General features: G+C 36.2%; 6 protein-coding genes and 2 pseudogenes across 17 annotated transcripts; 7 read left to right on the top strand and 1 right to left on the bottom strand.

Annotated features, from left to right (window-relative positions):
• Positions 1-26,436: 26,436 nt before the first annotated feature.
• On the bottom strand, positions 26,437-27,060 carry LOC130728741 (protein S40-5-like). Its single transcript, XM_057580302.1, has one exon. It carries the CDS (start codon positions 27,058-27,060, stop codon positions 26,437-26,439), a length of 624 nt encoding a protein of 207 aa, XP_057436285.1.
• A 1,581-nt stretch (positions 27,061-28,641) lies between these two features.
• LOC130717112 (uncharacterized protein At4g04775-like) lies at positions 28,642-29,249 on the top strand. The gene is made up of 2 exons (XM_057567230.1): positions 28,642-28,812; positions 28,932-29,249. Exons 1-2 carry the CDS (start codon positions 28,642-28,644, stop codon positions 29,247-29,249), a joined length of 489 nt encoding a protein of 162 aa, XP_057423213.1.
• Positions 29,250-33,034: 3,785 nt separating this feature from the next.
• On the top strand, positions 33,035-35,143 carry LOC130728740 (F-box/kelch-repeat protein At3g06240-like). Of its 2 annotated transcripts, XR_009015765.1 has the most exons (3): positions 33,035-34,406; positions 34,607-34,665; positions 34,771-35,143. XR_009015765.1 is itself a non-coding variant. In XM_057580300.1 (2 exons), exon 1 carries the CDS (start codon positions 33,261-33,263, stop codon positions 34,380-34,382), a length of 1,122 nt encoding a protein of 373 aa, XP_057436283.1. In that variant the 5' UTR covers positions 33,035-33,260; the 3' UTR covers positions 34,383-34,406; positions 34,771-35,143. The 2 variants fall into 2 exon arrangements, 1 of the variants encoding a protein (XP_057436283.1); XM_057580300.1 differs by lacking the exon at positions 34,607-34,665.
• A 3,696-nt stretch (positions 35,144-38,839) lies between these two features.
• On the top strand, positions 38,840-40,930 carry LOC130728739 (heat shock cognate 70 kDa protein-like). Of its 2 annotated transcripts, XM_057580299.1 has the most exons (3): positions 38,840-39,119; positions 39,219-39,662; positions 39,750-40,930. In XM_057580299.1, exons 1-3 carry the CDS (start codon positions 38,900-38,902, stop codon positions 40,874-40,876), a joined length of 1,791 nt encoding a protein of 596 aa, XP_057436282.1. In that variant the 5' UTR covers positions 38,840-38,899; the 3' UTR covers positions 40,877-40,930. The 2 variants fall into 2 exon arrangements, with proteins under 2 accessions (XP_057436282.1, XP_057436281.1); XM_057580298.1 differs by having other exon boundaries at positions 39,219-40,930.
• Positions 40,931-43,409: 2,479 nt separating this feature from the next.
• Positions 43,410-44,291, top strand: LOC130717053 (heat shock cognate 70 kDa protein-like; annotated as a pseudogene).
• Positions 44,292-47,736: 3,445 nt separating this feature from the next.
• Positions 47,737-49,975, top strand: LOC130728736 (heat shock cognate 70 kDa protein-like). The gene is made up of 2 exons (XM_057580286.1): positions 47,737-48,005; positions 48,083-49,975. Exons 1-2 carry the CDS (start codon positions 47,786-47,788, stop codon positions 49,738-49,740), a joined length of 1,878 nt encoding a protein of 625 aa, XP_057436269.1. The 5' UTR covers positions 47,737-47,785; the 3' UTR covers positions 49,741-49,975.
• A 10,789-nt stretch (positions 49,976-60,764) lies between these two features.
• On the top strand, positions 60,765-65,483 carry LOC130728738 (uncharacterized). 10 transcript variants are annotated; one of them, XM_057580289.1, is made up of 11 exons: positions 60,765-60,816; positions 60,884-60,939; positions 61,910-62,009; positions 62,484-62,620; positions 62,701-62,800; positions 62,891-63,618; positions 63,711-64,066; positions 64,141-64,267; positions 64,351-64,638; positions 64,719-64,820; positions 65,041-65,483. In XM_057580289.1, the coding sequence occupies exons 7-11, from the start codon at positions 63,825-63,827 to the stop codon at positions 65,356-65,358; spliced, it is 1,077 nt and encodes a 358-aa protein (XP_057436272.1). In that variant the 5' UTR covers positions 60,765-60,816; positions 60,884-60,939; positions 61,910-62,009; positions 62,484-62,620; positions 62,701-62,800; positions 62,891-63,618; positions 63,711-63,824; the 3' UTR covers positions 65,359-65,483. The 10 variants fall into 10 exon arrangements, with proteins under 10 accessions (XP_057436272.1, XP_057436280.1, XP_057436270.1 ...); XM_057580297.1 differs by lacking the exon at positions 62,484-62,620 and having other exon boundaries at positions 64,354-64,638; XM_057580287.1 differs by lacking the exon at positions 62,484-62,620.
• Positions 65,484-68,500: 3,017 nt separating this feature from the next.
• LOC130728737 (heat shock cognate 70 kDa protein-like) lies at positions 68,501-71,262 on the top strand (annotated as a pseudogene).
• Positions 71,263-71,595: the final 333 nt, after the last annotated feature.

Here is a 71,595-nt window from a genome sequence, read left to right as displayed (position 1 = left end):
TGGTGATGAGATTAAGATGAAGGACATAGGAAGATGAAGATGATTTCTATGAAGATGAAGATGATTTAGGGTTAATTTGGGGAATTGATTTTGTTCATTGATTTAGGATTATATTTGTTATATTAGTTATATGTTTGCTAATTAAATTAAAATTTATGATGTGTTTTTTTTTTTAAAAAAAAATTCCACATAGGCTTCATTTACACAGTCACCATGTCATTTTATCACTCGGGCTCCGGCGAGGATTGGCTCCATACGTTTTGCAAAAATGGGGACGTATTCCACAAATTTTTCCGGTCAGGGACTTACATCAGACGGCGAGACAAAGAAAGGGACTAATTTGAGGATAAAGCCTATAGAAAAAGACATAATGATTTTGCCAAAAAAATATATATATAATAATTTTGTAACTAATATTTATAATTTTATATGCATACATTTTTATAATTTCTCTATTATTATATTATATAGGTAAGAGATATCTACTACTACTTAAAACAATCCCTTGGAATCACTATTCCTAAGAAAGGTTTCAATCCTGACCGTTTATTTAAATTGTTTTGTTTATTCTGATTCAATCTTGGCCTTTGGTTTATAGCAGATTGTTGGCCCCACCCTAATATATCTCCCATGTTTCTTTTGTTGTCTCTCACCTTCGTTGTGCTATTGCTTCCCCTTCGATGTCGATTTTTCCCCTTTCTGACCTAATCGCGTGTTTCGTTTCCTTTTTTCTTTCTTTTACCTAATCGCATGCATCTGTAATGAAGGAGAACAGTGTGTTGAGCCCTTTTGCTCTTCAGTTTGTGTACTTCCGATGATCTCACCTTCTGTGCTGGCGATTAGTTTGGTGGAAGGTGAAGACTGTGGGTTTCGCTTTGATTCCGACAAAGATTGTCATAGCTAGCAGGCTCTCTCACTGTATATCATCTGATTTTTGGGAGCAGTTGGGGGTTAATTGTAGTTGTTATAGTTTCCAGAAGGAGAAGGTCAGTTTCTTTGATTTGGGTTTTCCAGTGATTGTGATTGATGCAAGATTTCGTTTGTTTTAATTTTTTTTTTGTTGAATCCATGCTTTTTTACTTGATCAAAATGATAATTGTTACAATTTAATGTTGAAGTAGAACTTTGATTTGTCAGTAGAAGAGACTTTGATTTGTCAGTAGAAGAGAAGAATTATAAGCAAATTTTGTCAGGTCACTGGTATTGGCAGTGTTCCAGCAATTTACTTGCTGGCATCCTTCCAATTATTTAATTTGAAATGACCTAGAGTTCTCACTTTGTATTTGTCTATAAATACTGATGTTGTATGGTATGTTTGTTGTTCTTGCTCATTTCCTGGTTTGATTTTGGTATTGCTTTTGCTCCATTGCTACATATCTTCATATCTGATATATCTCTTGTGTCTAAATCTTAATTATGGCCTTTACTGCTGGTCCGTTCAATCCCCTGAGTTGTTTATTTCCTGGAAAAGACACATGGAAAATTAAGGTTCGTGTTCTTCGTCAGTGGGAGATGTTTCCTATTGGTGATTCTTCAAAGCCTTATGTCATTAACCTTGTCTTGATTGATTCACAGGTTTGTACTATCGTTGTTATTTGTTCAAATGTTTTGTTGTATTGTGTTCTTTGTAGTAGTAGTATGTAGTAGATAATAGATATTAATTGTTGTTTTGTTGTGTAGGGTGTTAAAATTGAGGTTTTCATTAAGAAGAACTATATTCCTAAGTTCAGAGGTCAATTTATGGATGATGAGGTTTACAAGATCACTTATTTTGGTGTTGTTCAAATTTCTGGAGCATTTCGTGCCTCTGATAATGAGCATAAGATAGTATTCAATTCAAGGACACTTGTGGTGCCTGATTTCTTTGATTCAATCCCAACTGTTGGGTTAACACTCAAGAATTCTGCTTATATTGCGGCAACTTTGGGTGAATCTGATTTTCTGATAGGTATATTTTGTGGTTATTATTATTTTAGCTAGAAAGTGTTTTGTCTGAATTTTGTCCTTACTAAAACCTTCAATGTTTGTTCTTCATATTTTATTGGATTACTTACATCAGTTTCAACTGAAAGGCAGTATGTTAAATCTGGGAACGTTACAAGGAAGATTGAGCTTGATTTCATTGATGACAAGTAATATGATTGCATGTTATGATAGTTCATTGTTTATTTGTGTTTGATAATTATTTGATTTGATATTTGATATTTATTTGTTTGCAGGGGTCAAGTGAGATGTGCCCTGTTTGGTAATTATGTCGACATTGTAAAGGATTTTGTTTCCAATGCTGGGGTTGGATTACCAGTTGTTGTTGTGCAGTTTGCTAAGATTAAGTCATTTAGGGGTACATTTTTTTCCTCTTAGTGGATTTCTTTGATCTGATTTCCATTTATTGTGTTGTTTGTTATGCTATTATAATTTGTTAATTGTTAAATGTTAGTTGTTAATTGTTGTATAATTTGTTTTTTAAGTATATGTGATGTTGTTATTCAAAATGTGATGAATGACACCCAGCTTCTTTGGGATCCTATTATCCCTGAGGTTGCATCATTCAGGGCTGGGTATTGTCTTAATAAGTTCTAATTTTTCTTTGTAGTTATTTAAGTATTTCTTACTTTGTGTTTGAAGTTATTGTAAGCATAAATTGGAATCCATATATGATTATAGAACACCAAATAGAATGAGATAGATTGCGTACCTGACAAATCATGAACGGAATAAGGATTCTTGTTTTCATCACCGGATCTTGTAACAGTCAAGTGACTGAAAGTGACTAGGTCTTCCTCTGTATCTCACACTCCCTTTCACAACTCTCAATGGGGCGCCAAGCTGTGGAGCCAGATTAGATCAGTGATTACAGAGGGGACCTAGCCAACATATAGTTAACCCTAGTCCCTTCCCATCACGGGCCTATAGGTTAAGGCCTACACTGTAGTCCACACTTATCAATACAGATATCCAAGCCCAAATAAATAGATTACTTAACTAATTAAGTTGGCTTACATATGCACTTCTCTGGATCATGAATTAGCCCGTTTTTATTAAAACAAAAACTGCAATTGATTGAAGCCCACAAGAATTAATAAATAATTCTTACATTCTCCCACTTGGGCAAAATCAATTGCATAATTTATATTTTGAAAAACATTTTAAAAACGACTCTCGGGCTAATGACTAATTTTGTTATGTGGCCACATTTTGAAAACACATGACCCAATGTGCGATATCTGAGACTCTGTCCAACTAAAGTAAAGTAATATCGAATCATGGTGGTCATCATAACATTTATTGGTATATGACCTTCCATGGTTACAAACATCACTGACTTCGTCGACTAGTCATTAGTGTGGAGTGTAGCAAGAAAATAACATCCCAATGTGATCCAACAGCCAAACTGTTATTTTCTTTGCCGGTCCTACCGATTTCTCTCAAATGCCTTAAAGCCAAAGAAATCGTATGGTTCTTAGAACCATCATGCCTCAGCTCCAAACTGACGTCGACCACCGGCACAGAGGTCTCATTGACGTCGAGCTAAAATACCATTTTCTCTCAAATGCATTAGAGCCAAAGAAATTGTATGGTTATTAATACCATATGCCTCAGCTCCAATCTAGTGTCGACCACCGGCATAGTGGTCCCATCGACACCAAGCTCAATATTATAACTATGCCTCAGCTCCAATCTGGCGTCGACCATCGGCATAGTGGTCCCAACGACTCCGAGCTCAAAATATCATTATGCCTCAAACTCTAATGTCGTCCACAGGCATGATGATCCAACAACATAGAGTTCCAATATGCCACAGACTCCCAACTGGTGTCTACCACGGGCATGGTGGTCAAAAACACCGAGTCCCAATATGCCTCAGCTCCAAATTAGCGTCGACCACCGGCACAGAGGTCCCAATGACGCCGAGCTCCTAATATTTAGTATGCCCCCAAACTTTATTCTGGTGTCAACCATGGGAACGATGGTTCTGACAACACCGAGTTCCAAGATTTTGCAATTGATATACATAAACATAAGCATATGTAATGATATATAAAATTAAACAATAATTGTATTATCAATTGCTTAGAACACATGTCAACCCAACACTATAAGTGTCCAAGGATAAATGTTTAACATGACAATATTAATACGATGCTCCCACTAACCAAGCATATCAAAAGAACTTACCATGCCCATTTTCTCAATATACATGGCTCATAAACACCATGGGCCTAAGTCCTTTGGTTATGGGACTAAACAATACACATTTGGTATCAATTTGTTCAACTAATGTATCTTTATTTCTCAAAATATATTTGACATCAAATGCTTCACATGAAAAGGTTCAAAATCACTACAAAATATCACTATCGCATACTATTTGTCAATAGAATAACTACAAAATTCTTTACATGAAGTCATGTCTCAATTTCCTTAACAAATCAACTTACTAGCATATTGTAATATAGTATGCATCATTACACGTGCATTACCAACATACTCTAAGAGATATTATAACAAATTTATTACTCAAATTCTTGACATCAAATAATGACTTTGGTCATATTCCTCCCACTGATGTCAAGATCCTTACTATATCTAATTAATATGAGTAATCATTTAACACAAGTATCTCAATGCTCAATTTCATAGTAGATCTTAAAAATAAGGGAAAAAATTGAAAAGGAAAATTTCAATGAAAATTTCTTAACTAAAGGACAACCTCTTATTCTCCATAATTTCAAATAAATGGATAAGATCAATATTAACTTTGAGACTTTAATATAGAGTATCTAACCTTTTATATCCAGTTGAAGCAACCTCTACTATTACATATTATCATCTAGGAGCATAAAACTCTTCAAGCTCTTTATCTCCTTGCAAGTGCTAAGAAAGAAATTCACCTAAATTACTACACATGATAGCCCTCTTTGGAGAAACAGTCACATGCAACAATTTAGAGAAAAACAAGAGATATATCATAGCACAATGTCAAACAAATTGTCATTACAATCTATGTAAATGATCCACTTTGGTGATCAACTTTTACATATACTTTCACAATCAACTCAAACTGGAATCCATTCGAATAAGCACAGCAAGATATATAGCTTTAATCAACATAAGCTATCTTAATGAGGCAAACATTAGTACACATTCTCCTTTGGGCAGAAAGTACACACCAAGGTCGCAACCAAGGCCAGAACCTCAAATGAAGTTACTCAATGAGCATACATTGGATTTGAAAATTCATCCCCTTTGGGCAGATAAATTTTCTAAGCCAATGCACCCCTAATAACTACATTCATAAATTTTAAGGATATGCTACTCAATGAGCATACACTAGGTTTAGAAATCTACCCCCTTTGGGCGGATAAACCTCCTAGACCAATGTACCCCCAATAGCTTCATCCATAAGTCAATCTCAATCAATCACTACATAAATAACCCTCTTTGGACAGGCAAAGGCATGAAGTGATTGAAAATATTCCTCAAACTACAAAGAGACTTATATAAACTAAAATGAGTAATCTCACTTTGGTGGTATCACACATAATAATTCATAAAAGTTCTTGCATAGGAATTTTTATTTTTATTTTTTTTTGCCAAGATCATCACTCAGTTCAAGCCAATGTGCAACCATAAATAAACATTCTTGGTCATGAATTCAAATAGCATTCTAAATAAATTTTGTAGTTGCATAGCTCAAATAGAAGCCCACAACCCAATAAAATTGCAAACCAAGCACATAAAATAGGCTAATAGAACTCAGTTTCACCACTTAATCAAATCATAGTACACGACATTATTTTTCCAGAATATTATTTTGAAAATATCAGCTGGAAAATAAATAAAATAATTCACCTTTTATTACTCTCCATGTGAATTCTCATTATCATAAAATATGAATAAGTTTACGGAGAAAACGTACCTCAATGAAAGAAATAGGTGAAATATTTTACCCTTGTGCCAAGCACTTTTAGATGATGAGGTCATTCCAAGACTTTTAACCACGTGTAGTTTGCTCAAGTCTCGAAAGTGAATCAAATCAAAATTGAAGCAAATGTCATAGCATTACAATATTGCTATAAAATTATCAGTGGGGACCTTATTGAACAAATAAACATGTATCGTCTAAGTTGATAATTATCAAGATAGCTACAGAATCCATTTCCAAGAAAATTACTAAGCAAATGCATAACATTTCAAAGTAGTATTAAAGAAAAATGCACTTCTTGAGTATATATGCTCCCACTCTTTCCAACAATGATCACTATGGTCTTGGATGCTAGGCTAACTCCACTCAAATTCTTAAATATGGTAGGATATGTTGCTTAGCACCAAAATAATATATGAGGCATGATGTGCCAAAGTTCTAAATATTTCTTTAAAAGAAATATCAAAGAATGCAGCGGAAAATAAATATGAGAAAGAGATACATAGGAGACAATATATAGTCAAGTCTACCAATATCATATAACACCCCAGATTGCTAATTTAGACTTAAGTATTCCAAAATATATGTTTCATGTCACTTAAAAGAGAACATAAAAATTCATATACATCAAAGATGAAAATTTTCAAATTCTTTCACCACTAATAAATCGCATGAGAATTTAATCGTACATTATATATCGTTTATTGAGTTAAAGTAGAATATCAGAACATATCACTACATCTCCCCTTTGGAAGAGAATGCAGGACAAGACCAGTATTCTAACGTGTAAAAATTCTTCAAGAATAATTTATCTATTGAAGCCGCTCAAATCAGAAAAGCTTCACTCATAAAAACTTCTGAAAACACATCACGTGAATTAGTGCAGACAATGTTCTAAGTTCTAACTATCTTAGTAAGCTAAGCTCGAGTGCATCTTAAAGGCGAGTTGCATGTTTTAAAACTTCATAAGAAATAAAACTTATGCATATTGAATGCCATAACCAATTAGAGCTGATAGATTAATGGATTTTTTCATTCTGACAATTCCAGAAACGTCTGCTTTGTAGTTCTAAAAAATTCTAATGAACTAAATCTAAAATATTAAAAATTACTATCAAATTCTAAGAGAACATAGCCACCCAGGGAAATACACAGGTTCCATAATTTTAAAGATGCCGGGATCAACAATCACTTTGCGGTTTCAATTCCAGAACAATTCTTAAAGTTCCAGGAAAAATTACATAGCACTTATTACGGTATACATACAAAACAAGGCGGATAGCATCACATAGGTATACAAGTTGAACTATGTACTTACATCATATTGGGAATTTGACACGGCAAATGACAATTGGATCAAAATATTACAGGATAGACAATCAATAAAATATCAAATTGAATATATAAAATATCAAATTGAATATATAAAATATCAAATTGAATATATATATATATATATATTAATTCATACAGAATTTTCGGGAGTCAAATAACAAAATTGGGTTCCAAAATCATGACCTTTATGAGAATTGGGTTTTGCATTAAACTACTTCTTATAAACTATAATCCCTTTTGTTTACAATCCTATCATCATAGCTTAATCTATTTGGATTCATGACAGTATCACATTAGCAAGAAATACACGCAGCATGTTAATTTCTTCAGATTTAGCACTGAACTTTAATTTCAAATATCATCCCTCTCTTCAAAATTACTTTCATAATTTGCAAATAAAAAAGTTCTTGAAGAACTAGAGTTCAGTTTTCACTTTCACCGATTGAAAGACAAAATATTATTGGTGCTATATGATTTTGCTTGGAACCATGAGTGGGGATTCAAATAGCAAGTGCAAGCTTTTGAGATTTTAAACAATTCATGAGTTTTATACCAAGAATTATACCCTTGCTAAAAACTCCAAGCACTTAAAACCGTAACTTCAGAAACATAATCCATCTTTGTCAACGAAAAGTGGGTTCTAAAATCAAATATGGAAGCTCTGATACCACATGTAAGCATAAATTGGAATCCATATATGATTATAGAACACCAAATAGAATGAGATAGATTGCGTACCTGACAAATCATGAACGGAATAAGGATTCTTGTTTTCATCACCGGATCTTGTAACAGTCAAGTGACTGAAAGTGACTAGGTCTTCCTCTGTATCTCGCACTCCCTTTCACAACTCTCAATGGGGCGCCAAGCTGTGGAGCCAGATTAGATCAGTGATTACAGAGGGGACCTAGCCAACATATAGTTAACCCTAGTCCCTTCCCATCATGGGCCTATAGGTTAAGGCCTACACTGTAGTCCACACTAATCAATACAGATATCCAAGCCCAAATAAATAGATCACTTAACTGATTAAGTTGGCTTACATATGCACTTCTCTGGATCATGAATTAGCCCGTTTTTATTAAAACAAAACTGCAATTGATTGAAGCCCACAAGAATTAATAAATAATTCTTACAGTTATTGTTTTTCATGATCTTAATGTTGCTCTCCATTCATTCATTTTGTGTAGGTTGGCTGCCCAGGGGGTTGATTTTAATGTTCCTATTGGTGTCATTGATGGTGGGGGTCAACATGTTGCTCTTGATGAAGAGTTTCTTACAATATTTCCCCGAAAAAGTATAAATGATCTGCATTCGACTGCTGAGGTTATTTAGTTATTTCTTTTATTGTAATTGTGATGTTGTTGTTGTTTATTGGTTTAATACTTGGAGCTAATGTATTAACCAATTAATTTTGTGTAATATTTATTGTAGGAGGGTATATTTATAGTGTGTGGGCAGGTAAGTGGTCTCTTTGATGAGGAGAAGTGGTGGTATCCGTCCTGCCGGTGTCACCGAGCTGTTGGTGTTGAAGATGGAATGCCACATTGTGGAGCTTGTAAAACTTTTGTATTGGAAGTCATTCCAAGGCAAGTAAACTATGTTAATTTGGTTATGTTATGTTTTATATTATATATTATATTTTGTTTTTGTTTGATTGTTTTCTTTTTGATCTTTTGTTAGATGTTTGAAGGTTAATGAATATTTTGATTTTCTCATGTTCAGGATTAAGATTGAAGTTTCGGATGGTGAAGAATCAGCAACCTTTGTGCTTTTTGTTGCTGACAGTCAGCACATACTGCAAAGGAGCTGCAAGGATTTAGTTGCTGGTTGCAAGGTAATTTTGAGATAGTAGTGTTGTATTATTTGGTTTGCATATTATTATGTTCTTGGCATTCTATTGTTGCTTTGATATAATTCAATTTCTTTGTTTTTTTTGTATATGAAGACTGTTGTGGAATATCCTGATGTTTTAAGGTTGAGAAGACTATTGATCATGGTGTGAAGTATGATAATTCATTTAAAGTTAAGAAGATCCGTGTTAGTAGTTCTGTTATTGAAAAGTTCAAGCACGAAGTTCAGACTCCAAAGAGGGTATGTGGTGTCTTTTATGTTAATTATTTGGTCTATTTCTTTTTTCTGAGATATATATTTTCATTTCCAGTTGATTACTGAGGCATTTGGTTCCAAGTTTGCTGCTGGATCAAATGACCTTCTTCTGAATGAAAATGTTGCTGATGATTATGGTGAACTATCAGAAATTGGTCCGAACACAGTCTCACTTGATGACATATCACCAGTGGAATGTTCATCTGTTCCTTCTTCTGTTGGGATTGTTGGTGGCGGTGATGCAAGTACCTCCAGGTCTGTCAAGAGGATGAGGCTCAAGAAGGTAGTCGTTGATGTTTAGAAGACTTCTTAGTTAACTAGCAGCCTTTATGGATTTGAAATTTAGTTGTGTAATGGAATTTTTATTTTGGTATTTTGTTCAAGTCATTATCATATTTTCATTTGGCTGTTGTGGACTATTCTATGTGTATCTTAGTTTAATTTGCTAAGTTTCATATGTTGTTATTAGAACTCTGTGGTGGAACCTCTGTGGTCTATTATTTAGTATTTGTGTGGATTTGTATTTGTAATTTTGTTGTGTGTAACCAGCGTAATGTGTTGAACTGAAATGTGAATTATTTGTTTATAAGAGTTATGTTGTGTATATATTTTGGTTGTTATTTTCTGTAGGTAATCATGTTAGTATATATCTTGTTGTATTTTGAATTTTTTTTTCCTTGAATGTGACAGTTATACTACTGGGCATTTTTGTTGTAAATGTTGAGAAAATTTACTCTCATTAATAATTGGCGTTAGTCATTATTCGATTCCATTATTATCTACTATTGAGGAATACTTTTGTATTGAAAATCGTTTGTGTCAGTAGTGTTTGGAATTGTAGTTGCCTAATTCTTACGGTTTGTTATTAAGTTGTTTAGGGTTGCATCCTTAACTTTTAATTTTAATTATAACTCTGTCCTATACTTATTTTTTAAAATTCTAAGTGTTTAGTTATCTCTTTAAGTATATTTTTTGGTTCCAGTTATTTTAAAATGTTAATGCATTGTAATATTTGTTAGTAAACAAAATTTTCATAATACAAAAGGAAATGCGTATAACTTAATGGTAAGTAACTTTTCTATTCTTTGTAAGCTGGTGGTTGTGATTAAATTAGTAGTAAAGCTAGGCTAGCATTTTAACTTATTAGATTCAAATAGTTCAACTATTATTTGTAAGTATTTTTTTCATTCTTTTGAAGATTGGAATATATTTCCTTTTATTTGTCTTAGTATTTAGAGTTTATATTATTTAGCTTTGGAATTCAAATTTGAAGTGAATGTTAGGTTTTTGTGAATGTTAGCCATATTGGTACCACCAATTTTGCGTAGGGGTTGAGAAGGGTTAAGTTTGAACACGACAGGGTTCGATGCCTGTTCATCTGTGTAAGTTTCTTTTAAGCTAGGTTATCATTTGACTTGATTAGATTTAAGTAGTTTAACTATTATTTTTAAGTATTTATTGATTCACTTTGAGGATTGGAATATATTTACTATTATTTGTTGTTGTATTTTAGAATTTATATTATTTAGTTATGTAATTCAAATTTGAAGTGAATGTTAGGTTTTTGAGAATGTTAGCCTAAGTGGCACGACTAATTTGGGTAGGGGTTGAGAAGGGTTAAGTTTTGATCTGTGTAAGTTACTTTTAAGCTAGGTTATCATTTGAGTTGATTAGATTTAAATAGTTTAACTATTATTTTTAAGTATTTCTTGATCCACTTTGAAGATTGAAATATATTTGCTATTATTTATTGTGGTATTTTAGAGTTTATATTATTTAGTCCTAGAATTCAAGTTTGAAGTGAATGTTAGGTTTTTGTGAATGTTAGCCTTAGTGCTACGACTAATTTGCGTAGGGGTTGAGAAAGGTTAAGTTTGAACACGACAGGGTTCGATGCCTGTTTATCTGTGTAAGTTACTTTTAAGCTAGGTTATCATTTGACTTGACTTTATTTAAATAGTTAAACAAATATTATTTTTAAGTATTTTTTTCATTCTTTTTGAAGATTGGAATATATTTCCTATTATTTGTGTTAGTCTTTTAGAGTTTATATTATTTAGTTATGGAATTCAAATTTCAAGTGAATGTTAGGCTTTTGTGAATGTTAGCCTAAGTGGTACGACTAATTTGTGTAGGGTTGAGAAGGGTTAAGTTTGAACATGATAGGGTTCGATTCCTGTTGATATGTGTAAGTTACTTTTAAGCTAGGTTATCATTTGACTTGATTTGATTTAAATAGTTAAAAAAAATATCATTTTTAAGTATTTTTTTTTCATTCTTTTTGAAGATTGGAATATATTTCCTATTATTTGTCTTTATCTTTTAGAGTTTATATTATTTAGTTCTCGAATTCAAATTTGAAGTGAATGTTAGGCTTTTGTGAATGTTAGCCTAAGTGGTACTACTAATTTTGTCTAGGGGATGAGAAGGGTTAAATGTGAAGGGATAGGGTTCCATGCTTGTGGATTCATTATCTTTTTTATTTTTCGAAACTTTTGGCATCCCAATGTTATTAAAGTGTTTAATGCATTGTTTCTATAAAGCAATTCAGAAGATTTGATATTTTGTTTTAGGATGTTTGCTTATGTTTTTTTTTGTTAGTAGCACCTAGATTTTTTATTTCGCAGTAATAGTGATTGTTTTGGTTTATATAATTTTGTTTGTTTCATTGAAATTTAAGTGAGTAATTTAAAGACTATTTATTTAACAAACTCTATCCATGCTTGGTTGGAAGTTGGTTGGAGGGTTCTTTAGAAAAAGAACGTAATATTGATGATTTTGTCCTAGGATAGGAAGATAATTCGTTTCTTTGATAGCTATCTTATGTGTTCTAACTAATTGATTTGAACAATCTTGGTGTACAAATTGTTGATTAACTCAAAGCTCATAAGCTTTATCATTGAAATCCATATTATCAACATAGAGCGTCTCAACAAGTTGCAAACATGACACTTTACAAATTAGATGGTAAACACTAGCAATCGATAACACATGATATGATGAGAGAGAGCAAAATTATTAGCTAAGGAAGCTTATGTTAATTGTTATTGGTGATGAACTCTCTTATCTAGATAATATTGTTATTTCAATGAGTAAAATGTTTTTAATATTTTGGTGTGTATATTTTTAATAAATATAGTTTTTAAATTTGTTAATATGTTTTATTATTATTTTCTATTAGTTGTTAGTTGTTGAAATGATTGTTTTTTAAATATTTCTTTAAACTTATACAGTTTTTAGTTGAATTATTAATATATTTTTTTATGTGTTTTATATATTAAGTTTTCTAGGATTTAAGTTATTGTTTTTTTTTTGAACGAGGATTTAAGTTATTGTTGTTATTTTGTAAGTATGAATTGAGTTGTATATTGGATTTTATATAGTTTTTTTAGTAATAAAAACTGAGGTGGGTTATCTATTCTGGTTCTTGGATCATTCTATTTTGGGCTTTGTTATGGCCCTGTTTTGAATTCATATTGGGCTTTAGGTTATTTCTGATTTTTCTTATCAGTAGTCTAATAAGTAGTTAATTATTGTTTCATGTTTCTCCTATTTCCTCCATTAATTTACCCTAAAATTTCATATTTTTTTTCCGACTTTCCTGATAGATTTCTCTGCTTTGTTTCTTTCTTGGGTTGAATCGAAATTCGCTGGGGTGTGTTGTCGTTTATGGTTATTTTCGTTTTTCCCTGTACTTGATCTCTTCTGATTCAAATGGAGAAGGCAAGCTTTTGCACAGTATTTGTTGCTGATCATTTCATTTGTTTCCAACCAGAATGTAGATTTTGTTTGAGTTATAATGTTTCCAGGTATGATATCTACCCCCTGTTTTGATTGTACAACTTACTTGTACTAAACCAGTCAGTAATGATGGTTATCTTCTGTCTATTGTCCACTGTTCATTGATTTAATTGTACTTTGAGTTGGACTTAACTTAGTTCATTTTTTCTTTAGTCAATATATCACGTGTGTAATCTGGGTGAAGTGAAATTGGAAAATAGGTCAATGATTCTGAATGAAACTGACATTCATAACTCAGTATATACTTTTTGTGTTTGATGTGTATTTTACAATGAGGTATTTATGATCATGTTGATATATTATTATTTATGTATTTGGTTAGTCAATACTATCAATTTGATAATTGGTCAGAACTGTGTGTTTGATTTTTCAATATGTCATACATCAAATCTCTTATGTTTCTGCCATTCTTACTGTTTTATCTTAATTCACTTCAAAGTCTTCCAATTTTACACTCTACTTAGATGACTTCAATAGGTACTAGACCAGGGTTTAGAGGTTGAGTGTAGTCTTTATTTCTAGCCATTTGTTTATTTGTTTTTTAGTTTATACTTTATGTGGTTTATTACTGGTTTGTATGGGGTCATATGTCTATATATATATATAGGAGTGTTTCATTGTTCATGAGACACAAAATTCCCTCTTATCCAGGAAACTTTGTATCATTTCTATCTTGTAGAAAATAGAAGAGTCTCACACTATGTCTGATATTAGTCCCAAATCTGTTATTCCAACCTTTGATAGAGTTTGTTCAATCTCAATGAGAAAGAAATATTGGAGGATTAGAGTTAGGGTCATTGACCTGTGGAAAGTACCTGAGCATTTGCTTTCCATTTCTGATTTATTAATGGAGATGGTTCTATTTAATAAACATGTATGGATTTTTTTTTCTTAATTAGGCCTCATAAGTGTTTGAATCAGTTGTTTTTTTTGTTAGTTGGATTAATTTTCGTTTTCATTCGTTATCATTTAAAGATTTTAAGTATGTATTTATATGTATTTAGGATGAAGTTATCAAGTTTAAGATTAAGTTTAAAATTGCTATCAAATATTTCTATATCTCTATCATAGTTGGCTAATTTTTTTTTGTTATAGGTGGAAGATTAAAGGTGAACATAACAAATTTTTATTTAACCAAAATCAAGTTCAAAAATTAAAGATATAAAAAAGAAATTTATTGTTTTAAATCTATTTTATGATAATATCAACCAATGTAAATATAATACCAGAATGATTATTTATCATAGTCCCTATTCTTTTTTAAAAGTAATAAAATCGTAATTGTTTGTTGTGTTTGATATTTAGCAGTTATAAAATATATTTTTCATTATATAGAATAAGATACGTTAAAAAAAAAAGAGAGTAAGATATTTTGAGTTTAAAAGGCACACCTTTTCAATTTCTCATTCTTCTAAACGCGTGTAAACCATCCTCAATGAACAGGCAGAGCGTTACATCTTCTACCAGTAGGAGTCATATTGGTTTATCCTCTCATCCGTTTGGAGATTCTCAGTTTCACCTACTCGTTGTTTCCATCACCTCATTCAGATATGTTTTTGGCCCCAATTCATTTGATAGTAGTCACTTTCTCAATGGTTATTGCTATTTCTTCTTAATGTTTACAATCAACAAACAATTTTTTCACTTGCATGTTGCAATTTGTGGTTCTCTTGGTTGTATTTGTATTTAGTTTATATACATATATGAGTTTTCTAATGAGGGACCGTTTCATCTATGAATTTTTGTTGATCTTTGATTTGTCACTTTTCTTAGGATATTACCTTACCAAATTTCTCTTCATGTTCGATTAATTTACTCATGGTTACACATCACAGAAGCAAGATATTTGAATTCCTATGAATCTGAGTGGTAATATCATGTTATTAGAAAGAGTTTAATTATTTATCTGTACAGTAACACGTAATATGTTTTGTTTTTTAATTTATTTGAATTGATATTTGCAGCTTCTTGCTTGTAAGTTCTTTCAATTTTTTGTTTTATCGGTAGATGATTTACCTCTGGAGTAAAAGATAATGTCTGCAATCTTTATTTTTTGAAATTAAAAATCTGTTGTGTTCCAATTTTCAGATGTTGTTTTTGATATAACATCTCAACTGATACTTGAATATGATCCCTTACAAGTTGTTTAGATGTTCCTTTGTCTATTATTGTTTGGTTGTTAGACTCCTTATTGTTTTAGTATACATTCTTTTGTACTCATACTGATTGTTGTTTTTTAATTTTGTATTGGATATTAACTTTCAAGGAAAATGTATGCGCTTCGTTTGAGATCTCCTCACAATAATCCCAAGATCTTTGTCAGACCTGTCCTTCCTAATATGGTATCTAAGTTTAACTATCTACCTTTTTTCTATGCCGTATTCTATGTTTCTATGTTACAAAATGTTTGATTTTCACCCCAATATATTGTTCCAATTGTAGGACCATATTATTGTGCCTAAGCGATTTCATGATGCTGTTGGACATGAGATCAATGACAGTGTTCATGTTAAAGATCCTGTTGGGAATACCTTTAATTTGTCATACTTATTCAATGAAGGGGAGTATAGAATTGGGGGTGGTTTGAACATCATCCGATTGATTCACCAATTTCAAAATACTGTGATGATGCATTTTATCTATCCTGGACATGCTAGATTTGATATCCATATATTCGACCCATTTTGTAGGGAGATTACATATAGAGTAGTCCCTGAAGTTCTTCCTCAGGTAAATGATAACATTGATGATGTTGAAGACAATGATGTGATTAATACATCCAGTGATGAGTTGTCCAGTGGGGAAGATGAAGCAGCACCGTGGATGGAGATGATTTGGGAAACTGATATTTCTGCTGCACAGATATTTGACGGTCGCATTGTGGTTTGTGTGATTTGTTTTTTTATATTCGTACTATAGTGTCATTTTAATTTGTTGTTATACTAGCTACTAATTTTATATTATATTTTTGTTTGTAGACTATTTCAGGTCAGACCCAACAAACATATTTCTCTCATCTGCCTCCTGTTATAAATGTTTTGCTTCCCAATGACACCATTGCGCAATGACATATTACGTGGCTTCCTTTATGTCAGCCGAGTGTAGGGGCATCTAACAGTGGTGGAAGGATTGGTCAGTTGGGTGCAGGGTGGTGTGACTTCTATATGGATGATATCATCAATCATGACAATTATCTGCAAGTTCATAGGATTGAGTTGTGGGAGTCATCTTTGGCTGATCACTACATCGTTTATGTGTACGATGTGTGATTTTGTTTTATGTTTTTAAGAATTGTGCTGCAGTACTTCTTTTTCATGATTTGAACTATTATTTGTATTTCAGTGTTTACATTAATTGTGGTGTGAAATACTAAGTTTTATTTTGGTTGTCATTTTTTCTTAGTAATATTCTCTTTGTCCAAGTAGATAATGATATGTTGAGTATGCTATCTTTTTACTTAGGATTGAGGAATCATTGATGTTGAATTATATGTGTATTGGTTGAGATTATGTTCATTATTTATTATCTAGGACCAGCTTATACAACATTTATACTAAGGCAGAATGGTAAAACGGTGGATGTCAATTTAAACATCCATCGTTTAGGGTAACTTATACATTACTCATCTTATACCATTTGGGTTTATGTTTCGGTTAAATATCTTTTTAATTATAATTTAAGTTGTTGTATGTTTAAACAAAGAATTTAGTGGATATACACTGTCAGTGTAAAATAGTTTTACACTGACATTCAATTGAATTCCGCCAAATAAGCAAATATGATTTTGTTTTAATTAAAATTAAAAATGATTGTAACTCTCTCTCCTACGTGGCAAACATTGATTGGATGTCCGTGTAAAACTATTTTACACTGACAGTGCATATCCATTAAACTCTTAAACAAAATCATAAAAGTGTAATTGTGTTTAACTTATGTAGATAGTCATAATTTAAATTATACCATTGATGTAGATATTAATGTTTATAATCAAATTGTTGTCACCTATGTTTAGTTTATGGCATTGTGAACATTTGAGGTTTTGAGTTGATTTGATTTATTAAAATTTGTTGTGTAAGTTAAGTAGGTAGAAGTAAGTAAAATGAATGAATACATATGATAAATTGAAGAGTTACTCGTCCGTGCATCGCACGGAAACGGGCCAAAAACCTAGTTAAATATAAACTACACATATTTTTTACCATGTAAAAGTATTAAAAGAGTGTTTCATTTTTTTTCTTTTGTTTCACCATTTTCATAAAACCAAAGTGACTTATTCTAGGAGATTAGTAGTGGTTGTGATGTTCGTATTTAGGAAGACAATTGGTCACCACATCAACGTGGCTTCAAAATGTGGTCCCCTAGACCTTCTGACATATGGTGTTTCTCATGTTTTTGGTCTTATTAATTAATAGAGGCTCTAGGCGCTGGGACCATGAATTGGTGCATAGGTTTTTTTCTCCCCTTTGAAGCAGGTAAAATTCTTCGTATTTCGTTGATGAACCTTGGAGGCAGTGATTCTAAGTTGCATGTTCCTCAATCACACTTGAAAAATGACTTTACTGATAAGGAAGAGAGTCAAGTCCTTCTTCATCAGGCTCATTTTTATATTGCTTTATGAAAGATGTTGTATCAACAAGGAATAAATTATTTAATAGAAGTGTTGACTACCATTTATGGTGTCCGAGGTATGTCAGGTTAGAAAAAGCTGTTGATCATGTGTTTAGAGATTGCTTCTTGAGTATGAGGATATGGTTTATTTCAGTCTCGAATGTCAGATGGGAGTCCTTATCATAGTATAGTTTTATACAATGGATTACTGAAATGATTTTTAAATCCCCAACATAAATCGATGAGTTAGTTTGTTCTACTTGTTATATCATATATGGCATGCTTAAAACCGTCTTTGTTTTGAAAGACAAGAGTATGAGGATGATATTATCGTTGATAAGGTTGTGAGGGAGATGCATTAATATTGAGTGAGCCATCGAGTTCAATTCGTAGAAGGGTATACTATTGAGGCGCAAAGTTCTTCAGATTTATCGCAACATTAGAAAGCTTTCGCCTGTTGGTTTTCTAAAACTATACTCTAATGTAGCACAAACTTCGTCTAGTTGGGGCGATGAGGTGGTCATTCGCGATCAAGAGGGAGAAGTGGTTTCAGAAGCGATCTCTGAAGAGGATATTCATCATGGACCAAAACTTGCGGAAGCAATTTACATTAGAAAAGGCATGCAATTGGCTTTAAGCAGAAATTTCAGGAGCTTGGTGGTTAAATATGATTGCCAATATGTGACGAATGCCATTAATGAGAGAGTGAATCACGACTTTTATTTGTCTCTTGTGCTTGATGACATCAAGTGCATTAGCTCATGCCTTACATGTATTTTTTTTTCTCATGTCTATAGAGAAGCTAATGTCATAGCTTATTCTTTTGCTAAGTTTTCTATTTCTCATCTGGACTTTGCTTGGTTCGTTGATGTTTCTATTAGTTTACAATCTTGTATTCGTTCAGACATTTTATATCAATTTTTTAATGAAATTCTAACTACACGTAAAAAAAATTATAACATTATCTCATTATTTTCCTTGTGCGTATCAAATATTGAATATGATAAGTGTTTATCTTCCACTTATCCAATTTTGTTTATCTAATCATTTATCTTCCTATTTAAAGGAGATTGTTGTTTTAAAAGAATCTAGGGGACATCATTTTTTTTAAAAAAAAATCAACAATATTTTATCAAAAACGCTAAAATTCGACAATCCCGCATAATAGAAGCAAAATATGATACATTGGCGCTTAACCTATGTCAACCATTGAATAGAACCGGACAACCCATCTCAAACATTACACGCATGAAGCCAAGATCCGTGGAAGTGCCAAGAGTCCATGGAAAATATAACACTTCAATCATATTAACGGGCTTGTTTGATATGTTGTAGTGTATTAGGTGTGATATTATCATATAATTTAAATTGGTGCAATCATATATTTTATGAACGGTGGTGGGTGATGGTGATAGAGATGACATTGATGATGGCGGGGGTGTTGGGTGATAGTTGTGGCCGTAATGGTGGTGGCGGTAGAATGGTGGTGGTGGTGGTGGTAGGGCGACAATGGTGGTGGTAGATGGTGGAATTGGGAGGCAGTGGTGTAATTAGTTATGGTGATGGTGGCAATGACGGTAACAACAGTGGTAATGGCGACAACGACGATGGTGGTAGTAGTAGAGGTGGTGATGGTGGTGGTTGTGATAGTTGATTAAATTATTTAAAATAGCTTATACATCATAATCGTATTCGACATTATCCATCATCTATAGGATGGATTAAATGATCAATCATTTTAATGTAAAGATAAAAGTGAATTGATGGATAAACTTATGCAATATATTATTAGCACCAAACAATGAATAAACTCATAATGTATTGCATAAGCTTATATTATGTCAAGTGAGTCCAAAGAAGAGACTTGAACCACCGGGCAACGAAAATTAAAATAAAAGATAAATATATTAACATCTTAATTGTTTGGTCAAGAAACATTTTTTTTAATTTGAAAATATTTTTATTTGAAAAATTCATTGGGATGGGCCTATAACCTATTACTTTGGCACCAAGCCTGTAAGCGGCCCATGTAGCATATCACCAGCGTTTGATCTAAATATAATTATCTATTTCCCTTTTAAATTGTTTTCTTCACCTGCAAACCAAAAATTCGGATTTCTCTCTCCTCTTTTCTCTTGTTGTTCATCGAGTCTCGGAAACCCTCATCGCTAGGTTGCTTCTGGTTGATCATCGAGTCTCGGAAACCCTCGTTCCTTCGAAACGAGGCAAAGAGACTCGCTGCGATTCTGCAATCGTTGATCACCGTCGAAAAGGTCAGCGTTCATCTTCTTCATCTGTTCTGTTTGATGCTATCTCTTGCGATAAACGTTTTCCAATTTCTTCGTTGGTTTGTGTTACACGCTCGATTTAGCCATTTCGCTTTTCGTTTTGAGTCTGTATTCAATGTTCACTTGCCGATCTGGTTTTTTTGATTTGGTGTGAAATTTTCGCTAATTGGTTTTTCAAAAGCACTGTTTCTTAAGGAATTTTCTGGGTTTACTTGAACATTGTCTGTGTACATTGGAATCTGGAAGAAAACTAGGTTGTGTGGTAGCACACTGATAGTAGTGTACCAGCGTAATCCTTAGCCTTATTACTGCTTCAGCTTTGGCTGTGGATGCTGTTTACTTTGATGATTCCGTTGAAGTCGAAACAGGTCAAGATGAATGTCTATTTGAGTCCATGAAATGGTTTATATGTTTAAGTGTGGGATGGATTTGGGGGGTTATAATTTAGCCCGGGTATATTGAGTCCAATTTCTTTTTGAATTTTATGTCATCCAAAGGACTAGGCGAGTGAAAGACACTCTAGCCTTCATGATTCAGGCACGATGTCTGGTGGACTTGTGTACTGGACGAACTAAGAACAATGACGAACCATAAAGACACTCTTAGCCTTCATGGTTCAAGTGTAGTGTCTTATGGACTGGGTGATGGAAAATTAATGGTGAGTCATAAAAACACTTAGCCTTCATGCTTCAGACACACTGTCTTGTTGATTTGCAGGAACCCACCTTTCAAACTTTCTGGAAGATGGTATAATATGAGGTCTTTCCCCATTCTTAAGGAGACAAGTCATTGCTTAGCAGAGATTGAGTAGTGCCCTGAATTTGATCTCTCGCTATTGCAATTCAACATCAGATTGGTTAGCCAGGTTGGATGCACGTTCTCCGCCTAAAGGTGTACGTAGCTTAGATGATCCTCCTATTGAGTTAAAAACTTTTCTTATGAGACTTGATTCTCAACGTTTGTTATTTTCTAAATATTTCTTCCGATATAAAAAAAAGTTAAAATCATATTTAAGAGTTAGGACACAAAATAATTTTTATCCTCCCCACTTCATAAATTTTTTCCCCTTTCCCATCCTAATTTCAATCTTTTCGATCAAACCCACCCAAGATCAAAAAAGAAAAGGAAAAAACCCACACCCTAGTCTTCTCCCACAATATTTTTCACTGCGTCATACCTCCCTCAAATCTGCAATTACCACCCACAAATCCCTTCTATTCTTCCCTGCGTCCCCACAAGAGAGTTATCGGTGCTTTCCCAAGTTATCATCGGAGTAACCCAACAATTTGCCTGAATTGGAATCACACCGCAACCGTCGTCTGATGCCTCTCTGGAAACCTCCGCAAATTCTGATGCTCTCCGCAATTTGAAACACATTGTATTATCCTTATACCCTCTCCCAATTTTAGTTCAATTTTTTATGTGCTTGATTGGATATTGATAAAAATTGAGAGTTATTAGGTTTTGTTGTTGTTGTTGTTGATAATCTGCAGTTTTCATATTGTCAAACACTCTCTCTAGTGTTAATTACTTTCTTGTTAGTTCTATAGTTTCTTTTGATTTTCCATGAAAACTAGTATTTGATTCTTAACCAATTTTATCACATTCATCTTAGAAATGGGATTTGGAAAATGTCTGCATAAGTACATGTTATGCATATATGCTGATATATCATCGAGTCTCGTATTTACGACCGTCTTTTTCTTTCATCAGGGTCTCGTTTCAACTTCCATCATACTTATGAATGTCTGTCTCTAAGGCTCTCAAGCATAAAAAATAGCCATATATTGTCTATTTGAAATGCTATCAGGCTCAAGTGCACAGTCAACCAAAGTTGGCTTTGACATGAATCAGAAGATGCTCAAACTAGAAGATGCTTCGTGTGAAGAGGTTCCCTTTAAAAAAGGATTAAAATCTGCATCTTCATCTTCTTCCCCCTCTTCATCCTCCTGTTCTTCTTTATCTTCCACATGTTTCAAAATCCTATCACCGCTGTCACTACGAGAGACTTCATTCTGATTCATGTCAAAGCCAACTTTGGTTGACTGTGCACTTGAGCCTGACGGCATTTCAAACTAGAAGACATTCATAAGTATGATGGAAGTTGAAATGAGACCCTGATGAAAGAAGACAACGATAGTAAATACGAGACTCGATGGTATTTCAGCATATATGCATAACATGTACTTATGCAGACATTTTCCAAATCCCATTTCTAAGATGAATGTGATAAAATTGGTTAAGAATCAAATACTAGTTTTCATGGAAAATCAAAAGAAACTATAGAACTAACAAGAAAGTAATTAACACTAGAGAGAGTGTTTGACAATATGAAAACTGCAGATTATCAACAACAACAACAAAACCTAATAACTCTCAATTTTTATCAATATCCAATCAAGCACATAAAAAATTGAACTAAAATTGGGAGAGGGTATAAGGATAATACAATGTGTTTCAAATTGCGGAGAGCATCAGAATTTGCGGAGGTTTCCAGAGAGGCATCAGACGGCGGTTGCGGTGTGATTCCAATTCAGGCAAATTGTTGGGTTACTCCGATGATAACTTGGGAAAGCACCGATAACTCTCTTGTGGGGACGCAGGGAAGAATAGAAGGGATTTGTGGGTGGTAATTGCAGATTTGAGGGAGGTATGACGCAGTGAAAAATATTGTGGGAGAAGACTAGGGTGTGAGTTTTTTCTTTTTCTTTTTTGATCTTGGGTGGATTTGATCGAAAAGATTGAAATTAGGGTGGGAAAGGGGAAAAAATTTATGAGGTGGGGAGGATAAAAATTATTTTGTGTCCTAACTCTTAAATATGATTTTAACTTTTTTTTATATCGGAAGAAATATTTAGAAAATAACAAACGTTGAGAATCAAGTCTCATAAGAAAAGTTTTTAACTCAATAGGATGATCATCTAAGCTACGTACACCTTTAGGCGGAGAACGTGCATCCAACCTGGCTAACCAATCTGATGTTGAATTGCAATAGCGAGAGATCAAATTCAGGGCACTACTCAATCTCTGCTAAGCAATGACTTGTCTCCTTAAGAATGGGGAAAGACCTCATATTATACCATCTTCCAAAAAGTTTGAAAGGTGGGTTCCTGCAAATCAACAAGACAGTGTGTCTGAAGCATGAAGGCTAAGTGTTTTTATGACTCACCATTAATTTTTCATCACCCGGTCCATAAGACACTACGCTTGAACCATGAAGGCTAAGAGTGTCTTTATGGTTCGTCATTGTTCTTAGTTCGTCCAGTACACAAGTCCACCAGACATCGTGCCTGAATCATGAAGGCTAGAGTGTCTTTCACTCGCCTAGTCCTTTGGATGACATAAAATTCAAAAATTTATCCACCATATTAAAATTGAAAGATAGTTCAAATGGTAAGAGCTGAGTGACATATGGGTTGGAGAGGGAAACTTCTATGGATCAATCTCTGATGGGCATAATTTATCTTTTCGGTATAAAAAAATTGAAAGATACACAATACACAATAATAATAATTATTATTATTACATTTGGTGCAAAGTTAAAATACCTTAACGCCGCAACGGACACAATACAATCGCATCTTAAAACCCTGATATATAATCACAATATTGTATATACCACGATGATCTTTTATTAAATTCTACCATAAATTCAAGGTTTAATAAACACACATGAGGGGCAACAAAATCTCACATTCTTTCGTTATTGCAAGGCATAAGGCAAGTTGCATTGCATGTGATTGAAACGCAAGAACAGGAGGAAAAGGCATGGAATTGGAAATATAAAGAGCAGAACTGAGAAATTCAAGATGTTCCTTGTAGGATAAGGTGAAGCTATTTTTTATGCTTGTTCTTGTGTTTTCAAGTATACGAACACATGGGAGCAATTGGACTCTATGTAAAAAATGGTAAGAGAAAGTCTCAAATATCAAACCTAATTAATTAGGGCATAAAAAAATTCTCCATATTGTAAGTAAATTAATATAGTCTACTTATGGGAGTCAATTACGCTCATTAAAGTTTTAATAACTCGTCAAACTATACCAACTACTATTTACCCAAGAACATCATAATTACTTTAATAAGGTGAAGAATAAAAGTGTTTAAGTGATGATTCACGGTATACTATATTAGATGAGTTGATAGCATACAAAATTAATATGAAAACTTATGTTGGGGACGAATGATTTCTAACTATATACATTCTATTCCTTTTTAGTTTCGTTGAATTAATCCATCCGCAAGGAGGGAATTAACATACTTGTTATGTGGATATTTACATCGTAATATTATAAAGTGTATCAAATTAATACAAACGCAATAGGAATCTGGATTATAAACATATATCAAAACGATGTTCAAATAATTTTCTACAACGCAACCTCGAAAGATGATGTTTAGCCACTCATGATACAAGCTATAAACATAATAATCCAAGTAGCTAACATCATGCAAAGTAGGGAAAAGACATGTAATGACATTGTCAGAGCACTTCAATGATCATCAACCCCGAATTATAACTTTGGGCTCGCCTCTCTAGCCTCTTTCTTATCTTCTTCCCCCATCCAATTCAGGCCTTATTCCCATTTAAATATAAAGTGATTAGGGCTTAAGGCTGAACTTGGTTGCACCAACATGCACAATTTGGTCCTTGTGATGCACGACTGTGCTTCCCAAAATAAACAAGCATACGTGTGTTGACTTCCTTGTATGGTCGTGCTCCTCAACTCTAAATCCTAACTCTGGACTTGCCTCTCTAACCTCTTTCTTATCTTCTTCCTTCATCTCATTCACACCTTATTCCCCTTCAAATATAAAGTGGTTAGGGCTTAAGCTGAATCTAAACGAACTAGTGATGTGCATGATCTGCTTCTTATGATGCACGATCGTGCTTCCTAAAATAAACAAGCAAGCATGATGACTGCCTTGTGCGGACGTGCCCCTCAATTTAATTAAGCACATATTTTCTTGAGCTCCATGGTCATGCATACACTATTACTATGCTCAATTACATACATTTTTAGAAAAGAAAATAGTATCTTGATATTTTCTTGTTGGTCCTTATGTGATTATTATTATTTGTCTCATAACCAACCAACCAAAGTGCAAGATAGATCACCTCATCTTAAAAAAATTGATCATGACAAGTTATATAATTAATTATTAATTTTTGAGTGTTTGATAATAAAATATTTTAAAATTTAAAATTCATGATTAGGTGATGAAACTTGACATAATTAGTTTTTTTTTTAACAATTCAAATGATTCCTTTCTACCAAAGTGTCCTCACAAGCCACAACACTTCTTTTTTTAAAAGAGGGTGATGCATGTCTCATTATTGCCAAACCATAATTATTTGGCATTTTGTAATTAATTTTCACAAAACTATTAATTAAGTTAATGGCAAGTTGCTTCCTGTCATGTAGTAACTTGTTAGTTTAACTGTGTTTGGTACAAATTGGTGTATAATATATAGAAACAAATTGGTTGAAATTCCAATTACACTCAGCCACAGAAAAATGGGATAGCATAGAAAATGAAAGATCTAATAATGAATATATGATAAGACAAAACAAGAAATAAAAAGAGAAAAAAGAATAGAAAAAAAAGTGATTGTGAACTAATTAACAATTTAGAGCATCTGCAACAAAGAAACTCATAAAGTTTTTTTTTTGTGACATGTCATATGAAATAAAGTTTATTAACTGTTGTAAAAAATGAAGTTTCTCCACGTGGTAAGCAACTTTGCTCCAAAGTTTCTTTCTAGAGAAACTTTAATGATTAAAAAATAAATAAAAAATAAATAAAAATAAGAATTAATTAAAATGAAATATAAATAATAAAAATATAAAAATGTGAGGTATATTGTGGGGTCCATTTAAGAAACTTTTTAGAATTGCTGGGTTTGAGTAAAAAATGAGTAGAGTTGATTAAAGTGGTTTAAATGACGTGACATTATGAAAATTTAAATTAGAAACTCTGATGAGTTTCTTGGATAATGATGGTCTTATAATTACAAATTACAATTTGCTTGTCCTTGACAATTAACAATAGCTAATTCCTCCTTGAACAAACAGAGGTTGAAAGACATAGTAATATCCAAAATCAAAACCCTTATCCTCAGAAATATAAATTTACCAATTACATGCTAATTGCTCACTGGCCACTGAGTTGAACTCCCTTCAGCTGAGTCCCCCCAACCGAGTCATCGCCCCACCCATTCGAATTAAACAAGTAGTAATTACTTTAACAAACCACTAAGTTGAATCTGATTAACAACAATAATCATACTTAACAATCAACTCAGATTACAAACAGGGTGGAAAGAAGAAAGAACCACTCACTCACTCACCCACCTGAACCGGGCCTTCAGCCGTTGAACCCGGTCTGGCTCCAAACGGCGTCACGAACCCGGCTCAAGTCCCGGCCCTTCAACGTCCGACCCACTCCCACGAAAACTGAATCCGCCGCCTTCTTACGGCTGCGCGCCAAGTACTCATGCGGCGGAACAACTTCCAACTCGCTCTCATCGAGATCATCGTCCGCGCCGTGCAGCGACTCCACCGAGTCAACCCGGAGTATCTTGCTCCAGTCCGGCACGTTCATCGGCGCAGAGGACGCCACGTGGCGTCCTCGCGGCGTCGAGGCCAGACCATCATGCGTGCGGAGCTGGTGCACGATCCTCGCCGACGCCGTCACCGGACCACCAGCCGGCGGGTCCTCGAACGCCAGCGACAGGCCACCGAATTGGTGGTGGTTGTTCTTGTTCACATCCCGGTGAATCCGGCGTCGGTAAGCGGAGCCGCCGGAGCTCTCATCGGCGACATCGTCTGGCTCCCAAACGGAGACATCGTCGCCGGCATCATCGCCGGTGGACCATATATCCTCTTCCCGGAGCTCGGATGAGTCGTTGGGGGCTTGGCTGTGGTTGTTGGCGTAGGCTCCCAAGAAGCGCTCGCTCCGGCTTGTAGTCAACTTGCGACCTTTCGCCATCTGCGGCGGCGGAGTCGGGTTGCACCACCGCTCGGTTGAATCGGAGAGTTGATTGTGAAGATGTAAAAGGGGTGTACACTACTACTAATACTACTATTATGAGTCCATTGTTGTTGCTCTTGGTTTTTGGTTGGAAATTCTATGTTGTTTTTGGGAAAAGAATTCATTCACACTGCTATCACAATCACACCAAGTGAGAGATAGGAAGCGAATATAGATTTTTTGGTGACACAACTAAAGCGAAAAATCAAACTACACTAAGCTGGCACAACAACGCAAGCTTACTTATAAAAACACAACGCGAGTCTGAAGCAACAATAGGACAAGGCGTAGGCCACGAGAAACCACATCAGGAGACCACACAAAAGATCTAACCTCACAACAAATCAATCACAAACATTGCCAGGAAACCAAAAAAATTTGCATGGATAGATAGGAAAAGTGATTTAGTCTAACAAACACGCCCTGCGCGATTTAGAAGCTTAATTTTTCAAGAGGCTGGGCGCCTACAAATGTTGTCCAACGAAGATTGGTAGAGAGCTTCTCATCTAACTAATACTCTGCCACTGTGTCTGCAACTTTTTTTTATAAGCTAAATACTCCTTCTATTCCTTTTTAAGTGTCGTTTTAGCATAAAGCTTTTCAACGAAGATAGTGGATTGTTAGAGTTTTTTTTCCATTCTACCATTTCACATCTCAATCATAAAGTCATAAACTCTCCAATCATAAAGTCATAAAGTTCTTTAATCATTAAGTCATAAAGCTTTACATAGTTATTGAGAAAGAAGAATTTTATGGAAAATGTGAAGATGGGTTATTGAAAAAGTAAAGGTATAATTAACAAATTATAACTATAAAATATCAAAATAATAGTTAAATAGAAAAAAACATGCTTCTAAAACGACACTAAAAAAACGGAGGGAGTAATGCTTTAAAATAGAATATATGGGGTACTCCAACCCACAAAAACTAGCAAATACAAGCAACGGTACAAGTAAAACACACAAACAAAGAAACTATGGTTAATGATCAAATTAGTCTCAAACTTTGTAAGTGAGTTTGATTTTAGTCCCTCGACGGAAAAAGACATTTAATGACAATCATTTTTACAATTGCTGTCTGTTTTTAACCGCCACTAAATTTCATTTTTCCGCCAAAAGACTAAAATAAAATTCATTTATAAAAGGCTTAAATATGTTGGAGGCCCCTCTAAAATAGGGTTCCTTTGGTAAAGGCCCCTCTAAAATATTTTTTGTGGAATAAGCCCCTATTGTGAAAATAATATACAGTAAAAGGCCCCTGCCGTTAGGTTCCGTCTAATTCCTGCTGATTGTGCAAACGGCGCTGACGTGGATTTTCTTGTGTGTAAATAATTAATATAAAGAGGTGACACGTAAGTAAATGAAAAAAAAAAGTAAAAAACTCAAAGTAAAATCCCCAAATTACTGAACCCTAAAATCCCAAGTTCCCCTTTCACTTTCACGACACAGTTTGGCTGAGGAAGAGAGAGCACGATTGTGAGTGAGAGGTCAGAGAAGTCGACGACGAGAGGGAGTGCGGCGGAGAAGAAAGAAGACGAAGATGAAGAAGATGAACAGTGGTTTCGCAGATAAGAGACTTCCCAGAAGCTGCTCATCGTCCTCGACCTCGCGTTCTTCTAGGGTGTGCGAATGTGGAGAGCTAGTGATATCATACATCTCTAACACAACAGAGAACCCTCGAAGAGCATTCTGGAGGTGCCCAAATTGGATGGTGAGTTTTAGATTGATTGGTTGATTTTGTCCTTCCTTCGTTGTGCTTGATTTTGTGCTTGTCCTTCCTTCCCTCGAGGGCTCTCTTTTTGGATATTTGATTGCTTTTAATTACTTCAGAATGAGCAAAATTGTGGCTATTTTCGATGGAAAGATGAACTAGAGGAGAATTTCCAAGATGGATATGTGGCTGAACTCAAAAAAAAGAATGCAATGTTGATAACCAAGTTGGAGGCTCAAATTCAGAAGCTGGAGGTTGAAAGACTCAACCTTGAGGTGAAGAATGCAAGGCTGAATCAAAAGTTGGAGGCTGAAGCTGAGAAATTAGAGAGTGAAAGGAAAAAGGGGAAAATGTTGATGTATTTTTCAATTGTTTGTCATGTGATTTCTGGGTTATGGTTTATGGCTCTCATTAGCAAAAACAATTGTAACATGTGAAATGGAAATAGGTGGTTCAGTCTGTAACAATTGTTAGCCATTATGTTTCAATGAAGTTGATTTGGTGATCCAATTTCTTATGTTTCAGAAGCTTTAATTTTGAGGTTTATAAGCCTAAGTTATATTCAAGGCACTTGGTAAGAGATTCTTGTATACTCCAGTCTCATGCTAAGAAAAAAAGAGCATGAGTAGCATAAATTTCACGCCAATTCTTAGAAACAAATTCATGGTATATTTCGTACTTGTAGCCAAAACCTGCAGCTTCCAAATATGAAGTACATATATTGGTTTGTTTCACATCAAATACTGTAGCATCCATTAATCATACTTAGTAAAGCCTCCAAACCTGTTCCTCAAAAAGATAAAATAGTGCAGTATAAAATATAAAATCATACTTGACTGGCCTGCATCATTTTGCACAACCTGCTGACTTGATTGACCTTCCTCATTTTGATTCTGCACATTTCCCTCCTCTTCATCTTCAATTTCCCATGGTGCTGGAGCCTCCTTACATGTTCTCCTGTTGTGGCCTAAAGTCCCACACCTTCTACACCTATTAGAGGTTTGAGTTCTTGTTAATTTTTTAGGGTTGGGCTCTTCATCGGGTCCCCTTCTTCTAAGTTTCTTTGGTCTGCCTGGCCTAACTTTGTACTGTGGGGGTAGGATGTCAGGATATGGGGTTGTAGGCCACTGAGCTATCCCATTTATTGGTGATACATTAAATGAGTAGCAAAGCTCATAAGTTTCCCTACTATAGTATGGGTGGACAAATCTGATGGGATCTTTTCCTAGGTCTGTTATACCTGCTACTGCATGCCTGCACGGTATACCAACAAGCTCCCAGTAGTTGCAGCTGCATCGACCCTTCTCAATGTCAACCACATGCTTCTCTAGGGTCACTGTGTGTTGGACCTCATACTGCCCTTCACCACACATCTTTGGAATCCAGTTGCCACTCTTGTCCACCTCCCAGTTCAGCCTATTCATTGGCTTAGGCATGATTACACCTCTATACTTCCCAACCTTGGCCCTCATTTTAGCAATCCTAGTCATGAGGTATTGCCTTATCCACTCACACATTGTCAGTATGGGCTTGTCCCTTGCCACCAGTATTGTGCTATTGAAAGCTTCAGATAGATTGTTCATAACAACGTCACACTTCGGGTAGAAGCTGAAAGCGTGTTTGCACCATGCCTTAGTTGGAATTTTAGCCAGCCATTCATATGCTTGTTCATCAATTGCCTTTATCTCCATCATTTTTTGCTGCCAAGCTTGTATGTAGGTGGCTTTGGCAGCACCCATCATTAAGTCTCGAATCATCAACCCTCCACCAAATTTCTTTTTGAAGTTGGCATAGAGATGGCGTACGCAGAACCTGTGCTCAGCACCTGGCAATAATTCATCAAAAACAGCCAGAAGCCCCTGCAATTAAGGAATAAAGTCAATAAAGCCTCCATAGATTAAAGTCAATTAATATGTGACAGTTACCTTTTGTTGGTCCGATATAAAAATCCATCTTTGTTGGTCACCAATATCTTCTAGGAGAAGCTGCATGAACCATCTCCAAGTCTCCTTAGTCTCAGTCTCAACAACCCCAAAAGCAAGTGGGTAGTATTGATCATTTGGATCTCTACCCACTGCAATCAACAATATACCACCATACTTGGTCTTTAGATGGCACCCATCCACTCCTATAAAGGGTCTACAAGCAGCATTAAACCCTTTTTTACAGCCATCAAAGCACCAGTAAAAGGAACCAAACCTAGGCTGCAAATCACCAGCAGTAGGGGGTAAAATGTTTAGTTTGGTTGTGTTACCCACACTCCTATTTCTCAGCTCAGCACAATAAGACCACAACTGACTATACTGTTTGGTTGCATCTCCCTCCCACACTTCCTTCGCCATCTTTCTTGCCTTGAATGCTCTCCAAGGGGTGATTCCAGTTGAATAATTCATCCTCACATCTTCAAGTATGTCATTAATTTTTACATCAGGATTAGATCTGTATTTTTCAACAATCACACTTGAAATCCACCTTGAACTCGCATTTCTGTTATCAAATACCCTTGCACAAGTATGTTTTGATACACAAGTTTTAATTCTGAATGTTTGACTTCCCCCAACCTTGCTGCACATAACAATGAAGTCACAATCAGGTTTGCATCCAATCCTCACCCTCTTTCTATCATTTTTAATGTATCTAGTCTCTCTACCATTCAGAATGGAGTGATGTGCTACTGCATACCTGAAGTCATTTAAAGTCTTGAATTCCATACCCACCCTAAACATAAATTCCCTGCACATCTCTTCTTTTCTGTACATAGGATACCTAGGCCTCTCAACTTCTCCATCACTATCACTAACATACCCATCACTGTAAAGTTCTTCACTTACGTAACCTTCTTCCAGTTCATGCAAATGATCAAAATCAAGCATAGGCAGCGGTTCAACAGGAGGTACATATCCTTGGGCATGAGGTGCAGATTCTTGGTCATGTACAGCTCCTTGGGGAGGAACAACATCTTCTGTGCCTTGTCCTTGGGCAGGTTCTTGACCACCCAAAACCACCTCAAGTCCAATAGTTTCAGCATTGCAGTCATCAGGAAATCCATCATCCAAGGCCAGAGTCCTTTCCTCTTCACTATCATCCAATCTCACTCCCTTAAGACAATCATCTGAAGAATTACCACCATCTTCATCACCAGCAACATTGCCCCCACCCTTAACACCATCCCCATCAACATTCCCAGCAGCATTACCATTAGTCCCACCACCCTCAACAGACCCAACACCCCCCACAACCTCAGAAATAACTTCCTCAGAAATAACAACCTCAGGAATAACTCCCTCCACCACATCAGCAATAAGAACATCCTCCTTAACCCCATCATCAACAAGAATGCCATCAACAAATAACTCGACTTCCCCATTATTTGCACAGGCACACTTCATTAAGTCCGTGGCATCAGAATCCAACAACATTGGCTTAAGGCTTGTCCAGGGCAACTCACTACTCTTCCACCACATTGTGAGGCCATCCTTAGCATACCCTAGGCTAGTCACACAATCCAACAATATGAAATACGACCAGTAGTCAGGGTCAAAGCCAGGGAAGACAGTCAACTCACCACCCTCATAATGTAGCACAGGGTCTTCAACAAATTTTCCACCATGGTGTATTTCAAAGGAGAAATGTTGGTCCATACTACAAAACACAACTTTACCCAATTAGATTACATTAATAGAAAGGGAACGTCATGGATAAATTAAGGCATATGAATCACAGTGAATGAAACCCAAGATAGAAATACATGAAAGGCTACATGAAATGCAAAATAAGTTCAAAACCCCACAACCCTCACCAGACCCACGACCACCTTCATCATCCATAGTGAATGCAACCCTAAAATAGAAATATAATGAAGTTCAAACCAACCTTTAGAGACGATCCCAAACAAGTTCGAAGCACCGTGTTCTCTGTCTCTCTCCGTCTTCTCCGTCGCATGCCGCCGCACGCCGCCGCACTCCCTCTCGTCGTCGACTTCTCTAACCTCTCACTCACAATCGTGCTCTCTCTTCCTCAGCCAAACTGTGTCGTGAAAGTGAAAGGGGAACTTGGGATTTTAGGGTTCAGTAATTTGGGATTTTACTTTGAGTTTTTTACTTTTTTTTTTCATTTACTTACGTGTCACCTCTTTATATTAATTATTTACACACAAGAAAATCCACGTCAGCGCCGTTTGCACAATCAGCAGGAATTAGACGGAACCTAACGGCAGGGGCCTTTTACTGTATATTATTTTCACAATAGGGGCTTATTCCACAAAAAATATTTTAGAGGGGCCTTTACCAAAGGAACCCTATTTTAGAGGGGCCTCCAACATATTTAAGCCTTTATAAAATACTAATTGAAGGACTAATTTCATCATTAAACCTAGAAACTACAGATCCCATATACATAGGCCAAATATCCACCAACATATCTGCTCATCTGCTGGTGCTGAAAGAAAGATGAACGAGCAGCGACGAAGCTGCACGGAGGAGAATCCATCACTCTCTTCCATTCTCCCCGACGAGTTGATCATACAAATCCTCTTGCAACTACCAGTGACTTCTCTTCTCCGTTTCAAATCCGTCTCCAAATCATGGTTCTCTCAAATTTCCAATCCCCAATTTGCCAAATCCCATTTTAACCTAGCTGCTTCACCCACCCACTATCTCTTCCTCAAATCCACCGATGAATTCCAATTCCAAACCCTAGACATTGAATCATCACCACCATTCACCACTGCAGTGCTCAACTACCCGCATGAACAACCCCGTTCTGGTAGTAATTCTATATTCTGTCCCTCCATCACTGATCTTGAGGTTCTGGGTTCTTGCAGAGGGTTTCTACTTTTCCTTTTACCCAATTTCGCTGATTTCGTTGTGTTTAATCCATCAACGGGTTTCCAAAGACGGGTTCAATCGACTAGTTTTCGTTATTCTGCATCTTCTTTGTATGGTATTGGGTATGATGAATCAAATGATGATTACTTGTTAGTTTCTGTAAATTCCTATGGCTATGCTCCTACAATTGAGGGTTTTTCTTTGAAAACCAATGTACCCTTTTCGCTGCGAATGGATGATGAATATCGGCATCTTGATTTCGATTATGAACATGATTTGTTCTTAAATGGGTGTCTTCATTGGTTGGTTAAGCCTAGTGTTAAGCAGGTTTATGTAGTGCTGGCATTTGATTTGATACGGAGGAGTTTATCGGAGATTGCTCTGTCGCATGATTTAGCTCTGGAATTGAATAAGAAATCGTATTGTTTGGGAGGGATGAGAGGATTTCTTGGTGTGTGTTGCATTGGTTATCACGGCGTGGCTGAAATATGGATAATGAAAGAGTATAAAGTGCGATCGTCTTGGACTAAGATTGTTTTGTTTGCTCATGACATCCCTCGCACGTCCGGATTTTTTCCTATATGTTTCACCAAACGGGGCGATGTTTTTGGAACGAATGAGCTTGGGAGGTTATTGAGACTCGACGGTAAAGGAAAGCTGCTTGCAGTTTGGCCGGGGGAGAGCAGATATTGTCTATTACATAGTCGTATGTATACAGCGAGTTTACTGTCACTCCCTGGTTAGTTTGAGGACCAACAGAGTATCAATGTATGTAATTCTCCAATCATTTTCACCATTTCAGTACTATTACTATTTACCGAATGCATGCTTACATGAAAATGATTCTTTAACCTATCTTATACTCTCTCCTTCCTAGCTAGTTATGTTTCTCTCTTTATAAGTAAATGGTACATGAAATTCCAAAGAAAGATGATATTTTATGGTTTACTGAATTCACTGTTGGATAGGGAAAATATTTTGTCTCGCTTGCTCGGAATAATGAAAGGCAGTTTGGGTGGAAAATTATGTAAGAGAAATAACTATGATCTAGAGTGAAATAACAGTCCTCAAACTAAAATCTGATACAGTATATAATATGGTGATATTTACAAAAAGCTCATTTTTCTTGCAGGCTTGAAGCATGCAAGAATACTCTGAATAGTCAGGTCAATGTCATAGCTTTCCTTCAAATGATGATACTACAAGAAGAAAACATAGTATTTCAAAGAGAATATAAATTATATCATGTAAAATAGTCTTGCATGGCCGGTGTCTGTTTTAGTGGTGATTTTAGTAAGGTAGGAGTGTAGATAGACTTTAGAATTGAATTATGTTCCTGAGTATGAAAGTTAGAAAATCCTAGTTGGAATTAGTACTTGATATTTTGTTTCTTTATCTATTTCCCCTCCTAATTTTTTTCTTGTCTTAGCAGTTTTTCCTCTTACTGTATTTTAATGTACTGGTTTTTTATCTTATGTTCTGGCACATTTATCAGTTCACTGTTAGATTTATTGTTTTTATGTGTAATCAGAAAATGCCTGAATTGAGTGTGCAGATGAAACATGTTTATAGGCATGCATAATTTATCATATGGTATTAATTTCCCGTTCTCTAAGTTAGGTATCTCATCATGTGTTATTTGTAGTAAAAAACCAGGTACATGCTGAAAATAAACTATCTGTTGAAAAGTCTCACACTGAAAATAAACTCACCAATGTTATGTTCATCAAATGAATATTTCGGTCACACTTTCTTTACTTGTTCAGAGATACAAATGGATTGAAATTTTAAAGTCTTTCTGGTGGGCATCTTCCTGTGTTTTGATTTCAGCCCTCAACTTTAAAATTATGTTCAAAGATCATGCCATTGAACCTTTTGATATCATACTGTGGCTTGTATACTTCCTTTTTCTATTGTGTGCCTGCAATATGTTTGGTTGTTTTGTCATTCAAACTGACCCAAAATATTTGTTTGAGACACTTTTAACTCAGAAATTTGAAACTTAACAAACAGGACTAGCCCATGCTACCTTCTCAGCAAGTTGATTTTCTCATGGGTTAATAATTCTTCACTCAGTCTGGGTTACCAAAACTTTGTGCATGCATGGGAATCCCTTGTAATGGAGAGAAGCAAGAACAATACCAAAAACTTGGCTCTTTAGTCTATAGTCTGAAATTACTTGAAAGAAAACATATTAATAGCATTTTATGCATTACTCAGTATCATTTCTGTTGTAGTTTCACCTCTAATACTCTTAATTTGTAAACCACTCAAATAACACATTGAGTCTGATGTCAAAGAAGCTCTTACCATAGTGGGTTTTATGATTCTCCCCAAGGCGGTTGAGTAGTTCATCTTGAGCAAGCTAAGTCTCCAGAAACAAGTTGGATTTTTCTTTTTAAATGTATTTAGCTTTTGTATGATTCTTTTGTGTTGCATTGCTCTGAGTGAAGAAATGAATGAAGAAAGGCACTCACCCTTTTCCAGAATGATTCTTTTGTGTGATTCTTTTAGGTTGTTTTCTCTAGGATAGCCTTTGGGGTAGCCACAACGCCATAATGATTTCTCTAGAATAGTTGCCGAGCCATGCAACAAAAGATTCTTAAAGCCATGGGTTAGGGAAGAAGAGATAGAAAAGTCTCCAAAATAGTGGTTGGATGAGTAGAAAGACGCGCCTTGAGATCTGGACTAGGTGAAACCCCTTGCCATAATAGAAAGACGTGCCCATGTTGCTTGTATGCTGGATTGATAGGTACCCGTATCTGTTGGAGGTTAAGAATTAGTTATTTGGTTTGGGAGTTAGTTAGGGAATGAGACTATAAATAAGAGAGTTAGGGTGAGAGTGAATCATCTTTGTATTCAGTTTGGGAATTGGGTAGAGAGAGGAGTGGATCTCTATGAGGTTTGGAAGGGCGTTTCGTATCCCATTCTCTTATATCTCTCCCTAGTTTTCAATTGGGAATTAGGGTTCTCTATCAATAAAAATCAGGTTCTATCATGGACCAAACCGCCAAGATGACATAGCACAAGGGCGGTTGAATGGGCTAGAATGTAAGGACTAGACGGTTTATGGCGGGCGTAGGGTTGTATAGGCTTTTGGGATGGTGGCATTGGTAATGTCGTAGGGGTGTTCATAACCGAACCAATCCAAACAAAACCGACAAACCGATCCAAAAAAACCGAAATCCAATCAAACCGAAAATCGAACGGACTGAAAATTGAAAAAATCGAAATTATTTATTGGATCGGATCGGATTTCGGATTTGAATTCCAAAACCGAACCAATCCAATCCAAACCGAACATTCACAAATATGTATACTTTTAGTTATACATATATCATTCCATTTACACTTACATAGTACATATTTATTGTTTATATATTGATTATATCACACATGCTTATTTATAAAATTACGTTTTAATAAAAAAAATTCAAGTAATTATTTGAACTATATACATGCATCAAAGTAAACAATTATAATCATAATTTAAAAATTTGTTACTATGTTATAATTTATGAATGTTATATTAATGTTATAAATTATGTATCATATATTATATATTTTTAAAATTTATACAACACAATTTCAAAATATAAAAAAGTGAAACAAAAACCGAATAATCCAATCCAATCCAAACCGCTATAGATTGGATCGGATTTGAATTTAGTAAAAACTCCATTGGATGACAAAATCATAAAACCGATGAGATCGGATCGGATGATTTTTCTCCTCAAAACCGATCCAATCCAATCCGCGAACACCCCTAGGTAATGGTGACAACTTTTTTCATTTTCATTGAAAACCTTTTTTTTTTTGTATGTTTCTATCATATTATAAAAAACATTTTCGATAAAAACATTTTCTAAATATCAACCAAAAATGTTTTAAAATTTACTTTATGTTTCTTTGAAATTGAAAACAAAAAATGGGCAAACCGAACATGCCTGACCGAAGCAATCTAAATTTCTGTTTATTTGACTACTACCGATATATATATATATATATATATATATATATATATATATATATATATTTGTGTGTAAAACATACTTGAGTTTAACATTAAATACGTAAGAAAAACATAAGTATTGCATTCTATTAAAAGCATTGTACCAAATCAATACCTCTTTTTGGAAAACGCATTTGCTTTCATTCAAGTTCGAGGATCCATTAAATAAAGCAAAAAAAACATCAAATTTTCTTTGTAATACATATATTAAACAATAAAATTACAAACTAAAAATATTTGTATAATAAAAAATTATTCAACTACTTACATTTTTTTTGGTTGCAAGAGGAATGCATTCAACTACTTACATTAAATAACAACATTTATCAACTTAAAATTGACTTTTAAAAAAAATGAAACTATAATAATTTAAACTATAGTAATTTATATAAATGTTTAAAAATATTGTAAGTAAATCGTGGAACGCAGGTATAATATCCACTAATCAGTAACTCAACCACTTAAATTGAATGCAAGATTTTTTAATTCTGTTTTGTTACACTTAGAAGATAAATTGAATGCAAAATTATCAAGGCATTAATAATTAATTAATTATCGATTATGGAATGTGGAATCTTATCAGTTTGTTAGTTTTTTAAAATATTATTATTTAATCCAATGAGATTAAGAAATAAAAAATAAAAAATAAAAAAATCTCTATAAAAGGAAAACTCAAACCAATGTCACTTTCCATCTGAACAAACTCACGAAGCTAGTCTCTTTCTCCGTCGACTGATCACGGCACAAGACACCGTCTCCTCTGTGTGAGTGGTTGCTTCCTGGTAACATTTATTTCTTAATTTGATTCCGTTTCTCTTTTTATGTTATCATTGTGTTCATCAACCAAACATCTCAAATTTAGAACTACATTATTCTAAGAAGAATAATATCCATTGATATAAATGTTTATCAATGAAAATATCTTAATTACACTAGTCTACCTAAGATGAGTTGTTTAACGTCCCTAAATGATAACTAAGGGGTAAGAGTTGATGGACATATGAATTAGGGAGGGGAAGTAATCAATCCTAAAGATCTGTAGTTTATCTTTCTGATGTACAAAACATTTAGGTTAATAGTGGAGTTTATTAAATGGTTAAAAAACTAGGTGCATAACAATTCTTTTAAAGAAATTTCATATAAATCTGTTTCTCATGTGACACATAAATTTGACCTTTACACCATTCATTATTCCCATGCATCAACTTGTTCTTTTAATTTGATCACTTTGTTTTGTTAGATTGAAAGAATGGGCAAAAAAGACAAGGGGTGTGCCATTGGGATCGACCTTGGCACCACCTACTCGTGTGTTGCAGTTTGGAATGAGCAACATCGCAGAGTGGACATCATTCACAATGAACAAGGCAACCCAATTACTCCCTCCTTTGTTGCTTTCACAGATGATCAAAGGTTGATTGGTGTTGCTGCTAAGAATCAGGCTGCTACAAACCCTGAGAACACTGTTTTTGGTAAAATTTTCAACTGTTTTTTTTTACTACCCTACTCTCAATGTTTGCATTAAGCAGGACAAATGATAAATAGTTGCGAATTTGTTATTATTGATGCAGATGCTAAGAGGTTGATTGGTAGGAAGTACAGTGATCCCATTATAAAAAATGATATGATGTTATGGCCATTCAAGGTTATTGCGGGGGTTGATGACAAACCCATGATTGTTGTTAAGTATCATGGTAAGGAGAAGCATCTTTTTGCTGAGGAAATATCATCCATGGTTCTTTCAAAGATGCGCGAGATTGCTGAGGCATATCTGGAGTCACCTGTTAAGAATGCAGTTATCACTGTGCCGGCTTATTTCAATGACTCTCAGCGCAAAGCCACCATAGATGCGGGCACCATTGCTGGTCTCAGTGTTAAGCGGATAATCAATGAACCCACAGCTGCAGCCATTGCGTATGGCCTTGACAAGAGAACTAATTGTAAGAAACCGCGAAATATATTCATCTTTGACCTTGGTGGTGGTACTTTTGATGTGTCTCTCCTTACAATTAAAGGTAAGGAATTCAAAGTTAAAGCCACTGCTGGAAATACTCACTTAGGAGGAGAGGATTTCGATAACAGAATGGTGATCTATTTTGTAGAGGAGTTCAAAAGGAAGAGCAAATTGGATATTAGTGGAAATCCTAAAGCCCTGAGGAGGTTGAGAACTGCTTGCGAGAGGGCGAAAAGGACACTCTCATGGACTACATGTACCACAGTTGAGGTAGATTCTTTATTTCAAGGCATTGATTTCTGTTCCTCAATCACTCGTTCAAGGTTTGAGGAACTTAACATGGACATGTTTAGAGAATGTATAGAGACAGTGAATAGGTGCCTCAATGATGCTGAGATAGAAAAAAGTAAAGTGCATGATGTTGTTCTTGTGGGTGGATCTTCTAGGATTCCAAAAGTGCAACAACTACTACAGGAGTTTTTCAATGGGAAGGATCTATTCAAGAGCATCAACCCAGATGAGGCTGTTGCTTATGGTGCTGCTGTCCAGGCTGCATTGCTGAGTGGAGACATTAAGAAGGTTCCAAACTTGGTTTTGTCAGATGTTACGCCGTTGTCTCTTGGTATAGTGGCAAAAGGATATATCATGAGTGTGGTGATTCCAAGGAATACTACTATTCCTGTAAAGAAGACGCGGGGTTACGAGACAGGTGTAGATAACCAATCCAGTGTCCTGATTCAGGTTTATGAAGGTGAGAGAGCTGGAGTAAGAGATAACAATTTCTTGGGTTCTTTTAGGCTTTCTGGCTTTCCTTGTGCTCCTCGTGGTCACCCATTTGATGTATGGTTTGCTATTGATGAAAATGGCATTCTAACTGTTTCTGCTGAGGTAAAAAACACTGGTAGTAAGAATGAGATCACCATAACCAATGACAAAGGGAGGCTGTCGACCCAAGAAATTAAAAGATTGATTCAGGAAGCTGAGAAATTCCAGGCTGAAGACAAGCAAATCCTTAGGAAGGCCAATGCAATGAATTCTTTGGATGAATACATTTACAAGATGAGGAAAGCTTTGAAGAATGATTGTATTAATTTAAAGCTTACATCAGCAGAAAAGGAGAAGATCAGTTCTGCAATCACAAAGGCTACAAATTTGCTTGATGGTGGTAATAGTAAGCCAAAGGAAATAGAGGTGCTTGAGGATTGTGTAAAGGAGCTTGAGAGCATGTTTAAACCAATTGTGGGCAAGATTGACTTGTTCTCTTCATTTTATTAGAGCTTTGCTTGTACTGACTAGTCATTTTGTCTTTGATAACGAAAACCTTTATTATAATAAGTTCTACATGAAGCCCCCGGAATCGCTAGTAATAGCCGGTCAGTGATACGGCCGTGAATTCGTTCCGGAAGTTTATATAAATATATGTGGTGGAGGTTGAGTTAGACACTCGACATGCGTCCTGACTTGTTCCCCTGACTCATACTTTACCTCTTGCTAAATTTGTGTTTGTTCTCCAGAGTGTTTGTGTTGCATGCAAAGTACATTTCCTTCATTGTCATTTTCTTTTCATTTCATTTTTTGTATATAGAAAGTCGTTATTCAAAACAGCTAGCTGCATAGCAGAATTGATTTTTGGGAAACTGTTGTTAACTTGTAACTCTAAGCTTATTTGAGAAGTATAGGAAAATAATCTCAAAATTACTCAGTATGAGTGCACCTTCTGTGAAGCAATGGTCTGATTTAATTTCTCCAATTTTCTTTCCAGCTCCACAATTTTGGTCTGGAGTTCCTTTTCCTTCTCCAGAAAGAAGTTGTTGAAGTTCTACAAATTTCTTTTCCTTCTACTTTCCTCATATGCGTGAAATCTGCACTTTAAGCTTTTCATTCCCAGAGTTAGCATTCCTATCCTTAAATTCCTTCCAACTTTGAAGCTGTTTTGACTTGTCCTCGAGTTCCAATAACATTTTTGTGTATCTGAATTCTGAACTTGTCCTCAAGTTCCAATAACTCATACAAAAGGATAGAGAATTGAACTTACTTTGCTTACAATCATGAGAATGTCAAAAAAAATTCTAGGGAGTATTGGATTGTTGTTATTCATTATTCTATAAAAACTGGAAAAAGACACATAGAAAACAAGACTTGAACTTTTGTTTCATTGTCTTAATGCAGATAATAACATCATAGCCACCATTTTCAACCATTCTAATTTCTAATGAAGAACATTTCATGATGATAATAGATTCATTCCCTTGGGCAATATCTATTCAGGACAGATACTAGAGCATGAAACTTGCCCTATGAACTTTATTTCCAACTAGCATCTTCACTCATTTTTTATTAGTTGAATAGATTGACTAAAGGTCTAATTTCAGTGCCTTCCAATCTGGATTGAACAAAAGGTCTAATTTCAAGAACTGGAAACACAATATTTGACTATATATTACTTGTGATCCCAAATTGTTAGTTTTAATCTCTTCCCAGTTCCCACCTACTAGAGCATTTTGATAATAAAATCAACACGGCCAATGATAGGATAAATGGGGTGGAGTGTAATTTGTGAGTGAGATTGAAGTTTAGTTTGACAAATAACCAAATAAAGATAGTTCAGTGTAATAGTTGAGCGTGATTTGAGTTTAGTGTCAATACTACAGTGGACGTGGACACGTGGTCTCGCGGGGGTTGCAGAACCGATGGAATATTGCGGCAGACTATTTCGTTTTCTGGCAGTTTAAACTTTAAATTTTAAACCGATGTAATATTTTAATTTTTTCTGCAAATTCATGTCACTCACAACATATATCTTTTTCGGAATTTGAACTATCGCTCTCATTTCCAACTTACTTATCTCTAGAACAACAACTTTGATAATGTAAATTTTGAATATACCATTTTATTCTTTTTATTTTAAATAATTATGAAATTGGAGAAACCCTATCATTTTTTCCACGAAACAAAATGTAAATGAAAATTTTGAATATACCATTTTCATAAAAATCTAAATGTAAAATACAAGATATCAACTTTAACAAAAAAAAACAGAACATCAAAGATATCATCTGTAACAGAAAAGACTAAACCAGTGTCACTCTCCATCTTCATTTTCAGTATTTTGCGCTAACAAACTCTCGAAGCTGCTTCTTTCTCCCTCGAGTGACCGTCTCCCCTGTGTGCTGCTCTCTTTTGGTGGTATGACTTGTTCCTTATTTTGGTTCTGTTATTCTTTAACGTTTTCATGAATGAAACATTTAAGTTTTTAGCTTTAGGGTGAAGAAGACACATGAACATTCTTTTATGTTTGTGCAAACAATGCACAGGCCAAACTACATTGTGCTATTTTAGACCACTTTATTATAAAACTCTAATATAGTGTTATTAACAAACTATTTCTATAATGTAACCTTTTGAGATAGTTGGTTCATGACAACTATTTTTAAACTCCATTTGTTTCCAGGTTAGCCATCCTCTAATCATAAGTTAATTTTACAGTTACCTCAGAAAGAGTGCTAACTGCGTAGATTCGTAGCGGTTAACAAAGTTTATAAACAAAGCTGGCCACTGATTAGGATTCCAATTTCCTCAAAGAAAATATCTAAATTACACTTGTCTACCTATGATGAATTGCTTAACACTTAGGATAACAGTGGAGTTTATCAAATGGTTCTAAATTAGGTGCATAACAAATTCCTTCAAAGAAATATTCAGCTAAGTCTGATTCTCATGTGACACATAAAGTTGAGCTTTACACCATTCATTATTCCCATGCATCAACTTGTATTTTTTAATCACTATGTTTTGCTAGATTGAAAGAATGGGCAAAAAAGATGAGAAATGTGCCATAGGAATCGACCTTGGCACCACCTACTCGTGTGTTGCAGTTTGGAATGAGCAACATCGCAGAGTGGACATCATTCACAATGAACAAGGCAACACAATTACTCCTTCCTTTGTTGCTTTCACAGATGATCAAAGGTTGATTGGTTTAGCTGCTAAGAATCAGGCTGCTACAAACCCTGAGAACACTGTTTTTGGTAAAAATTTCAACTTTTTTACTGCCCTACTCTAAATGTTTACATTAAGCTGGAAAAATGATAAATAGTTGAGAATTTGTTAATATTTATGCAGATGCTAAGAGATTAATTGGTAGGAAGTTTAATGATCCCATTATAAAAAATGATATCATGTTATGGCCATTCAAGGTTATTGCGGGTGTTGATGACAAACCCATGATTGTTGTTAAGTATCACGGTAAGGAGAAGCACTTTTTTGCTGAGGAAATATCATCCATGGTTCTCACAAAGATGCGGGAGATTGCTGAGGCATATCTGGAGTCACCCGTTAAGAATGCAGTTATTACTGTGCCCGCTTATTTCAATGACTCTCAGCGCAAAGCCACCATAGATGCTGGAACCATTGCTGGTCAAAATGTTATGCGGTTAATCAATGAACCCACAGCTGCAGCCATTGCATATGGCCTAGACAAGAGAACTTATTGTGCGGAAGAGCGAAATTCATCTTTGACCTTGGTGGTGATACTTTTGATGTGTCTCTCCTTACAATTAAAGGAAAGGAATTCAAAGTTAAAGCCACTGCAGGAAATACTCACTTAGGAGGAGAGGATTTCGATAATAGAATGGTGAACTACTTTAAGACACATGGAAGACAAAACTTCAATTTTGTTTCATTGTCATAATTCTAATGGAGAATATTTCACAATGATCATAGATTCATTCGCTTGGGCAATATCTATTCAGGCCTAGTACTAGAGCATGAAACTTAACCCTATCAACTTTATTTCCAACTAGCAAGGTATAGTTTCACTGCCTTCCTGTCTGGATTGAAAGAAAGGTCTAATTTCAAGAAATGGAAACTCGGGATTTTGTTGGAGTTGATTGCAATGTAAGTCCCACATTGCTAATGAAGGAGAAAAAAGATTAAGTTATGCATCTTGGAGAAGTCCCACATCGCTTAGATTAGTGAGGGGTGGGAGGGTTCAAGACTATATATAGGGATCTTAGGCTCCTTGTTTCAACACACCAAAACACCAAACATGTAGCACCTGAAAACACTTTAAGTTTATATTTGTGTTTTCTTTTTCTCTTATGCTCTTGTTTTAGAGTATTGTGAGATGTAGTTCAAATATTTACTTTGGAGAGTGTGGGTGTACCGGGGTTATGGGGTGGTTGAGAGTGAAGTCTATGTGTTGTAACAATTTTCACATAGTGTTTATTCTCTGGTTGTCGGTTTTGACAACGGCTGTGGTTTTTTCTCCGATTTTGGAGTTTCCACGTTATATTCTTGTGTTGTTGATTGCGCTCCTGATTTATTTTACTTCTTCAGCTGTGTTATTTCCCAACAGTGGTATCAGAGCCGATGGTTGGTGTAGCCATGGTTACGACTCCTTGTGTCGAAAGTCTTCCTAGCGGTGTGGCTAGGCGGCGGGTTCCGTTGACGCGGTGAAGTGAACGGCGGTGCAAGAGTGGATAAGCTTCCGCGGAGGGGGGCCATGATAATGTGGAGGTGACTCGCACTTGAGGGGGAGATTGTTGAGAATTCAAGTGCGGAATTGGAGTCCCACATTGGTTAAGTGTGGGTGAGAAGAAGACTTTATAAGAGATGTGACCCATAAACCTAATGCCTTAAGGTTTTGGGTTAAGATGTGGTGTCCAAGATCTCTTGGTGTCTTGCTCCTCGGCCCATGGGCTCCCCTGTCTCCCCCAACAAGTGGTATCAGAGCTTCCGGTTCGATGGATATCACTTTGTGTGGTATTGCGAAGGTGCTGAAGAAGTGTGACATTGTGAAGTGCTGTTTTGGGAGGTTCAAGTTAGGAACCAACCTGGTGCACGGTTTACAGTCGGTATGCAGCTGTGATGATGCTGTGATGGAGGAGTTGATGCAATCATGATTACACAAGGCGTTCTGGGCATGAGATTGTCCAGGTGGCACACGGGCATTGGTTGATATAGATGCAAGGTGTGTGGTGATAGCGTGCGGGCATTGGTTGGCATTGATGCAAGGTACGTGGTTATGTCGATGGCTGATGAACTTCCGGAGTAAGCCAACATGGAAGTTGCACCATAAATTTTCAACAAGGTTTCGACATGTGGAAATTCTTGGAATGGTTTAGTTCCAAGTGAAGAAAATTCTTGGAATGGTTTAGTTCCAAGTGTAGTGTACTCTTTTATGGTGGAGTATGATAATTTAATTTGTCGGTATATAGACAATGAAAATTATGTTTGTCGGTGAAGACAATGATTGTCGGTATAGACAATGAAGACTGAAGGTCATTACAATCAAGGTGGAGATTGTTGGAGTTGATTGCAATGTAAGTCCCACATTGCTAATGAAGGAGAAAAAAGATCAAGTTATGCATCTTGGAGAAGTCCCACATCGCTTAGATTAGTGAGGGGTGGGAGGGTTCAAGACTATATATAGGGATCTTAGGCTCCTTGTTTCAACACACCAAAACACCAAACATGTAGCACCTGAAAACACTTTAAGTTTATATTTGTGTTTTCTTTTTCTCTTATGCTCTTGTTTTAGAGTATTGTGAGATGTAGTTCAAATATTTACTTTGGAGAGTGTGGGTGTACCAGGGTTATGGGGTGGTTGAGAGTGAAGTCTATGTGTTGTAACAATTTTCACATAGTGTTTATTCTCTGGTTGTCGGTTTTGACAACGGCTGTGGTTTTTTCTCCGATTTTGGAGTTTCCACGTTATATTCTTGTGTTGTTGATTGCGCTCCTGATTTATTTTACTTCTTCAGCTGTGTTATTTCCCAACAGATTTTACTATATATTACCTTTGTCCTGATTTGTTGGTTTTAATCTCTTCCCACTTAGTTGAGCATTTTGATCTTAGAACCAACACCTACAATCATAGAACGACATTAGATCGTGTAAAAACTAAAATCATATAAAAGTAGCATGGCCAAAAGATAGGAGAGCACAAATTTTAATCATCAAGCCAGCAAAACTATCCAGAACAGTGGGAATACGTCAGAATGAAATATAACGATATATATCCATCATTTTCACTTCACTTGCATGTGAAGCTTAGCTTAAACTAACAATCTCTTAATGCATTGGGTTAACCTAGCTTCCCTCATCTAAGGGTTGATTAAATCTTATGCCTCACTTAGATGGTAACAAGATTATAATTAGAATCGGGTTGGGAAATACACACATGTATTTCGCCCCTTCGACAACGGCATCATTTTCCATTGGCGGAAAATTTAGAGAAATGGCAAATTAAATTTACCCAACTAAAATCATAACATATCACATAGCCAAATAATATTTCCCGCCCCTTGTTGTGAGAAGTGCTTTTCTTTTGCTACACCACATGTAGATGATTTTGGTTTTATTAAAAATGTACTCATATTATTGACGGTATTGGTTGTTGGTAACTATCCGACGTATTAGGGACGACCTAAAGTTGTCAGAAACTCACGAAACATTTGATAGCTATTCTTAGCTCATACATGTCACTTTAAATTCCTATAATAAACTATTCAATAGACATAAAAAAAACTCATCAATCGAGCATTTGAAAAAACAAAAGATAAAAATAAAATAGCATCTCAAAAAAACAAAAACAAACATTCAATAAAAAAACATACAAATTTATGAATTATTAGATCTAAAATAAATTTAGATCCATAAAATAACTTTAAAAAAACACACACACAAAAAAAAAAACATAAATGAATGGGTCAAAGTACTAGTTCTTCTATAAAAGAAAAACCCAAACCAGTGTCACTCTCCATCTTCATTTTCAGTATTTTCCGCTAACAAACTCACCGTCTCCCCTGTTTGTCTCTTGCTCCCTGCGTTCTTTTGGTGTAAGATCTGTTCCTTATTTTTGTTATGTGTTATTCTTTTATGTTATCATTGTTTTCATGAACGAAACATAATTTTTAGCTTTAGGGTGAACTCACATGAACGTTCTTTTGTGCAAACAATGCACAGGCCATACTACATTCTAAGATTAATACCTAAGATGAGTTGTTTAACACTTAGGATAACAAATCGAGTTTATTAAATGGTTTTAAATTCGGTGCATAATTAATTCCATCAAAGAAATATTCAGCTAAATCTGATTCTAATGTGACACATAAAGTTGAGCTTTACACCATTCATTATTCCCATGCATCAACTTGTTCCTTTGATTGTTAGATTGAAAGAATGGGCAAAAAGGATGAGGGATGTGCCATAGGAATCGACCTTGGAACCACCTACTCGTGTGTTGCAGTTTGGAATGATCAACAACGCAGAGTGGACATCATTCACAATGAACAAGGCAACCCAATTACTCCATCCTATGTTGCTTTCACAGATGATCAAAGGTTAATTGGTTTAGCTGCTAAGAATCAGGCTGCTACAAACCCTGAGAACACTGTTTTTGGTAAAATTTTCAACTGTTTTTTTTACTAGCCTGCTGACAAATGATAAATAGTTGAGAATTTGTTATTATTGACGCAGATGCTAAGAGGTTGATTGGTAGGAAGTACAGTGATCCCATTATAAAAAATGATATGATGTTATGGCCATTCAAGGTTATTGCGGGTGTTGATGACAAACCCATGATTGTTGTTAAGTATCACGGTAAGGAGAAGCATCTTTTTGCTGAAGAAATATCATCCATGGTTCTCACAAAGATGTGCGAAATTGCTGAGACATATCTGGAGTCACCTGTTAAGAATGCAGTTATCACTGTACCTGCTTATTTCAATGACTCTCAGCGCAAAGCTACCATAGATGCGGGTACCATTGCTGGTCTCAATGTTAAGCGGATAATCAATGAACCTACAGCTGCAGCTATTGCGTATGGCCTTGACAAGAGAAGTGATTGTAAGAAACCGCGAAATATATTCATCTTTGACCTTGGTGGTGGTACTTTTGATGTGTCTCTCCTTTCAATTAAAGGTAAGGACTTCAAAGTTAAAGCCACTGCAGGAAATACTCACTTAGGTGGAGAGGATTTCGATAATAGAATGGTGAACTACTTTGTAGAGGAGTTCAAAAGGAAGAGCAAATTGGATATTAGTGGAAATCCTAAAGCCCTGAGGAGGTTGAGAAGTGCTTGCGAGAGGGCCAAAAGGACACTCTCATCGACTACATGTACCACAGTTGAGGTAGATTGTTTGTATCAGGGCATTGATTTCTGTTCCTCAATCACTCGTGCAAGGTTTGAGGAACTTAACATGGACATGTTTAGAGAATGTATAGAAACAGTGGATAGGTGCCTCAATGATGCTAAGATGGACAAGAGTAGTGTAGATGATGTTGTCCTTGTTGGTGGCTCGTCTAGGATTCCCAAAGTGCAGGAGTTATTGCAGGAATTTTTCAAGGGGAAGGATCTCTGCAAGAGCATCAACCCTGATGAGGCTGTTGCTTATGGTGCTGCTGTCCAAGCTGCTTTGCTGAGTGGAAGCATTAAGAATGTCCCAAACCTGGTGCTTTCCGATGTTACACCGCTGTCTCTTGGTACATCACTAAAAGGAGATATCATGAGTGTGGTGATTCCTAGGAATACTACCATTCCTGTCAAGAAGACAAAGGGTTACATGACAGTGAAAGATAACCAAACCAGTGTCTTGATTGCGGTTTATGAGGGTGAGAGAGCAATAGCCAGTGATAACAATTTGTTGGGTTCCTTTGTTCTTTCCGGCATTCCTCGTGCTCCTCGCGGAAATGGTCATGATATATGCTTTGCTATCGATGAAAATGGGGTTCTAACTGTTTCCGCTAAGGAACAAACCACTGGCAGTAAGAATGAGATCACCATAACCAATGACAAAGGGAGGCTGTCGACCCAAGAAATTAAGAGATTGGTTCAAGAAGCTGAGAGTTACCTGGCTGAAGACAAGCAATTCCTTAGGAAGGCCAATGCAATGAATTCTTTGGATGATTACATTTACAAGATGAAGAAAGCCTTGAAGAATGATTGTATTAATTTAAAGCTTAGCTCAAAAGAAAAGGAGAAGATCAGTTCTGCAATCACAAAGGCTACAAGTTTGCTTGATGGTGGTAATAATAAGGCATATGAAATACAGGTGCTTGAGGATTATGTAAAGGAGCTTGAGATCATGTTTAAGCCCATTATAGCCAAGATTGACTTGTTCTCTTCATTTTATTAGAGCTTTGCTTGTACTGACTAGTCATTTTGTCTATGATAACAAATACTTTTATTATAATATTATTAGGAATTAGTTTTAGTTTATATAAATATTTAGTGGACATGTTTAAATGGTTGACTTAGACATTCAACAATGTTTTATGAATTTGCTTGTGCTGACAGTATTTGGCCCTCTGCCATAAACAATCCTTAGCTTCAAGTCAATCATTTTTATGCTATGAAAATACATGACAGTGGAAAATGATGGATAGTAGATGATATTATGAAATGTTAATGGAGAAAATAGCATTTGGGTACCAATCACTTTTCTCAATTGTAACATTGTGTCTCAGAATCCTCGGTTGTTTACTTCATGAGTTCCAACTCAGTACTAAAAAAAATTATTTTCCTTCTAGCTGCTCACATAATGCGCAATCTCCGCTTTAAGCTTTTTCATTCTCATCTTTAGCATCCCTAGCCTTATGTTTCTTCTGACTTTCAAGCTGGTTGGACTTGTCCTCAAGTTCCAATAACATTTTCTGTATCTTAACCTCAAGTTCCAATGCCTCATACAAAAGGATAGAATTGAACTTACTTGCTTACAATCATGATCAATGTCATCATTTTTTGGGTTAATGGTCAAATTGATCCCTGTGTTTGTAGTAATTTTTTATTTTAGTCCCTCCCCGGAAAAAACTAGGCGATATCTCCCTGCAGTTGCAAGCATTTTGGTTCAAGTCCTCGCCGGAGGGCGGAGCTCCGGCGAGGAGGCTGAGTGGCAGGCCAGAGCTTTCGTGGCTTTATCCACATCATTTTGATTTATTTATTTTTTTCAGCCATGTAATTAAAAATTAATTAAAATTAAAATTATGTACTAAAAATTGAAATTACAAGAAAATCCTTCTTCATGAATTAAAACTTAAGAATTAAACATGTTTAAATCTCTAACGTGAAAAAAAAAATGTTTAAATCTCAAATTAACATTAATAAATATAATCCTCCAACAACCATCTTCATCTCCATCCTCCACCTTCAACCTTTTCATCTCCATCTTCATTATCCACCATCAAATAAAGAAAGCTTTATCCTAACATATGAAGCAGCATCCTTCCTCATAAATTAAAAATGATTTTTTAAAAACCCCCAACACTTAATTAACCCCAAAAGTAACACAACTAAATTAAACCCCAACCCAACCCACAATATGAAACCCAGTAACAACATCCCCTTTCCCAGTCTCCCTTCATCCAAACCAACATTTGAAGGCTGGAGATCCAGATCGGTGAAGGGGTTCTTGTTGGAGACTCGAATCAGAGAAGGATTGTGGAGGAGTGTAAGACCCCGAATTAAATAATTAGATTATTTATTTACTTTCGTCGTGTTGATTAATTAAGTAATTATATTTTATTGTTTTATGTTATTTTCATGACTCGAATCCTATTACGAGTCACGAAAACTATTTGTATAATAATTAAGTTCAAATTATGTTTAAGGTTGACACTGTAGTCAGCTTAAGTAATAGCACAAGCCATATTCGCACCCGACTACAATCGAGAGTGTCCGAAAAAGGCTATATCCGCTCCTAGAGCACTGTTTAAGAGAATTTTAGAATGGAAGGGAGAATAAGAATCTCTAGGTATTTTTCCCATGACCAATGTTTCGATACGAAACCCTGGACTGTACGCTTGTTAGGTTTTGCTTCCCGGAAGTTCGTCGAAGCTAGACTTTAACTTCTCGGGGACTTTAATTAAGACCCTGAATGAAGAGTTTTTCTATTCGGAGCTTCTAATGAAGTTTCCATCCGCACAATTCTTTCAGCAATTGCGACATTTCTTCAGAAGGAAGTTTCTCCATCCGACGTCGACTGCAAAAAGTAGTTTTTCGGCATAAATCGACTCACACCGTCTTTGAGACGTTTTCCTCAATTAAAAGAACCTTGATTTGAGTTTCGACATTCTGTCGCTGAATACTCAATTTTTATCAGCAGATGAAAGTACCAAAATGACCGGAACCGCGAAATATCGATTTTTCGGATTTTCCCCTCTCCTATAAAAAGGGAAAAAAATGAGAAAATATCTCATTTTCTCCCAAAGTGGCCGAAGCTTAGAGAGAGAGAGAGAGAAAGAGAGAGTGGAGCAGAGCTTTTTCAATTCTTGCCCGATCGTTCTGATTTCGGAAGCTACGCGTAGGCTCAGAGGTAAGAATGCTTAATCTTACTTCTATTTCTGCTTTCTGTCGGCTTATTCTATCTATTTCTGTGCTCAAAGTTTTGAGCTTTTTGTAAAAATGTCTGATTACCTCGATTTTTCTTTCCAACTATCTTCTACTGCAACCTAACATGCTATAATCACTGTCGGATCGTTCGGATTTTCACCGAGTCGTCGTAGATCTGAAAAACTGACTAAAAACCCATTTTCTCCACATGTGCTTACTTTATTATCAAAAATTCGCAACCAAGCTTAGTACCCTTGAGATTAAGTGCTATAAATGTCGTTGTGAACAACCCCATCAATTTTGTTTTTCAGAATTTCAATTTTGAGTTTTTGGTCATTAATTCTTGACCAAAATACCCCTAAGTCGTATTTTCAGTCGTTAAATATTTCTGAGAGTTTCCCTAGCCTAGATATCACCTACGAATACGTAGGAATTAAATTAGATCGAAGAAAAAGTTCGGAAGCCCTATTTTCTAAAGTAGCCGAATTTTTTTGGAGTTGTACCATGTCCAAAAATAATTTTTGGGTTAGTATGGCCTGAGCCATAGCGTAGCCCTTTCTGTTGTCGAAATTTTGGCCGTGGTTTCGTGTCATTCCGAGTTTTGTAGATCGAGTTATGCGCGTTTTAGCGAAAACATGTCTTATTGTCCATTCGTGCCTAAATGTCAAACTCTAGAGCTTCGAAAGCTTCTTTTCGGGTTTTGATAGTGTTGTTAGTTGTATTGTCTCTTAGCGACTAAGCAATGATACTTTGCTTAAGGTTTGGAACGAGTTGAGCTGAGGAAAGAGACTTTGGAGCAATTGGTGAGGTTTCACAACTGAGAAGACGCCCGGGGAACTTGCTAAGTTCGGGAGCTTTATTTTGGATTGGACTGGGATGTTGAGCTTGGATGGAGAAATTGGCTAAGGTAAGGGTAACTCAGCTTTAGAGTGTCTTTGAGTCTTGCCTATTTTTATCGCACTGCCTGCGTTTGAGATGAAGATGTTTATATTGATTGGTATTTGATTTTGATTGTTTTGCTGAACTGGGAAAATGTTTTTTGGAGGCTTCGGCCGAGTGAACTTATTGAGACGTGTGTCTCCGTTTTCTGAGAGGCTTCGGCCGTTTTCTAGTTTCTGTCATTACTGCTTTCTAGTGGATAAGACATGGTTATTGTTGATACCTTGATTGTTGTTATGTTGAACTAGTGAGCTGAGTTAGTATGCATTTTGATGAGACGTATGTTTGTTGATAATATGAATAACATGTGATTATGTTGATTTGATTATTGAATTTGAGATTGTTGTTTGAGTGACCATTGAGTTGGATGAGATGTTTTGGTTTGCTTGAAGTGGCAATGAGGTAGGTTTGTCCCACGGGATTGTCCCGTCTTTCGAGGCGTTATAAAGTGACATTCAGGGGAGTCCGTTCTCCGTCTGTCTCGTCTTTCATGGGCGTTATTAAGTGGCAGTGGAGTGGATATTTTCACATGACTGTCTCGTCTTTTATGGGCGTTATTAAGTGGCAGTGGAGTGGATATTTTCACATAACTGTCCCGTCTTTCATGGGCGTTATTAAGTGGCATTCAGGGGAGTCCGTTCTCCGTCTGTCCCGTCTTTCATGGGCGCTATTTGGTGATAGTTCAGGGGAGTCCGTTCCTCGCTCTGTCCCGTCTTGCGAGACATTATTGATCAATCCATTTTGGTTGCAGCATATAGTTGCATTATAGGGCAATAATATTTGCTTCTGATGTTTTGGTTGATAACTGATTTGATGTTATATTGTTAAAGTTGTTGATATCTGATTTGATGTGATTTTGTTTATATCTGATTTAATGATATGTTGTGATATCGTTTATATCTGATTTGAGGTTATTGTCATATGATTTGATTATATATTGTTGAAGTTGTTTATATCTGGTCTAATTCTATGTTGCTGCTCCTATTGATATCTATCTTGGATTATATTGTTAGTTTATCTATTTGTGGTATATATGTTGTTAAGTTGATGTCTGAATAAATGTTACATTGTTAAGTTGTTGATATCTGAGTTAATATATATATGTTGTTAAAGTTGCTGATATCTGAGTAGAAATATTGTTGATAGTTGATTTAAATCTATATAGTTGAATATATGTCGTCATTTATCTTGAATTAGGTTGTTAGCTTATGTGCCACGTTATGGACTTATATCTGAATAGCATGCTTTTCTCTTTCATACGTGGTAATGGCATGGAGTTAACCCTTTCTATTTGCTACTTGTTGTTTGGGCGCTTAACGCTATTAGGCGATGGAGAACCCTCGATGAAGCTTGACCTTTGTACGAGTCGGAGCTGAAGACTTGAAGATTAGTGGAAGACATGAAGAGTAGAGTCGGGTTTAAGGCTAGAGCCTTGGGTTAGAGGGCTTACCGTTATTGGTTTAAGCTTGCCTAGTAATTTTTAGGAATTTGCATTTGAGTTTTGGGTAGGTTCCGATGTATCGCTTTCCTGCGGTTCCCCGGTGAGGAGATCGTAGGGAGTAGGTCGGATTATGGTGTCGTGGCATAACAGATTCTTTGTTGGATCTGATTTTATTCGTTAGATTTGTAGTTGTGTCCTTTCGTTCATGCATTCGGGAACTTGCCATGTTCAAGGCGTGATGTAGGTTCTATTTACTGTCGGGAGTAGGCATTACATGTTTTGAAAACATTTTAAAAGAAAAAAATATATTCGCTTTATAAATCCTTTTGGAAAACATTGCATATTTATTTTATCAGGTTACTAGGGTGACCCCCAAAATTCGGGGCGTTACAAGGAGGAAGTTAGGGATTTAATTGATGGGGGTGGCAGATCTGAGATTTTGAACACGATGGTGGAGGCACGTCCAGACGCACGCCGCCGCGCGCACCACCTCCATCGGTCGTCCCTTTCTCTTCTTCCTTCTTCCTTGCTCCATCGAACCTTCCTTGCTCCAACTGTTTGTGTTTGTTTCGTAATGATGGAAGTAAATTTTTTGGCTACTATCGTGATGAGGTTGTTGAAAATGCTGAAATGTTTAACTGAATTTCATTGATTGTAAAACTGAATAGTACAATTGATAATCTCTCTATTTATAGAGAGATAACAAGCTTGCATAAGAAGCTAACTAATTCTGTTATGCCAGCTCAGCTTGACAGCTAAGCTTAACAACTAACTCTGTTATACTAACAACTAATCTTGACAGCTAGGATAGCTAACTTCACAGCAATAACTTATCAGTTACTTATCAGAAACTATATAGTATACTCTAATAGGCCCCCTCAAACTCAAGGTGGTTGAGAAAGTTCTTTCTCAACCACATGGAGTTTGGAACAAAGATGAGCAAAGCAAGTTGGAGCAAGGGCCTTGGTAAAAATATCAGCTAACTGATCTTCTGAAGGAACATGATGCACAAAGAGGGACTTGTTAAGAACTTTCTCTCTCACAAAGAAAATGTCAAGTTCCATGTGCTTGGTGCGGGTGTGAAGAACTGGGTTGTGAGTCAAGGCTACAACACCCATATTATCACAGAAAACTCTTGGAGGAGTAAAGGGAACTTTAAGTTCTTGAAGAAGAGATTGTATCCACAATAGTTCAGCAGAGGTATTTGCCAAGCTTCTGTATTCTTTCTCTGTACTAGACCTAGCAACCAAGGTCTGCTTCTTAGAACTCCAAGACACGAGATTAGGGCCAAAAAACACACAGGACCCTGAAGTGGACCTTCTATCATCAGGATCTGAATCCCAATCTGCATCACAAAATGCCAGCAATGGTACAAGAGAAGTCAAGGAGCAGGGTTTCAGATGTAAGCCATGATGAATAATACCCTTTAGGTACCTAAGTATGCACTTGACAGCCTTCCAATGGTCCTCCAAAGGCTGGCTGAGAAATTGACAAACTTTATTTACTGCAAAGCTAATCTCTGGCATGGTTAGAGTAGCATATTGCAAGGCCCCTACAATGGACCTATATAGAGTAAGATCAGCAAAGTAATCAGACCCATACTTGCTTAACTTTGCACCACCAATCATGGGAGTAGAGATCCCCTTAGCTTCACCCATATCAGCTCTCTCAAGTAAATCATGAATATACTTCGTTTGAGTCAAGAGTAAGGATCTATCCTGCAAATGATGGACTTGAACACCAAGAAAATAATCAAGTTTGCCCAACTGCTTTAAAGAAAATTCTGAATTCAGATTCTGAACTATCTTCTGAACAAAAGGCAAGGAATTTCCAGTAATGATGATATCATCTACATAAACAAGAATGTAGATGCAGCTGCCCTTTGTATGGAATGTGAACAAAGAGGGATCACATTTACTAGGACTGAAACCATACTTGATCAAGGCTGCTTTCAGCCTTTCAAACCAAGCTCTAGGAGCCTGTTTTAGTCCATAGAGGGCTTTATTTAGTTTATAAACTAGGGACTTGTCTGAATGTAGAAAACCAGAGGGTTGAGTCATGTAGACTTCCTCTTGGAGTGCACCATTGAGGAATGCATTGTTCACATCAAGCTGGTGGATGTGCCACTGCTTGGTAATAGCCAAAGAGAGGATTATTCTTATTGTAACGGGTTTGACTACTGGAGAAAAGGTCTCTGAGTAGTCAAAACTTTTAACTTGGTGGTAGCCCTTGGCCACAAGTCTGGCCTTATACCTATTGATAGAGCCATCAGCATTTTCCTTGACTCTAAAAACCCATTTACAGCCAATAGGTTGTCTGTCCTTGGGAATGGGAACCAAAGTCCAGGTGTTGTTGGCCATCAATGCATCGAATTATGCCTGCATGGCAGCCTGCCATTTGGGGTCCTTGAGAGCCTGCTTGGCTGTTGTAGGTTCTGCTTGAGTTAGTAGCAATGTAGGAAACAATCTAGGCATCACAATGCCAGATTTAGACCTTGTCTGCATGGGATGAGCATTCCCAGCTGGTGGAGGTGAAGAACCTAATGGTTGCACAGGTGGAACAGATTGAGAGTGCCCTGAAGAAGCCTGAGAAACCAGTGGAGACTGGACAGGACTCTGCTGTTCTGAAGCTGAATGCTGAGGAGATGCACTAACAGAAGTAGTAGGTACTGTTGTAGTTAGCTGAGTGGGGATAACAGTAGGTCCAGCAGGCACAATTGGTATAGCAAAAGTGATACCTGGTGCAGAAGAACTTGGAGGAGGAGAAGCCTTGTCAGAATAAGGGAACTTAAATTCATCAAACACCACATCTCTGGACACATAAATCTTTCCATCACTATCCAAGCACTTATATCCTTGATGAGATGAAGAGTACCCAATAAACACACACTCCTTAGACCTCAAAGACAACTTTGAGTGTGTGTAGGGCCTGAGATGGGGAAAGCAAGCACAACCAAACACCTTCAGAAGCTTGTAATCAGGTTTAGTCTTGAACAGCTTGAAATAAGGACTTACATTCCCCAAAACAGAAGTGGGCAGTCTATTGATAAGAAATGTGGCAGCCATAAAAGCATGATCCCAAAATTGAAAGGGTAAATGAGAATGTGCAAGCAATGAGAGACCTGTTTCTACAATATGGCGATGCTTCCTTTCCACACTACCATTCTGATGGTGTGTGTAAGGAAAAGTAAGCCTATGAACAATACCTAACTTTGTAAAGTAAGAGGTAAGAGGCTTAAACTCAATGCCATTGTCAGTTTGAACAGACTTAAGTTTCACACCAAACTTTAACTCAACCATGGCTTGAAATTGGAGAAAAGTAGAACAAGTATCAGATTTCCTTCTCATGGGAAAAATCCAAGTGAACCTAGAATAGGCATCTACACAAGTAAGGAAATAGGAAAAACCACTAGATGATTCAAGGGATGCAGGTCCCCATAAATCAGCAAAAACAAGTTCTAATGGTGTATTATAGACAGTAGTAGAAGTAGCAGAAGGTAATCTATGAGACTTGGAAAGGCAACAAGCTGAACAAACTTGAAATTTTGCTTTATTAGGTACTGGAATATTACAAGAAGTCAAAGCAGAATGGAAAGCCTCATGATGAGAATGTCCTAACCTAGAGTGCCACAAACCATAAGAGGTTGGACATACAAGAGAAGTACTACTAGTGCTAGATACATCAGACTTAGGTAAAACAGTAGAGTAAGTAGAAGAAACAGCAACAGATGGGACTGAAGAAACAACAGCTGAGGGAACTGAAGACACTTTGACAGAAGGTTGCTTGGGAGTATGCATGCCTTCAAAGATATACAAGCCATCTGGACCAACACTACCTCGAAGGAGAACCCTAGAAGTTTCCTGACATTTGACAACACAATAAGAAGAGTGAAATTCAAAGTAGACATTATTATCCTTAGCAAATTTGCTAACACTAACAAGGTTCTTGGTAATATCTGGAACTAAGAGAAGTTTACTAAGAGTAAGTGTGGTGTTGGTGTGATAAGGAGAAGGAAAGGAAGGTAAACCAATAGAGAGAATAGGCAAACCTTGTCCATTCCCCATAAGAATATGATCATTACCCGTAAGTGAAACACTGTCAGAAAGCACAGAAGCATCATTTGTGACAAGGTGAGTTGCACCAGAATCAGGAAACCAGGTGCTAAGATTAGCTGCAGCAGAGGATGTGCCAACTGATGAAGGTAGACCAGTGAGCATAGCTTGAGGAGGCCTGGTTGTAGAATTTGCAAGCCTTTGGCCTCCACCAGAAAACTGTGAACCTCCATTGTTCCACTGTGAACCAGGAGCAGAAGCAAATCCAAACTGCTGAGAGGGAAGTCCTATGCCAGAGCCTTGGCCTTAGAAGAAACCAGGACCAAACTGTTGGCCAAAACTAGAACCAGCTTGGTGACCAAACTGTGTAGGTGTGCCAAATTGTGGAATGCCATAGAAAGGTGAAAAACCAAACTGAGGCATCATAGGAGAAGGCACAGACATATTAGGCATATTGAATGGAAAATTCATGCCATATCCACCAACCATTCCAGTAGAAGCTGAAGAGGAACCGCGATGATAACAAATACTTGCATCATGACCATATTTATAACAAATTTGACACTGAACACTGCGATTACCTCCTTTACCACGTCCACGTCCATCACCCTAACCACCACGAGAGTTGCGACCACCGCCACGTCCATTGTAACCACCACGGTTGCGATCATCACTGCGATCTTCATAAGAGTGATCATCAAAGGAAGAATCCAGAGAACTGGAAGCATAGTTCGCTTCAGTCGTCGCGGGCGACGGGGCTGGCGGAGGCGCTGGTGGCGGCGCAGCCTGAGCCAAAAGCGCTGAAGGCGGATTCACATTCAACTGACGAGATCGAGTGCGATCCAGGCGCGCTTCATGTGTGATAATCATCGCCTCAACTTGCGAAACAGAAGTCGGAGCTTCACGATTGTAAACAATCGTCATGAGAGGACTATAGTCATCGGGAAGTCCATCGAAGACAGCTTCAAGGTGCTCGCGATAGGTGACGGGATCGCCGATGGTGATCAACGCATTCACGATCGATTTGATGCGTTTGAGATATTCCGATGTGCTCTTCGATCCTTTGGTTATGGATCGCAACTCAGATCTGAGTTGCGTGCTCTGCGCCAGTGAGTGCGCTTGGAAGAAATCGAGCACCGCCTCCCAGATCTGCCACGACTGAGTGCAATTGACCACCGTAGGAAGCACCGATGGCGAGAGCGAGGAGAGAAGCCATGTGAATAGAGCAGAATCTTGCTGCTCCCAAACAAGATACACAGGATTCTCGACTGCGTTCATGGGTTTGTGAGGTTGTCGTTGCTTTTGGTATTCCTATTGAGTGTGGTAACTTATCAGTTACTTATCAGAAACTATATAGTACTCTAATAGAGGTTATTCACAAAATTCTCATCCCAAGCCGTTCTGTGTTTTTCAATGCTCATATTGTATTTTGAATTGGTACAATTTAGGTATAGTTATGTTTTTTCCCCAATATCAAAGAGAGAAAAAAAAGACTGTACGGGTTATGGGTTTGTGAGGTTGTCGTTGCTTTTGGTATTCCTCACTACCAGAAAATCGACCGAGTTTGCAACGGAATCCTTGATATTTTGGTCATACTTCAAGTCTGACTTATTAGCGACCGATTTAGCGACTGATTATTTAGCGACGGACATTTCGGTCGCTAAATTTGTAGAATAAAAATAATAAAAAGATGTAGCGACTGAATTAGCGACAGATTGTGTTAGCGACCGAACAATCCGTCGCTATTAGCGACTGAATTAGCAACGGTTATATTAGCGACCGACAATTCCGTCGCTAAAAAGTATAGCAAAAATAATAAACAAAGTAGCAACGGTATTAGCAACTGAATATTTAGCGACTGATTTAGCGACGACTAAATTAGCGACCGGCGTTTCCGTCGCTAAAAAGTATAATAAATATAATACACAAAGTATCCTTTGAAAAAATGTATTCGAACCCAGGTCCACAACTATAATAGCCAAGACTTGCCAGTTGAGCTATTTAGCTTCCTTTGTTGTGTTTGCGTTAAATATATATATTAATGAATAAAATGTAACCCTAATCTTATCAAAACTCATTGTCAATCTACCAAATCAGACCCTCTGCTTCTCAACTCTCTTTCGCTCACTCTCTTCTCGAAGGGGAATTTGGTTTGGCACCCCACCTATTGGGTTTCGCACCCCACTTTATTAAAAACGGGAATTTAAATTCCGATTTTAATACGAAAAAAACGGAAATTAAAAAACCGTTATGTATTTTAGCATATGTGGCACATTTTCAACCGTTCATTGCATATAAAAAACAAATCGGAATTTTAAATTCCGTTTTGAAAACGGAAATTAAATTTCCGTATTGAATACATGGGGTGCCAAACCCAATAGGTGGGGTGCCAAACCCAAATCCCTTCTCGAAGCCGCGCGAACCTCCATCGTTAGGGTTCCTCTTCATCTTGGTATGAGTTTACTTTTTGGCTCTCTTTACTCTCGCATCCTGCTCTCGCTCACTCTCTTCTCTTACAGGTCACGAATAGAAAGAGAAAAAGGTCGAGGAGGATGAGGATGAGGGATTCGATGATGTAAGTAAATCCTATTTCTTACAAATCCACTCTTGTGCTTGGAAACTCTGTGACTTGAAGTGTTGATTTGTAACTTGAACTGATACATAATTCTTGCTATTTGTGTGACTGGGGTCTTCTTGTTATAACTTGCCTTTCTTTTCATTCAAACACCATGTTTTGTTGGGGAGAAATTCAACATAAGAAAACTAGTGAAGAACACCTCTTGATTTGATTGACACTGCTTGTATAAGACTTGACTTTTAGTTGGAAATTGTCTCTCAACAAGAGGTACAAAGTGTATCAAATAGTTTCTGGTTTCAAATTTATTTCGCATCAATTTTGCCTTAGTGTGTCAAGGTACAACTAAGGCAAAATCAACCGCAAACCAAAACTAAACACCAAATTTGTGCATCTCAACGTCACACCAGGAAGTAAGTGTCTCTATGGGTTAACTTAACACATACCAGAATCATTATTAAGTTGGGCAATTGCCTTTACTCCCATGGTAGCTGCTTTATGGATTAGCAATTTAACACATATCACGGTTATTATTAAATTGGTCAACTAACCCTCACTCCCCTGATCATTAAATTCTATGGGCTAACACATAACTGAATCATTATTTAGTTTAGCAACCTGCCCTCCCTATCCTGAATAACAAACTCGGGTTAATACTGACCAGAAAAGTAAAGGGAAAAGTATGTGACATGGCCTTCTTTTCTCCACTTTTTTATATAGGTTTGTAACATAGGTTTTACTTCTGATTTTTCTTCCTGTACTTTATTTTTGTCATATTGATTGAAGTGGTGATTGTGATTAATATCACTGGTACCTTATCTTCTTCATAATCTTTGTCCATTGTCATCACTTCTCACATACTCTTTTTTTTTTTGTTTTTGTGTATTTTTGTATTATAATAACAACTTGTGCTGAAAGTTAATGATTTGCCAATGAGAATTGCATAATTTATGGTCTGGAAATTGTGTAGGAGCATGGGAAGAAGCAGAGTATAAGCAAAAGCATTCCAGAATATGATATTGCTATCGTTGGAGGTGGCATGGTTGGCATGGCTTTAGCTTGTTTCTTAGGTAGGTAATAATCTACTTGCAGATGGGTGTATCAGGCATGTCTGAGTCTGAATTTTATTTTTTCTGGGCTGCAATATTATGCGGGCACCCCGTCGTCTTTAGAACTATCTTTAGCTACTCATGTCTTCACCAGAGTTTAATCTTTTGTCTTTCTGGTCTGGTTTTTGCCCCTTCTCTCAGGTCAATATACCAAACAATAGTTTCACTTTTCTTTAATTTGTTGTGACTGGTGAACTGATCTCTAATCCTAATCCTAAAAATGTTTGATAATCTGCTTCATTATCATTACATGCTTTAAGTTGAATTTTGTGTACTTGGGTACTGTCCTTGGTCATTTTATATAGCCTTCTAAATGGGCAGCTTGGGCGTGTTCCAAACCACATCATGTGCTATGCTATGATGGTTGTGATCATCATTAATATCAAACTAAGCCGGAAGCTATAATGATTCAATATAACATATCAAACCAAGCAGGAACGAAATTTATCTATCTTCAATCATCCCGGCCGATCGCATGGAACTTGTAAGAGTCGGTATTTAAATGATATGGAATTACATGCTGCCCATTTGCATATCCTACTTAACTGTGACGAAGTTAAACCATATATAAAGTATGTAAGTTTATTTGTATTTTGATCATTCTTTTAGTCATAATGATTGAAACATTAAATAATATAGTGACCATTGTTAGATTCTTTGAGCAACACTTGGTGGCAACCTTTCCAAATATCTCTCAAGCTGATATTGATGGTCTTACTGCATCTGAGTTTCCAACTTGGTTTCGATCGTATGTAAGTGTCGTGTTCTTTTAAGTTAATATTGCACAAGTTAAACCTATGTTTGTGTAATATAAATTCTAATGAGTTTATGCTTAATGATAGGTTCATGATAGAAATAACATGGTAATAGATCAGTTATTACACCATTTAGCATGGGGTCCTAAGAAAAAGGTGGAGACTTGGCCTATTTACTTTGTCAATGGTTTTAAGTTTCATACAGAAGAGTGGACTTTCAATAAGAAAACCATCAATTCTGGAGTTTGTGTTGAGGGTGATGATGAAGAGGATGAACACTATTATTATGGTGTCCTTAAAGAGATTTTGCGGCTAGAGTACCCAGGTGAACCAATCAAACAATTAGTGTTATTTAACTGTGAATGGTTTGATTCTGTCATCAATCGTGGGATGAAGGTTAATAAAGAATATGACATTGTGGAGGTTCATCGTTCTAGAAGGTATTCAAAATATGACCCTTTCATATTTGCAACAAATGCGATTCAAGTGTACTACATGCCTTACCCAAAACACATAAAAGAAAAAGTTGATTGGTGGGTTGTTACTAAAACCAAACCAATGGGTACAGTTGATGATCGGTATGCATTGGAGTTTGCATTTCAAGATACAACAACTCATGTGGACCCGGTTTCAAATGAAGAGCTAGATGGTCACTTGAGAGATGATGAAGCTTTATATGAGGAAGTGGATGAGGATGAGGATGAGGATGAGGATGAGGATAAGGATGAGGATGAGGATGAGAATGAGAATGAGAATGAATATACATCTTCAAATGATGATAATTAGAATGTGGCATTATGTTTTTCTTATGTGAGGTAACAAATTGTACTTATTTTAATTGTAATATTATAGCTCGTATAATTTTTCCTTAAATATACTAATGCTCTATCCTTTACAAATAATGCAGATGTCTGACAAAGATTGAGGCAAAACCAAAACTCTAAGAGGAAAATCATCTAAAAAGCATTCAAAGGGGCTAACTCACAATGGTATTCTAACTTCAGCTTCAACACATGTTGCAATGTCATCACATATGACAACTCATGTCCCACCAAGTCAATCAACTTCTTCTACATATGTCCCACCAACTCAATCAACTCCTTCCACTAATGTCCCACCAACTCCTAATGTGGTACAAGATTGCACTAATGTCTCACCAACTCAATCAACTCCTTCCACCAATGTACAAGATTCCACCAATGTCTCACCATCTGAAAATGGATCAAATGATTGCAAACCTACATTCAACCTTGATGGAGAAGGGTATGCATTATTTTGTATAAGTTATTTTGAGTACTTTTAGTATACCTTTAATTGTTTACATGTCGTGTTTTTAGGTTTTTACCTTCGCATCCTGCTGCTAATGCCATCACTGATATCTTTCGAAGTTATTATAATGAACCATGGCCAACATGGAGGAAGATACCAGAAAATAGGAGAACTATGATGTTTGGAGAGTTCATGGTATATTTCAATGTAAATTATCAAGTTTGATCTACTATCACTATGTATGCAATTTTATCTAACTTTACTTGTATTTATTGTAGAAGAAATACTCTGTTTGTCCACCTGATGCTATATGGGCTAGAAATAACTTTGAATCTCGAGGTCAAAAACTGATGAAAGATAGTTTGAGTAAGGCTCATAGAGATCAGAAGAAGCCAAGGTGGCTTGGAGATCATGTATGGAATGGGCTATGTGATCATTGGGAAACTCCGAAGTTCAAGGAGAAAAGTGTCAAAGCAAAGGCAAATCGGGCATCTGATCGTGAAGGATTTGGAGGGACCCTTCACATTGGTGGCTCTATCACAACATCTCAACATAGAGACAATTTGGTTAAGATTCTTCTCTTGTAGTGTATTCTCTTAATTTAGATATAAATGATATTGTCCTAATTTTTTGGTACTTGTTTTAGATGAAGAAAAATGGATTCAACCCTTCTCCACTAGACTTGTTTCGCTCTACACATCAACGCAAGGATGGTACATTTGTGGACAAGAAATCAGAGCATGTAGATGTATGATATGCTAAACTCTTCTTTAATTTAGTATACATGAATTGCATTGGACTAGTCTATAGGACAAATATTTATGGATTGGTTGGGCTCTTGTGACATTTTTAGTGTTTTTGTCTTTGTTTCTCATACAAGGTTGTGCTTGAAATTATGGTAAATGTAGGTTAGGTATTGTAAAAGAGAATTCATGGTTGATTTTATTGTAATTAATTCTTGCTAACAGGGTGCATATGTGCGTGAAATGGAAGATAGGACGCAAAGAGCATCTGAGCAAAATCTTCCTCCGCCAAGTGAGCTAGATGTGTGGCGTGATGTGGCTGGCATGAAAAAGGGTAGAATATATGGGTTGGGATTGGAGTCCACTGTTATCAATAAACAATATCATGGCTCATGTTCTTCATCATCTGAATGGGTAAGAAGATCAGAATTTGATCAATTGAGAAACACTATTATGGAGGAGACTCAAAGAATGGTAAAACAAATGATGGAAGAAAGGATGCAACAACCACCAATGCCAACCCCAAGAGGAGTTAGAAACTGATGAGTCAGAGAATGAGGAGGATCTTGGTGTTTTTCCATGAAAACTTTGTCAAGCTTTGTTTCTATATTTAATGTAATAGACTATGTTTAATGTAATAGTAATCTACTAGACTAGTTTAAGTAGTTCATGGTATACTTTTTGTGATGATTCAATGATGAATTTAGGTGGATATGTTAAGATTGTGTGTTTTGTGATGATTCAATGATGATTATGGTTATATTCATATTTTTAACACTAAAAAAATCTGTCACAAAACTGATTATTTTTGTTAATTTTATATTTATTACCGTCACTGAACTCATCACTAACTTTTTAAATCTGTCGCTAATTCCGTCGCTATATTATAGCTGAAACCGTCGCTAATTCCGTCGCTATATTTTGTCGCTATATTCTGTCGCTAAATTCCGTCACTAATGCGGTCGCTAAATTCCGTCGCTAATGCAGTCGCTAAATTCTGTCGCTAATTCAGTCGCTAAATTTCGTCGCTACATCGGTTGCTACAAGTCCGTCGCTATATCGGTCGCTAAATCGGTCGCAACATTTAGCGACGAGTGAAATACCAACCAGCAAAAATCAGTCGCAAAATCGGTCGCTAACGGTTTTAGCGACCGATTTAGCCCATTTAGCGACCGATTTGGTCCGTCGCTAAATGACTGTTTTCTGGTAGTGCCTATTGAGTGGTGTTCATATTAATTGTGAGGTTGTTGGTGAAGGTTGAGGGTTGGTGTACGTTTATGTTGTTGTTGGTGTTCACATTAGTTTTGGATGAAGGGAGAGGGGATGGGTTCTTGGGTTGCTGGGTTTCTATGTTGGTTTGGATGAAGGAAGAGGGATGTTGTTGCTGGGTTTCAGATTATGGGTTGAGTAATTTTGGGGTTTAATTAAGTTTTGAGTTACTTTTGGGGTTAATTAAATGTTGGGGTTTAAAAAATCATTTATTTTAAATAAAATTCACATATGATTCATTAATTCAGTCAGCAAGCCATGTGTCCACGTACCTTTCCGGCAAGGACTAGAACCAAAATGCTTGTAACTGCAGGGTGATATCGGCAAGTTTTTTCCGGTGAGGGACTAAAATCAAAAGTCACTACAAACACGGGGATCAATTTGACCATTAACCCTAATTTTTTCTATGATGGGAGTATTATATTGGATGGTTGTTATTCATTATTTTATTTGGGGGAATTAGGGTTCTGTTCTGTCCTTAGATGATGGGTTCTGAAGATTGATTTGATGAATTTGGAAGAATATTGATTATTTAGGGATTTGGGGTGTGAAATATGATTAAGGGAATTACTTGGATTTAATTATAATTACATTTATTTATTTTTTGAATTTTTTTTAATTCCACGTAATTTATCATTAATCTAGTCAGAGGTCTAAGTCAACTCCGGGATGCCACTCGTCAATCTCGCCAGAGCTCCACCCTCCGGCGAGGACTAGACACAAACATGCTGCAATTGTAGGGATGATTAACACAATATTTTCTGGGGAGGGACCAATCTCAAACATGCTTACAAAGACAGGGACCAATTTGATGATTAACCAATTTAGAAAATATCTATTTAAAATGAAAAGGGGAATAAATACTCCTTACTAGTCTTTTTTTTTGTTATTGACGTTTTTTTTTGTTAACAAGGATGGGATTAGAGACCCGAAGCACTAAGGCTGAACAGGGCTGGGGATCAGGACAAGCATCCTGCAATAAGAGGGTGTGGCATTCTCCAAAAGGTAAGTCATACCAATGTTCTCCACACTGAAGGTCGAGGCCAATGTTGGCTAAATAATCTGCAATGGCGTTTGTTTCCCTTGGAGTGTATTGGAAAACAAGTGCCCCATGAGCATGCTGGAGCTGAGACTCATTGGAAAGCGACACTCCATTTAAAAAAAAAGGCACTCACAACAAATATCTTTTTTGGAATATGAACTATCACTCTTATTTTTTGGTAATATATCACTCTTATTTTTACAGAGTCTAACTCACTTATCACTAGAACCACAAGTACATTTTTTTTAGGGGAACTACAAGTACTTGTAAATTAAAAAAATGTCATTTTATTCGTTTTATACTTTTATTTTAAATAATGATCAAATTGGAGAAACCCTATTCACTTATCGTAATGAAATATTTTCCACCAAAAAAAATGTTAAAAATTTTGAATGTACCGTTTTCATAAAAAACTAAATGTAAACAAGAAGATTTCAACTGTAACGAAAAAACAGAATATCAAAGATATCATCTGTAACAAAGAAAAGACTAAACTGTTTCAGAAAAAAGAAAAGAAAAGACTAAACCAGTGTCACTCTCCATCTTAACTTTCAGTATTTTGCGCTAACAAACTCACGAAGCTGCTCGAGTGATCACCGTCTCCCCTGTGTGCTGCTCTCTTTTGGTGGTATGATTTGTTCCTTATTTTGATTCTGTTATACTTTTATGTTTTCATGAAGGAAACATCTTAGTTCTTAGCTTTAGGGTGAAGAAGACGCATGAACGTTCTTTTGTGCAAACAATACACAGGCCAAACTACATTCTGCTATTTTAGACCATTTGATCATAAAACTCTAATATCATGTTATTAACAAACTATTTCTAAAAGTTTAGTCAGGGTTACAATGTCTTTAAAGTCTTTTTTTTTTTTTTTGAGATAGTTGGTTCATGACAACTATTCTTAAATTAAAGTCCATTTGTTTCGCGGTTAGCTATCCTCTAATCATAAGTCAATTTTAAAGCTACCTTAGAAAGAGTGCTAACCGTGTCGAATCGTAGCGGTTAACAAAGTTATAAACAAAGCTAGTTTTTATGAAGAGTTACTTATACCTGATTCAAGTACTATATTCTAAGAATAATAACTACCCACTGATTAGTCAATTTTCCTTAACTTATAATTAGGATTCAAATTTCTTCAAAGAAAAATTCTTAATTACTCTGGTCTACCTAAGATGAGTTGTTTAGCAGTTAGGATAACAGTGGAGTTTATTAAATGGTTCTAAATTAGGAGCATAACAAATTACTTCAAAGAAATATTCAGCTAAGTCTGATCCTCATATAGTCACATGACACATTTAAGTTGAGCTTTACACCATTCACTATCCCATGCATCAACTTGTTCTTTTGATCACTTTGTTTTGTTAGATTGAAAGAATGGGCAAAAAAGATGAGAAATGTGCCATAGGAATCGACCTGGGAACCACCTACTCGTGTGTTGCAGTTTGGCAGGAGCAACATCGCAGAGTGGACATCATTCACAATGAACAAGGCAACACAATTACTCCCTCCTTTGTTGCTTTCACAGATGATCAAAGGTTGATTGGTTTAGCTGCTAAGAATCAGGCTGCTACAAACCCTGAGAACACTGTTTTTGGTAAAAAATTCAACTTTACTACCCTACTCTAATGTTTACATTAAGCTGGACAAATGGTAAATAGTTGAGAATTTGTTACTATTTATGCAGATGCTAAGAGATTAATTGGTAGGAAGGTTAATGATCCCATTATAAAAATGATATCATGTTATGGCCATTCAAGGTTATTGTGGGTGTTGATGACAAACCCATGATTGTTGTTAAGTATCACAGTAAGGAGAAGCACTTTTTTGCTGAGGAAATATCATCCATGGTTCTCACAAAGATGCGCGAGATTGCTGAGGCATATCTGGAGTCACCCGTTAAGAATGCAGTTATTACTGTGCCCGCTTAGTTCAATGACTCTCAGCGCAAAGCCACCATAGATGCTGGAACCATTGCTGGTCTAAATGTTATGCGGTTAATCAATGAACCCACAGCTGCAGCCATTGCATATGGCCTAGACAAGAGAACTTATTGTGCGGAAGAGCGAAATATATTTATCTTTGACCTTGGTGGGGGTACTTTTGATGTGTCTCTCTTACAATTAAAGGTAAGGAATTCAAAGTTAAAGCCACTGCTGGAAATACTCACTTAGGAGGAGAGGATTTCGATAACAGAATGGTGAACTATTTTGTAGAGGAGTTCAAAAGGAAGAGCAAATTGGATATTAGTGGAAATCCTAAAGCCATGAGGAGGTTGAGAAGTGCTTGCGAGAGGGCAAAAAGGACACTCTCATGGACTACATGTACCACAGTTGAGGTAGATTCTTTATTTCAGGGCATTGATTTTTGTTCCTCATTCACTCGTGCAAGGTTTGAGGAACTTAACATTGACATGTTTAGAGAATGTATAGAGACAGTGGATAGGTGCCTCAATGATGCCAAGATGGACATGTGTAGTGTACATGATGTTGTCCTTGTTGGTGGATCTTCTAGAATTCCAAAAGTGCAGCAGCTATTGCAGGACTTTTTCAAGGGGAAGGATCTGTGCAAGAGCATGAACCCTGATGAGGCTGTTGCTTATGGTGCTGCTGTCCAGGCTGCTTTGCTGAGTGGAGGCATTAAGAATGTTCCAAATTTGGTGTTGTTGGATGTTACACCGCTATCTCTTGGTATATGGATATTCGGAGATATCATGAGTGTGGTGATTCCAAGGAATACTACTATTCCTGTAACGAAGACAAAGGGTTACCGCACAAGTAAAGATAAGCAATCTAGTGTCCCCATTCATGTTTATGAGGGTGAGAGAGCTGGAGTAAGAGATAACAATTTGTTGGGTTCTTTTAGTCTTTCTGGCTTTCCTAGTGCTCCTCGTGGTCACCCATTTGATGTATGCTTTGCTATTGATGAAAAATGGCATTCCCTCCGTTTCTGCTAAGGAAAAAACCACTGGCAGTAAGAATGAGATCACCATAACCAATGACAAAGGGAGGCTGTCGACCAAAGAAATTCAAAGATTGATTCGAGAAGCTGAGAAATTCCAGGCTGAAGACAAGCAAATCCTTAGGAAGGCCAATGCAATGAATTCTTTGGATGAATACATTTACAAGATGAGGAAAGCTTTGAAGAATGATTGTATTAATTTAAAGCTTACATCAGCAGAAAAGGAGAAGATCAGTTCTGCAATCACAAAGGCTACAAATTTGCTTGATGGTGGTAATAGTAAGCCAAAGGAAATAGAGGTGCTTGAGGATTGTGTAAAGGAGCTTGAGAGCATGTTTAAACCAATTGTGGGCAAGATTGTCTTGTTCTCTTCATTTTATTAGAGCTTTTCTTGTACTGACTAGTCATTTTGTCTTTGATAACGAAAACCTTTTTTCTAATATTATTAGAAAATTGTTGAATTTTATTTAAATATGTAGTGGACATGTTTAAATGGTTGACTTAGAAATTCAATAATGTATTATGAATTTTCTTGTACTGACTGTATTTGGCCCTGCCATAAACAATCCTTAGCTTCAAGTAAATTATTTTTATGCTATGAAAATACATTACAGTGGAAAATGATGGATAGTACATGATATTATGAAATATTAATAGAGAAAATTGCATTTGGGTACCAATCACTTTTCTCAATTGTAACATTGTATCAGATTCCTCAATTGTTTTCTTCATGATTTTTACTATGATGGGAGTATTGTATTGTTGTTATAATGTTATTTACTGTGGAAAACAAAAGACACATGGAAGACAGAACTTCAATTTTGTTTCATTGTCATAATGGAGATAACACCATAGCCTAACATGGCCTAGTACTAGAGCATGAAACTTAACCATCAACTTTATTTCCATCTAGCATCGTCACTCAATCTTAATTAGTTCAATACATTTGAGATTTGACTAAGGTATAGTTTCACTGCCTTCCTGTCTGGATTGAAAGAAAGGTCTAATTTCAAGAAATGGAAACTCAGGATTTTACTATATATTACCTTTGTCCCGATTTGTTGGTTTTAATCTCTTCCCACTTAGTTGAGCATTTTTATCCTAGAACCAGCACCTACAATCATAGAACGACATTAGATCATGTAAATACTAAAATCAGATAAAAGCAGCATGGCCAAATGATAGGAGAGCACAAATTCTAATCATCAAACCGGCAAAACTATCCAGAACAGTGGGAAGAAGTCAGAATGAAATATAACAATATATATCCATCATTTTCACTTCACTTGCATGTGAAGCTTAGCTTAAACTAACAATCTCTTAATGCATAGGGTTAACCTTCCCTCATGAAGGGTTGATTAAATCGTATGCCTCACTTAGAGAGTAATCCTCCGGTCTTTTTCCCTGTTCTGTGTTCTGTCCTGTAGCTTAGTCAAAAAGTAACTTTATGTTACTTTCATTTACCTAACCACTCTCTTGACTTCTAATGCATTTGAATTTCCCTCCACTCT

This window comes from Lotus japonicus, chromosome 1, assembly GCF_012489685.1.
Source record: "Lotus japonicus ecotype B-129 chromosome 1, LjGifu_v1.2".
Lineage (NCBI taxonomy): Eukaryota > Viridiplantae > Streptophyta > Magnoliopsida > Fabales > Fabaceae > Lotus > Lotus japonicus.
This window is presented reverse-complemented; position numbering and strand designations above follow the sequence as displayed.

Bases quoted from the DNA above. Each gene is read 5' to 3' on its own strand.
- LOC130717112 (XM_057567230.1), top strand. From the start codon at position 28,642: ATGAAGAAGATGAACAGTGGTTTCGCAGATAAGAGACTTCCCAGAAGC. The intron at 28,813-28,931 runs GTGAGTTTTAGA...TAATTACTTCAG, and splicing joins GGAGGTGCCCAAATTGGATG to AATGAGCAAAATTGTGGCTA.
- LOC130728738 (XM_057580287.1), top strand. From the start codon at position 63,825: ATGTCATCACATATGACAACTCATGTCCCACCAAGTCAATCAACTTCT. The intron at 64,067-64,140 runs GTATGCATTATT...TCGTGTTTTTAG, and splicing joins TTCAACCTTGATGGAGAAGG to GTTTTTACCTTCGCATCCTG. The intron at 64,268-64,350 runs GTATATTTCAAT...TATTTATTGTAG, and splicing joins TGATGTTTGGAGAGTTCATG to AAGAAATACTCTGTTTGTCC.
- LOC130728736 (XM_057580286.1), top strand. From the start codon at position 47,786: ATGGGCAAAAAGGATGAGGGATGTGCCATAGGAATCGACCTTGGAACC. The intron at 48,006-48,082 runs GTAAAATTTTCA...TTATTGACGCAG, and splicing joins CCCTGAGAACACTGTTTTTG to ATGCTAAGAGGTTGATTGGT.
- LOC130728741 (XM_057580302.1), bottom strand. From the start codon at position 27,060: ATGGCGAAAGGTCGCAAGTTGACTACAAGCCGGAGCGAGCGCTTCTTG.
- LOC130728740 (XM_057580300.1), top strand. From the start codon at position 33,261: ATGAACGAGCAGCGACGAAGCTGCACGGAGGAGAATCCATCACTCTCT.
- LOC130728739 (XM_057580298.1), top strand. From the start codon at position 38,900: ATGGGCAAAAAAGACAAGGGGTGTGCCATTGGGATCGACCTTGGCACC. The intron at 39,120-39,218 runs GTAAAATTTTCA...TTATTGATGCAG, and splicing joins CCCTGAGAACACTGTTTTTG to ATGCTAAGAGGTTGATTGGT.